Genomic DNA, 72,089 nt, shown 5'->3' with positions numbered 1-72,089 from the left:
CACTAGTTTCTCTCTCAGAAGAGGTGAGAAACTGATTTTGAGCCAGAACCTGTATCTTGATAAACTAGGATGCCTCTGCTAATAGTGTCTGCTTTGGGATTTGAAGAAGAGTGTTGGATTGATATCCCGCTTTATCACTACCTGAAGAGTCTCAAAGCAGCTAAACATTCTCCTTTCCCTTCCTCCCCCACAACAAACACTCTGTGAGGTGAGTGAGGCTGAGAGACTTCAGAGAAGTGTGACTAGCCCAAGGTCACCCAGCTAGCTGCATGTGGAGGAGCGGAGACCCAGATTATGAGTCTACCACTCTTAACCACTACACCACACTGGCTCTCTCTGTTGTTGCATTACTATGCATAGTACAATCAATTAGTACAGAAGCTGTATTAACTTGACTGAGCTTGTCTTCATTTGTGCTCTGAACTAGTATAATAGCAGCAACACCTCTCTTATCCCTGCATGCTTGGGCATTTGTCCTCATATATTTTCCTCTGGATCTCTGTCCTCAGGGTATAGAAACCTACCCTATCAGGTTACTCTTTAAAAGTGCCACAGAACTCAATTTGTGTTGTTCCATACCCAACGTGGCTACCCTTTTCGGAATCATGCTGGTGTCATCCCTTTAAACCGCAGATCTTTCATTAAAGTGGAAACCTGCCCTCTCTATTTTTGTCTTTGCAAGAATGCTTGGCTGGAGGTAGGCTCAGATGGGATGGTTACAATTAACTCAGTGATACTCACAATGATTCTTTCCAACATCGCCCTCCTGGAAGCAGAGTGAAGGCAGATGTGGCCTCTGTATTCAGCTAGAGTAAACACTGACCACCGTGTATCTGCCAATCAACACTTGGTGAAGGGATGAGCTCCATCTGTGTTTTAATTACTTTAAATAAATCCCATCACTTTAACTGCACTACTCCACATTCTCATAAAGAACTGGCGAGGTTCCACCCCCTGTAAAATGTGTGCTATTAAATGATACATGTACTATTTGTGAGAATGAAAAACATTTGTTTCACGGAGAAAAGATACATCCAATACCTTTCAGATAAAGACGGCAGCAAGCACAAATTTTAAGAAAAGATAATCTAAGAATTTAAGGTGGTCTCAAGTAGCTGCAAGTGCCTGACATCAGCTTTCAGCTTCTATTCATTAAAACTTCATTTTCACTAAAAATATTTCACCAAGATAGAAATCTGTTAAACTTAAGAAACTTAGTCATGAGTAAACTCTGGATCATTTCTACATATTATACTAAGAGCAGCTGCTCAACAGCATTAGCACCTATTTAAGATAAGATTTCTTGATTGTCATTGTACAAGTACAACATTGCAAAGTGGCAACAAAATTGAATGCCTTCCATAAAAACAAGACAAAAAACAAAAAAACACATTTCAGCCACACATGCACATACATACACAACCCATCACACCATCTCCAAGGTCATATTATGTTGATTACAGCATTTAAGATGGGTTATAGCTCTGGGGTAGAAACTATTTTTATATAAAAAAAAATTCATTTTATAAATTTAACAACAAATTAAACATCTTCACATTCCATAATTAACAATACATTGTTGTATAGACTTCTCGGTTCCTCTCATTGAGTCCACTTTTAATACTTCTGTAGCAATTTTCATTATGCATCTTTACTCATATCTCTAAATTCTTATTTTCTTCCACATTTATCATTTTTAACCCCTTAGCCTAAAATATTTTTGACAAGACATACCTTTATCAATAAATTACATTTTTTAACCAAATCTCCTCCGGTTCTACCCCCCTTTCCTGGACCTGGGTTGCCCCAGACGATACAGCAAGTTCCATAGGACATTCCAATTTCAATTCCTGTTGCCCACTCCTAAAATACTGTTCTCTATAGCCTTCACCCCACTCTCACTCTCCTCTCTAACAGCCTCATTCCCTTTCCCACCCCGCGTCCCCCCCCCAAATTCTCTTATTCATTTTTTAATCATTTGTTCTTGCTTTAATTGTTCTATATCTCTTGCCGCAGGCAGTGGTGCAAAAAGATGTATCCCGAATGCGATGGATCCTGTAAATATTGTTTTACTTTATAAGGCAGCGGGAACTGTATAGTTTCTTCCAAAGATGGGAGAGGGTGACAATAATCTTTCGGGCTGTGGTTATGACCTTCTGGCGTACCTTTCCTCTCCCTAGCTGTTGCAACTGGAAAACCAAGAACAAACAAATATGTGAAAATGCTCTCTATGGAGCCCTCGGTTAGCAAGGACACCAGCAGTCTCTCACTCAGATGTTCTTCTTTAAAAGTCTGAGTAAATAAATTCTCTGCTGGGCCTTCTTTACAAGAGTGGTAGTATTTGCACTCCAAGTCATATCCTGCTCAATAGTCACTTCCAAAACTTGAATACAGCCATCCTCTCCACCTGGTCCCCACCGATATACAGGAGCTGAATATCTGCCTCCCCCCCCCTGTAATCCACCACCAGTTCCTTGGTCTTGGCAGTATTTATTAACCTATATAAAGGGGGGGACCACACAGATGCAACCCACATAAAAGGGGGGGAGCAGATGCAGAAATGATTGCAATTTCCCCTGCCTCTAGGTACCAGCAACATCCTGCTCTTCTGCTCCATCACAGTTCTTCAGCCTTAGTGTTTTAAGCTGGCATAGACCAAGCAAAATACTTAGCTGAATGTCACTCAAATGTAGTGTTTGAAACTCACATATAAGCTAGGTGTCAAACGGCTCCTTCAACCAGTGTTACAGTTGCCAAAACAAAACGTCTAGTTGCCATTTTGAGGCCAGACAGCTCAAAAGTCATTTTTCAATACAACTTTTTGGTTCCTGAAATGCATTCTGATTGTGCAGATAAAATATACCAGAATTTCTACCGTATGTGTTCTAGTGTGTGAAAACAGTCAAGATTCATGGATCCCAAGCACATACCTCCAGATAGTGGAGGTGCCATCTGATACCCAGGCATCTTGCTGGCCACAGTGGCCATAGCCAGGTGCAGACTGTGCCTGGCACCTGGTGAATTTCCAACGCTGCTCACAGTCACAGAAAGTAGAGCCATTGAAATAAATGCATTAAGTTACTTAACTCCGCTGGTTTCATTGGGTCTACTCCAAGTATAACTAACATTGGATAAGTGTACAAGCTGACGAATATAAGTTCTTTCCGTTTTACCCATTGCACCTGGTATTATGTGCCAGCTCTGATGCCTAAGTATTTAATTCTCCACCCTGCCAGTCACCATTAGGAACACTTACACATAGCCAACATAATGTAGCAGAACTGATAAAAACTGACACTTCAAGCAGGGAATGGTTAAGAAAACATGTATTTTTTATTTTTTATAAACTTCCTGAGATTTATTTCTATGAAATGCACAACACAAATACCTTAAATACATGCATATGTAAGAACTGATGTAGCAAATTATTTGGTGTGCAACCACCTCCCTTATCCTATGTGTAGACTTCCTGGCATTTGTGTGACATTTAAAGCTTAAAATCTGTTGTAGGTTAAGAATCAGTTCCTTAAGTCTTTCAAAGATAATTTGAAAAAGACCTTTTTCCACAGAGCTAAAGAATCAGTAGGCAGATGAGCGAGGAACCTTAATTGATTTTAAAGACTAAACATCTCCCTCTTAGTAATAAATCTATTAGAAATAAGACAGATGCTGTGAAAGGTTTTTTTTATTTTTAATGAGGCAGTCGAAGATTTAATCTATGTCCACGCTAACAAGCTCTAGAATGAAAAGCAACCCTAACCCATCTGTGTGTTTTGTTTTGAAAGATGAATAACACTGAAGCTAATGTTAAAGTCACAGTATTTGAAGCATAAGCTGCTAAGGCTTCCCTTTCTGACTTTATCACTTAATTGATACAACCTTGGTAATCAGTCTTAAAAATACCTGGGAAAATGTCTGATTTTAGTATTATATTAGTCGCATTATATTATTTTTTTCTGAGCAAGTTTCTTTCATCTTTAGAGCTGTGGCAAAATACAAAGTTTTGAAACAAAGAGTCTTATGACACCATAAGTCCAACTTGAGATTATTGGGGGATAGTTTTCACAAACTAGAGCCCACTTGCTCAGATGCCCCAAGGATTATATTCAGGTATAAAAAGAACACAGAGGGTAAACAATGTGATCAAGAAGGCCATGAAACGGCAAAGAGTATTAGTAGGCCCGGAACATTTCTACCCTGAACCCAAATATCTACAAGATAATAGCCAACTTATCCTTCAGCAGTCACTGTGATAATGTTTTCTTTCTAGCCAAAACATACTAATTAAGCCTATAATGGGAGAAAAATACAGAATTCCAACTAAGTTCAAAATAAATATGATTCAACCTGCTTCATAAATCTTGCTGCATTTTTCTGAGATTTTAAATAGAATATCAAAAGTAGATTTGTACTGCTTTCTTCTTTTTAAAACTTGTAAAACATATATACTGTCCTCCATGGTTTACTGTGACAGAAATGGGCTACAACAAGTCTTGAACTCATAGGTTTCCCACTGCCCTCCCCCATGACAGCTGAGAGGAGATTGGAGGCATCCACTCCTGTTTTCGATTACCTGCAATTTCACATTGCATCCAAACCTTAAACAGTAGTTAATCTTAACTATAGTTTGCTGAAACAAGATGGCTTCATAACCCAATGTTTGAAACTGCTTCCTTCCACCAAACCATAATCAACATTAATCACAGTTTTTAAGGTTCGGACCCAAACACTAAACTGCAATTAATGAAAAACCAAAGAAAATACCTCCCATCTCCTCACAGCCACCTCAGAGCAGGGGAGGAACACAACCTATGACTTATTGCAACATCTGAACGACTAAAATGGCATATACTTTACCATTTCAGTTTACTTTAAAAAAGCAAACACACTATAACTTCACTTGTATCCTCTGTTACTAATAGGAATCAAATTAACAGCCATTTTAATAATTCCTTTAGTTTAAAATCAACTCTGCTTAAACCCCCCCCCCCCCCAAATATGTTATCTTCTGCCTGTTAAAGAAAAGTCAATCCTTGCTGATCCTGATAGACAATGCAGTATCAAAGCTTGTTAAGTCATACAGTGCACTGGCAGCAACTCGACCTGGAAACCTTAAAATCATGGATTTAAAGTGCCCTTCCAAGTGCTTATGTTTGCCACCAGTGGCATGCAAGGCGAGTATATTCAACTCTTCTATGTTACAAAAAGTTACCATGTAACACTGGACTGGCGCAAATTTTTATTAACCACAGACAAATATGAAGCCGTTTACTGTCACTATATAATCATCAGTACTGTGTCATATTTGTGTGTCTTCATCCATGCTTCCCCCACCAGCCCCCAAAGTTCTAAAAACAATTTAGACATAATTTTCAGTAAAATGACCATCATCTAAAGTAGGCCAATGAGAGAAGGTTGAGCGAAAGAGCTTTCCCCTGAATTGAATTGAGATTTTAACCAGTGGACTGCGGCTCATAATTAATACCTCTTGGCTGGTGTGCGCATCAGCTTCACACCCCCTCCCACAATAACTCTGCACATCTGAAAATATCCGCAAAGTGCATTTGCAGTTAGGCTAATAATATCACTTTTATTCATAACACATATATTCTCTAGAAAGGGATGTATATTTCATTCTCATATACGCTGAAGCCCTTGATTTAGGGAGAACATACTCAAGGCGGACACCTACTGTCTAAAGTGAATAGTTCATACAGAGAAGCTCATTTATTTTCTACCAAAGGAAAAAAAGCCACACTGGACTTCCCAGACCTTTGTTTAGGCAGGGGTCTGCAACCTTAAGACACAAAGAGCCACTTGGACCCATTTCCAAAGGAAAAAACAACAATGGGAGCCGCAAAACCCATTGCGACATTTAAAACAAATATAAACGCTGCTATATTGTTTCTTACCTTAATGCAATAATAATAAATAACGTATAGGAGCCAATACAAAGTATAATTAGTAAAAACAACAAGAATAAGTTCTTACTTTTTTGCATTGACTCAGGGGTGTACCCAGGATCAAAACGGGGGGGGGGGGGCAAGCCATGGTCGTTCAGGTTGTGACATTTCAGCACAGAAAGGCGAATGAAACCAAAATTTTAGGGAAATTCTATATAATTATTGCAGTGCTTTATTACAGTAGTTATTACAATTATTTGCTTGGTTTTTTTAAATTTTTATTCTAGTTACATGTCTTATACCAGGGGTGGCCAACTCCCAAGAAACTGTGATCTACTTTCAGCAGTGATCTACCCCCGTTTTTTGGGGTTCAGCTCAAAGTTGTTTTGGGGGGGTGTGGTGGGTGGGAGAGAGGGCTTCCCCCTCTAAGATAGGTTGGCAAGCGAACTAATAAAGAAAGAAAAAGGGGGGTGGGAATGGAAAAGTGGGGTGGAAAAATATAAATTGGGGGTGGGGTGGGGTGGGGTGGGGAGGATATCTATAAAATATGTAGTAGTTTAAAAAATAAAATAAAGGGGGGGACAATCTTTTCTTCTTTTTCCTTTTTTTTTTGAACACAAAAACAAAGGGGAAGAGGAAAAGAAAAAGGGGGGATAGAGGGAGAAAAGGGTAATAATAAAACTTCAAATAGAGTGGCTGCAGCAGCTGTGGGGGGGTTTGTTTGTTTTTCGTTTGTTGTTTGTTTTAAAACTGGATTTTCTCCCCTTGATTATAAAAAGGAGGGGAGGAAGAAAAGACGAGGGGAGTGGGAGAGCAAGGCAAAAAGCCAAAAGCAAAAAACAGGTTTGAGGGGGGGGGGAAATCGCGCCAGGCCACTGCAGCGCGCCGGCCCGGGGCTCCGGGCCCCCGAGCCGCCCTTGGGGCGTCGTTGAGCATGTACACCGCCCGCAGCGAGCGCTGGCGAAGCACCGAGGTTGGCGGAGGTTTCAGAAGCAGCCCGGACGTTTTCGCCGCCGCCCCCCCCCAAAGCAGATCTACTTCATCCTGTCGGCGACCATCACCACCCTCCCGTCACGGCGACGCCTGGCCCGCCTGCTCCGCCCTCTGCGCGGCCACTTTGAAAAGGATTCCGCCCGACAGGGGCCGCTCAGAACAGGGGCCGCTCCAATCGCCTCCGCCACCTCCCGCCACCTTATTATCCCGACTCTTTTCTCTCTCTCTCTCTCTCGGTAACTCGCAAAGCCCAGCTCCTTCTTCTCCCCGCCCTAACGCCACCCTCATTGCACGTTCCCCTCAAACAGGAACAGGCATCCCGGCGGCTCATTGGCCGGACGAAGCGTCGCTCTCCCGTGCCCGCCTCCCGCCTTCATCCTCAGTGGCTACCTCGGCGGTAAGGCCCCGGCTCCGAGCCTATGCGCCAAGGCGGGCGATCTGTCCTGCCAATCGGCACGCCGAGGTGGTAAAAGCTCAGCCCTCCCCACACGCTTATTGGTGTGAGAAGTCGCTTCCTCTCTCTGGGAGTGGTCAAGGTGGACATCAATCTTGGGTCTGTCCTCGGGAACCCCGAGAGGGCTGAGAAAGACCGCCCAGCTGTTCAACGTTGATGCGGATTATTCATGGTGTTTTTTTTGGCCCCCCTTTTTTTGCCGATAACCATTTAATTATTATTGAAAGGGCATTGAAAGGGGGCATGCCGGAGCCGCGGGAGACCTGTCAGAGAGCCGCATGCGGCTCCGGAGCCGCAGGTTGCTGACCCCCGTTTTAGGCTTACTCTCCTACTTATTTTTTATTTGCTTGTACAAGGCTTTTGAAAGATACGGTAAGCCCTTTCCTTCAGAGCACATTGTGATTTTTAAGTCATTTGATATGAAGTAAAGCACTTACCTGTTGCACCTATACGTTTCACACAACAGTAAGCAGAAGAGCGTTTTGGAAAGGATTTATGATTTTTCCAAAAGGGTGAATCATCTTCATGATGCTGTGAATAACCCCTGTTATGCATACTGACATCATCAGGAAAGGCTTGGAGGCAGAGGATACCATGGTAACCAAGCAATGTGCTGAGGGACAGAAGCCTTTAATTGCTTTAACAACTTCCCAGGGCTCTGGCTACTGGGTTTCGATTTGCTAAGTAGGAAATGAAGGTTGTCAGAAATGCAGTGAATGCGACACCAATTTGAGAGAGCTCAATGAATCCTGAATCTATTAATTCAGATGTGACTTTTAACAACAACAAGTGTCATTGCCCGAATCCATTGCAGATATCCTCCTGACATCTTCAAGTTCTGTGTAACATGCAGGCCAAATGATGATACTGTTGGGGCAGAAATATTGTAAGGGTTCCTCAACTGCGTTTTCTATTAGGCCAATCGGTATTGTTGTGTGAATGCAAATTTTGGAGGGGGGGTTGCCACTAAGTGGAGGGCTTAAAAAACAAAAATGAACTGAACACTGATTTGTGAACAAAACGGAAAAGAAAAAAAAATCATTTAGAGGTTGTGCGTTGTTAAGGCGGCTGTAAAATGTTATTTATTTGCTTTATTATCATTGATTCAGAGGTCACATGTTAGTAAATTAGGCTGTAATAGACTGTATTTGCTACATTATTATTTATCTTTCCACCTAACTGTTGCCTTGTGTGTCTGACAATACATCACTTAAAGGATAAAGCTCAAGGTAATGAGGGAGAAATGTGAAATGACATAGTAACATGATCAAGAGGAACCTGTATAGTAAGATTTATGGAGCAAAAATTTCTACAAGATCTCCTGTCAGTCATGTACCACAACAAAGGATTTTTCTTGTGTTGAGACTTCCTTTGTTATGCCAAGATTTGAGCCATAGAGTATTTTGAGAATTATGTCTGGAGATACCAGCATGTCTTTAGGAAAACATGCACAGGTATGCCCAGTTCTTTTGGAAAAGGTATCTTCTGCAGCTGGCTTTTAACATGCAGGAGCATGATTTCAAATCAAAGTCATATTCATAACATAAAAAAACCAAACACTATTTTATGAACCATTCCTCTGGTGCCGAAACTGCTCTGTGTTATGATTGCTCATGTATAAATGCATGCAAACAGTAACTAAAGTTTACCACCTAGTCTGGCTGCAAACAGCATACCTATCATATAGATGCTCTGCAGTTTAACCTCTTGGTGACTGCTCAAATGCTGTGCTTAAGGAAACCATCTGGCAAGCAGTTTGAGAAAGGCTGGAAAAGGAATACATACACACCCAAGACAGAATTAGATAAAGGCTGACTATATGAACAGGAGCACAACCTGGAGGCTGGGTTATCTGGAATGCAGTTCATTAGTGGTAAGATGTGACACTTTTTGGAACAGATATAGGATATGGTGTGGCTAGCTTGAAAAAGATGGTCAAAAGTACGGAGCATCTTCTGTTAAGACTAAGAGAATGATTGATGCATTCATTATGGGTATATGGGAGAGAGATCTTTATAGACTTTGGACTGGCAAGACAAATAAGTCTTAATTAAAGATGTGTAACAAGTGGAAACACACAAAAGCTGACAGAACTGGTCTTCTGGTTCATAATACCTCCTCTGCCTCTCATACTTATGAAAAGTCTGATATTGAATGAACAGTTGAGAAATGGGATGAACTTGTCCATCTGTTCCCAGACTCAATTCCCAGTTTGGGAAAGGGCCTCAGATTCATCATTAAAGAGATGGAATAAGTAGTTGCATCTACTAACATATTTTTTAAAATGGTCTTTGTATAGTTCTTCCCCCTGCCACCACTGTTCAGCTAGCTCACACAATTACTTGATCAATACTGATTCCTAAAATTTGCAACCATGCCAGACTTCATTCATCAGTTCAGATTTGATAAAGTTAAACTAAAATACAAATTCAGCAAGTTAGTTCCGTGTTAGAAACACTAAAATTAGCCAATGGCCATGGAGGAATCCTTTTCCTTGAGTAGAAAAACTGTCCACTATTGCATGACCAACATTATACATTGACACAAATACTCTAACAAATTTAGTTGGTCTCTAAGGTTCTACTGGAATGATTTTTTTTTATTTTGTTACAAATACTCGTCATTTTACGTAAGCAACGGATTTATCAAAGCTTTTGAAACTTAAATATATATTATACATTAACCAGAAGGAACAACAGATGCAAACACATATGTTATTTATTAAACAAATTGCTTTCATGACCAGCAAAGAGTACATTTTCTTTCATCTTACAAGATGTTAGACAATAGAATCTTATTGAGAGAGATGACCATCTGGGCTGTGAGTCCTGGAAAACCTGCTCCTTGCCTTGCAGGCCTTTTCCACCGGCCCGAGAGGGCAGGTCCCTGCCTGACTCCAGCTACAAAAGCTGAGGCTGCTGAATAGACTCTTGGGCTGGGGTATTGGCGGCAGTAGGGGGCACGCATTTGCTGCTGTTATTGATATTTTTATATCTTTATTTTTGATCTTACTATTTATATTTGGTTGTGTACTTTTTGATGTTTTATTATGATTACTTTTGTTACATTGCAATTATGTATTTTTTTCCATGCTGAAAAATGTCTTGAGCATGGTTTGAACTATAGAAAGGTGGCATACAAATAAAATTGTGTAGTAGTCAGAGACGCTAAGTAACAATTTAGTTCCAACTTTATAGCTGCTGCAGCAGCATTCCATAACTTCAGCCACAAGTCAGTAGCACGGCAGTTTATTTGGATCAATTATGCTCTCTATAAATTGACTAAAATAGTTACTGTAATAAGCAGCTCGCTCTCTCTCTCTCTCTCTCTCTATATATATATATATGTTACCAATAATTAGCTACTTTTTCTTTCTCCCAAAAGATTACATCAAACTAATACAGGGAATGATCTTTTTTAAAGAATCTAGCCATTTCAATAGCAATCATAAGTCACCCAAACTTGTGTTTAGAACATATATCTCAACAACTCTTTGTGGAGAAGTATAAAATCAGAAGGTGCTACAATAGTCATAGTCATTGTTTTATTATTTTGAACTTTAAGGGATATGCAAGAACAGGCTTATTGACAACTGGTTGGTTAGATTTTGAATGTTAAACCTTCAACAGAATAAGGCAACATTTGGGAGAAAGGAAATTGGTGTTTTTCAGAATGTGTATTTCATTACAGTTGCTTCTGATATACGTATATACTTTGCACTGATAGGAAGACTAGCCGTCATCTGCATGCTCATGTTAGTTTTAACTTGACCCTTTGGTACTGATAAAAGCTACAGATCAAAGTGTGTCTTCTCTTCCTTTAACTTCTTGTTGTCAAACTCTGTTTGATAATGAAAAACGGCTATAATTTCCTCCAAACTATAAAACATTAAAGCAACTAAACCACACAGAGAAGTGATCTTTAATACTATAACAATGGTCAAAATTATACAAACAGAAAACACCCCATTGACTACCCCAGTCAGAATTACAGAGACTATTGCATGTGGTGACCAATGTCTTTCAAACATTGCGCTGCAGGTTTTGATAAGAATCCAAATGACTGGGATGAACATTATGACAGCTTCTCACAAGCCGCTGCAAATAGGTGTCCTCTTACTTGCCTTGGGCAAAAGCAGCTTTGGAGACAACAGATCGAAAATGAACTGCTCCATTGCAGGGTGAGAGAGCAACTGAAGCAGTGGCTAGGCAATTTGCTTGCAAACACCAATCTAGGTGAGAGATGAGAGAACTTGTGCTTGGAAGTGATGTCCAGTCATAGGTCACCAGCAAAAAGTACTTGCTCTTTTCTTTTAGAGGGGAATGTGGAGGGGAAGGGGTGGTTGATTACAGTGTTTCATAAAGCTAACATGCAAATCATCCCCAGTTGCACATAAACATGGGCATGGATCCTTCCAACATTATGAATTTCAGACCAGAAGTGGCCGTAAATGGTATCCTGCAAATGAATATTCTAAGTGCTAAAAGGTAACAAGCTGTTGTTATTAAGTCCCCAAATATAAATTAAAGCAGCTTCATTCTTAAAGAACAGTACCTTCCAAGGAGCAGACAGATAACGCTTTGACGCAAAAACGAAGAATAAAAGTTCTAGCTTTACGTATAAGCTAATCTAGAAAACTAAATGCTAATCACATGCTATTAGAAGACAGGTTGGCAAGCAGTGACAGTATTGTTATTGCATTAATGGTCCCCAATGCATAAACCAGAATAAAGAAAGAGTTGTGTGCTCAAGCATGTGTACGCACAGCCCAGCTTGTTTTATGATTCTCTGATATGAATTAACAATACGTATTACCATAGATAGGAATTAATGAGTTTTCAGTATTGTGCAATTAACTTTAATTGGGAAAATTATATATTCCTGTTTTGGTAGCCAACTGGAAAGATGAATATGCATGCTTTTCGTAAGTAAGAGCAAATACGTTGGTTTTGGTAGAGATATGAATTAACTTATGAATCACTCTTTTAAAAATTGCATATAATTAATTAGCATGCTACACAAAACAGAGTATACAAGACTTTATTTTTCTACCATCTATGCAGCCAAATAGGTATTCCTTGGAACACTAAGACCAAGAAAGCCAACAAGCATAAAACACTTGTGACAAAAAGTACTTGCTGAACGAGCTACTGGAAGCTGCCGTATCATATGCAAGTCCCTTAAAACATGTATTTATTCCATATATTGTCCTACAGTGCCTTCAAGACTGTAGGCTGTAGGCTTCTCAAGGCAGCTTACATTAACATAGACCTGTGTAAAACATTACCAGTCTTACAGCATTGTCTTTATCCCAAGCTTTAAAAGGAATGGGCAAAGGTACCATTTATTTTACATCTTACTAACTCTTCAACACATGCAATTCACAAGCTTTATTTCAGCCTTTCAAAATGCATGTAGACATTTTCACCCCTCAACACTAGAACAACAACATGGTTCGCTAGAAGCCTCCAATATCCAAAATTCATGAAAGCCCTCCCCCCCAAAATAATATACTGTACTCAGGTCCAAACAGCATTATGCTAAGGTAGAATTTACTTATAATAATCCAAATCTGCAATTTCAAGCAGATGTCTTGCCTAGCTATAACCTGGTACCAGACACAGAGTCCTCAAAGGATGAAGCAGTTACCGAAGAGGTCAAGGAATTTGAGGAGCAAGCAGGGAACCCATGCTGAGGATCCTCTTCAAGAGCCCTCCAGGGAGAGGTCTGGAGAAGAACCTTTGGAGTTGTCAGAGGAGCAGGCAGAGCCACCCTGTCCCCAAGCTATTGAGAACACCAGTACTAAAAGGTCAATGCCAAAGAGCAACAACATAGCATGCATCTATGGATCCAGAGTAGTTGCACAGTTCATGAGTAAGAGATCACCTGATGAGTAAAGAATCTGAAACATTTTCACTATTAGCAGCTGGGTCAAGGGATGGTCTAGAAGGCCAGAGTATAATGTAGGCCTATCCTTGAGATTTCAGTTGCTGGAAATCATACCAGTTTCTGGCTCTTGGTGCTAGGGCTCCTCCTCCTTGCTGTGCTGTATCTTACCTGAACTTCCTAGGTCATATTGACTAACCTCTGTTGCCTGACCTTGTCTACGGATCACATTTTGGACCTATAATGTTTATCTGTGCTTTATTTTTGTTTATTTGGACTGTCTTGCACCTGTAAACATGCCGCAGCTGGAGAGTATTTTTCTAAGAGGGTTACGGGTATATATCTGAAGACTGACAACTTAGCTCTAGAGGGCACCTACTAGAGTTTGATAGTAGCATGATTGCAGGGGACAGTGCTGCTCAAGTGTCTGTCCAAGCAGCACAAGTAATATACTATGAGGAAGTCACACCTCTTTAATGAGGTACCAACTTGCTCGTAACACAATACAGAAATAGAACTGTAACTGGATCATCACCAAAGATGAGGTGCAGACTGTACCACGTGTTCTGCACCTGGGACAAATTCTAGGGCAGAACCTCTATAGACATCTGAACATATTCTCAACTCTTGTTGTGATGCTGTTTATATTTCTGTTTCTTTTAAAATGGAAACTGCAAATCAGGTTATTAAAGTATATGTGCAGAACTGGGCTAAAACTAACAAAATGAATTTCAACAGGGACAGGCAGGAAGAACCAGCTGCACAAATTTAAGATGGAGGACAGCTGACTTGCCAGTAGTAAGTATGAAAAGGATCTAGGGGTCTTAGTAGACTACAAGCTTAACATGGTGTGATAGTGTGATGCAGCAGCAGCAAAAAAAGCCAACACTATTCTAGGTTGCATCAACAGAAGTATAGTGTTCAAATCAGGGAAGTCTCAGTCCCAGTCTATTTGGCTTTGTTGAGACCACACCTGGAGTACGACGTCCAGTTCTGGGCACCACAATCTAAGAATAATATTGATGTTAGGACGCCAACAGGCTAGTGCGCTGAAGAGCAGCAGTCAGAGTCAGATAAAGCCAAGGTCCAACAGTACCGGTCAGGAGCCAGCCGAAGCCAGGTAACAGTACCGGGGTCAGGAAAAGCCGAAGTCAGTAACAGTCCGAGTCAAGGCCAGCCGAAGACAGACAGTTGCATAGGAGTCAGGAGGAGTAGCCGAAGTTGGTTGAGTCAGGAGTCAGGGAAGCCTAAGTCACGTATGAGCCAGGAATCAGGAAGCCGCGGTCAAGAACAAGCCAGGGGTCAGGAAGCAGAAGTCAAGAACACAGGAATTGGGAACAGGATGAGCAAGAACAACCACGCGCTCCAGCACAGCAGTTGCAGGTGCTGTTGAATGGAGCAGCCAGTCTTCCTTAAGTAGCTAGCTTATAACCACGTCTCTTACGAGCTGCAGCTGCCTCTTAACTGTTCCCTACGTCTCTCAGCTCTACGTTCTACAGCTGAGAAGGGAGGAGGCCGCCGGTTCCTCTCCTCACAAGGGCCTGATTCTGGTATTCCTCCTCCTGTTCTGGTATTCCCACTTCCCTATCCAATTCTTCCTCTTCTGAGGAGTGCTGCCACCAGTCTTCTCCAGGTATGAATTCCTCCATTCCCCCAGATTCTTCCATGGGTGCAGCCTTGCCGGGGGGGGGGGCTTGCCACCACTCCTCCTCGTCTGGCTCAACCCTGACATCTGACATGCTGGAATTTGTGCAAAGGAGGGAGACCAAGATGATAACCAAGCCTTATGAGGAGCAGCTGAGGAAAGTTGGTATGCTTAGCCTAGTAAAGAGGAGACTGAGAGAAGATATGAAAGCCAACTTCCTATATCTTAAGAGCTGTCATACGGAGAATGGAGCAAGCTTATTTTCTCCTGCTCTGGAGAGGCTAGGACTTAAACCAATGAATTCAAGTTACAAGAAAGGAGATTCCGACTTAACATCAGGAAGCCCTTTCTGACAGTTTAAGAGCTGTTTGGCAGTGGAACAGACTCCCATGAGAGGTGGTGGACTCTACTTTCTTGGAAGTTTTTAAACAGAGGTTGGATGGCCACCTGTCATGTGTGATCTAGTTGAGATTCCTGCATTGCAGGGGTTTGGACTAGATGAGCCTCAGAGTCCCTTCCAACTCTAAATTCTACCATTTGATGATTTTATGATTCTAAGAACAAATGCACAGGTATACCCACTTCAATTTTACTAAAATAAGTAAACCACTGCAGAGGCAACAGTACTAACTAGTCTCAGATATTTTCTAAGCAGCTACAGATATTTGAATAAAGAAGCAGCATTGCCACATAGCATTGGTATCAACCCAGAAGTGTTTTCTGACATTTGGAGTGAATTTTCTTGGAGTGAATTTCAGAAACAGCAGGAAGAAGGCTTCAGGCAAAATCTTATCTCAACTTTTCTCTATTAATATCCACAAAGTCAGTATAATCTGCATATGCTGTATCTGGCAGGCATTCTATGCCCTGTTGCACATAGTTAAAAGTAAGCCAAAGTGCCAATTCTCAATTTTAGTAGGAATGCAAGCATAATGTATGCGCCCTGTCTTTCTTTCCATCTCCAGCCATTTCCAGGACTGAGCTTTGAAGTTGCTGTAACAGATTTGGCACCTCCAGTATGGAAGTAAGCATTCAAAACAGAATTCTCCCATAAATGCCCATTGTTATTAAGAATAGAAAACAAGCGAAATTATTCAGACTTTAGGACTGGGAAGAAATTACTCCATTTACATGAAAGGTCCCTTTAAACATTCATCAAATGCAAAGTATGAAAGTTAAGATCATGACCCTACTTTTAATTACAGCCATGAGGTAAGAGTTACATTCCTCCTGAAGCCAACTAACTGCCAGCAAGTCCCAAATGGCTGCTCAGATGCAATTTTCAGCCACTTCTTCACATTAGGCCAGAGGTGAAGAATCTCTAAGCCAGCACACTTCTGTCCAAAACCTTTTGGCCAAGCCACACCCAACTGCCCTTCAATCGATGCCATGCATGATGTCAGGTGTGGGGCTGGTAGAAACATGGCCAGGCCAAAAGGGGTTTTGCAAGCACCCCTGAAGCCCCTTGCACAGCACTTTGCAAGCCCTGACAATCAGCTGCTCATCGGGGTTTGTAAATTGGGATGCCATTGCCTACAGAGTTTGACTTCCAAGCATGTAGGCAAAATTGGGTAAGCCAACATCATTGTCATGTTATGTGAGTTACAGGTGGGCAGACTTGAGGGGAAGGATGTAGAAGATAAAGATCAGGCCTGCTGGCCACGTCCAATTCCCCATCCTGACTCTAGGCCTCCATATGCATGCAACAACATGTTCCTTGCTGGCCCCAATCTACAACATCCTCCAGTAACTGTTGCCTGGCTGCAATATAACCACAGGGGCAGATTTTAGTAATATGGCACCCTGAGTGAGGACAACATTTGGCGCGCGTGCACACACACACACACACACACCACCTATATATTTCTTATTTTCATAATAATTCATTTTCTTTTTCTTTTGCAAGGCATGAGGAAATGTTGCAGAAATCTCTGGCTTTTGTGGGGGTGGGATGCAGCCCATCGTACACATCACTCATCACTGGCACCAAAAATGGATCCCCAGCCTACGCTAATAATAACAGTAAACTCAAGAATTGCATAAACAATACCAAAACATCAGCTGTATATGGATGACTGTCAGGGATTGCCTAGCTCCTTGAGAGGAGAGGGCGAGGGGAGGTCCTACTCAGGAGGAGAGCTGGGGCAGAGGTATTCCTTGTGAGGAGCGAGGGGAGAAAGGTCCTCCTCCCGAGGAGGAGGGGGACAGGAGGACTACTCGAGAGGAAGAGCTGGGAGGAGGTCCTGCTCACGAGAAGGGCAGGGAGAGAGGTCCTCCTCAGGAGGAGGACTGGGAGAGCAGCCCTTCACGAGAGGAAGTCTCTCTAAGTTACAAGGAACCCCAGCCACTTCTGTCCACGGACTCCTCCTCTAGCATTTCTCCTGAGGTCTCTCCAAGGGAGGAGGAGGTGCAAAGGCGTGGAGACTCTGGGCAAAGACCCAGCAACGCCAGCCAGAGAGGATCTGAGGAAGAGCTGCCGCTTCCGGCGCCAGCACAGCATCGGGGGTCAGGAGGCACCGCAGACGTTCTTTTAGGGTGCCGAAACTTTGGTGCTGGGCAGGAAACGGGAGAGCGGCACTTCCGGATTCTTCAAGCGACTGAGCGGTCATGTATGGAACTAGCTCTACACTGTAAATAGAAATGCACAATAAATCGTCTTTGTAACTGAAGGCTCTGTTGTTACTCATGAGCAACCCTGGGAAGGATCCTGACAGATGACAATAACTCATCATGATTAAACAAATGCGGGGGGGGGGGTGTATGGCCTTAATCTGTTAACCCTAAACCCTGCTAGATTTTTAATGCACAATATATTACAACAACAAATGTTAACATGAGAAATGTGGTAAATGCAACTAAGAATGCACTGCCCTTCAATTCAATAATGCCCGAGGCATTTTGAAATAAATATATAATACACTAGAAAATACCAAGCTACTGAATAATCAGAGTAAAAGCAAGAGTAAAATCAGATGAGGGACACAGGTGGCGCTGTGGGTTAAACCACAGAGCCTAGGGTTTGCTGATCAGAAGGTCGGCAGTTCAAATCCCTGTGATGGGGTGAGCTCCCGTTGCTCAGTCCCAGCTCCTGCCCACCTAGCAGTTCGAAAGCACGTCAAAAGTGCAAGTAGTTAAATAGGTACCACTCAGGCGGGAAGGTAAACGGCATTTCCGTGTGCTGCTCTGGTTCGCCAGAAGCAGCTTTGTCATGCTGGCCACATGACCCAGAAGCTGTACGCCAGCTCTCTCGGCCAGTAACACGAGATGAGCACCGCAACCCCAGAGTCGGACAAGACTAGACCTTATGGTCAGGGGTCCCTTTACCTTTACCTAAAATCAGATGAGTGGACTCTTTATAAAATTTGTGAAAATAAAAAGGTCCCTCCCTTTCCACTAAAATGTATTAGGAAATATGCACAATCTTATCCTTATAAGTGAAAATGAGCAAATTTAAAGATATATTGATTCAAATTTGTCAGGACCTTCTTGAGCCCAATAAATGTTTGGGGGGGGGGGCTGGATCTGACCCACACTGTGAGTTAGCTACTACTTCTCTACAGGTACAGATAAAAAGATAGAAGAAGGGGGGAATCTGTCACTACGCTTGAGTTATTTGAATAAAGGGTGGAACAAAATATATAATGTACCTTATTTTTCGCTCCATAAGACGCACTTTTTTCCTCCTAAAAAGTATGGGGAAATATCTGTGAGTCTTATGGAGTGAATGGTGGTCCCTGGAGCTGAATTGCCCAGGGGCCAAAAGCAGATCGTGCTTTTTATTTTACAGAGAGAAAAGGGGGTGTTGAAAGGACCCGCTCAGCAGCTGATCAGCAAGAGATCAGGAGAAAACTTTTAGCTGATCCTCAAAAAACAGGGCTTTTCCCTTTGCAAAAAAAAGCTGCAAAACTTTTAGCTGATCCTCAAAAAAATAGGGCTTTTAGAGGAGGGATGTCATGGGCTGAAGTCCAACAACATCTGTGGAACCACTGGTTGGACATTTGTGTTCTATACTTAGCAACTTCCAGAATTTAACACAAATGTAGAGAGTCATTTACTTCCTCAGAGCAACACGCAGAGATCAGTGGGAAGCAGGGCAGATGCAGGTGGTTTAACCAGAATTGACAGTGAAAATGGCCATACACATGCACCACCATGTAAAACCATGTTCCCTCCAGCCTGCCCAATAGTGATTCTGCCTGCCCAATAGTGATTCTGGTGGGAGTACAGAGTGCAGCAGCAGTCTATATATGTACAAGGATCATGAAACAGGTTATTAGTATTTGTTTGGGAAAAACAAACGGTAGAGAAAATTTAGGAGGATAGCCAAAGTTCAAAAACAGTTGAGAAACAGCAAAATATTTATCCTACAAGGCCAACAAGTATGTGCTTAGTCATTATGATCACATCCCAATATTAGCAGAAGAGAAATATAATCTCAATAGACAAATACTGCAGTTAAAGCAAAATTCTGAAGATTAGTGTCTGCACCTGAATATAGCACAATACCCACCTGGATTTTATTGCTTGTAAACACTGGTCCCAGTAACACACAAGTAATTTTTCCTTGTCAAGAACCAGCCTTCCATTTTTGAAGCTGACTTGAGATATAATATCTAACAAATACTAAGCATTCATAGTTAAGAAAAAAGAAATGTACAATTACAGATTTACTTGGTCATAAGGCAATATGCTCCACCATTGAAGCATCCAGACAAATACCAAGGCAGGTTCAAGAGATGTGGGAGATCCCCTACTTGATTTTTTTTATTTGCTGGATATCACAAAATATTCAACTGACAGGGTTATACCTTTGTAGGGGTAAAGCTTAAGCTACAGGCCTGTACTATGCACCCCTTCCTTGAAGGACGTCTCCCAATATGAACTGAACCGGACCCTGCACTCATTATTTGAGGTCCTTCTTCATATGCTTCTTCCACAAGAGGTTCAAAGCGTGGCAACACAAGAATTGGCCCTTTTTGTGTTGCCTCCCCATTTGTGAAATGGTCTCCCCAGGAACACTTGCCTGATGCCTTCATTAGATAGCTTTAGGTGCCAGGCAAAAACATTCCTCTTCTCCCAGGCCTTAGTTTAATTAGCCAATCTATGGCCTTTTAAACTGGGAGTTGGGGGAGATTGTTTTGTTTATCATGTTATATATTTTTGTGTTTTATACTGTAAACCGCCCTGTGATCCAATTGTCAGGGATGGTTGGAGTCATAGTCCAGCAACATCTAGAAGGTTAAAAATTCCTTCAAGGAAAAGCAGTACAAATAAAGTTGTTGTAAACTGGCAAGAGAACACAATAGCTGCTTTTACAAATAGTCCTACAAAGTTTTAAACATGTATTGGAAAACAAACTATGCACAGAAACTGCTTCCAGCAAGAAATGCCATCTGTCTTATACTAAAGAGTTTATAGTAAAAAAAAAGTTTTATTATAAGTAGTTTAATAATAATAATAATATTGTCCATATATTGCTTCAATGGTTGGTTTGCTGTACTTTTATTCCATCTTTCGTTGTATTAACATGCTGTTCAATAGGCTGCTCACTGCTTTTGAGGCCTAGGAGCCCTAAAAAAGCAATATATAAATAAATCATATCATTAAACCTAACAACAGCGAGGATATTCTTGCCATAATGTTGTGATTTCATGCAAAGCTATGATTAGCCTGACATGGTAATAGCCGCAAGAAAGAGATAAAACTAGGAATCGTCAGCTGAGGAGGAGGGAGGGAGGAGGGGCAACTAACGGGTTCAGGGATTTGCTTCCACATGACAGCTGACTGGTACACAAGCAACAAGGGTTTGATAACAAGGGTATTGTGAGCTGAAGATTTTAAAATCTACCGGTAATCTAAAATTTGGCAAAGGATATAGAAGGCTGATCCATTTTAGAACAAAGCTAGTAAGATTTTTGAGATAGCCCAGTCTCCATATCTGGTGCTGCTTTCCATGGTCTCAGCACCAGAACTGCGAAGAATCAAGTGAGATTTTGATACAGAACCACAAACAGCACATATTCTGTATTAAACACTAATACTTGCAACTTTGGAGGTTTTTTAAAAAGTCAAACTTCAAACTCTCAAAGGATTCAGATGTTCAATATACTAGATTTTTAAAACATGAGACCAGTCTAGTTTTGTTACCACTTGACCTCCTCTCCTAGTATGTCTATATAACATGTGAGATCTAGGGGAGTTCCTTTGTAGAACATAGCTTCACACACATTCATCCCATGCATATTTTAAGGCACTGGATGCATGATGAGCAACTCCGTTAGCCATATAAAATGGAACTTGACAAGAGCTCCAGGGGTTGAAAGATAACTGCCTCTCCACCTGTCTGGAGCATGTAATATTTAAGTCACAGCATTTCTTCTTGTAAGTACTTTCCCCGTCCTCAAACTGACATCAGATTGGCAGAAATAATCAGATGCTGCAAGGTTGACAGCTGACTGAAGTTGTACACCCTTGCACATCAGAAGCAAGAACACTACCCCAGGGCAGGCAAAGACCAGCAACAATGCAAAGCCAGCAACAGATTTACACAGCTGGATACCTACACAGATTACTCCACTCTCTAATTACTGCCTTACTTTTTGTTTTAGAGACAGTAAATATTCAGTAAACTGAAGAAAACCAAATCATACTTATTGTGCATAAAGCACTTAGCAGCCACATTTGTTCCATAGGATGAGAAACAGCGAAATATGGTAAAACACCTTTTATGAGACCTAAAAGCCTAGCAATCAGCAACTGACACCCTTGGGCCAAAACTAGTCCCAAATGCAAATACAGTGGTATCTCGGGTTACGAATTTAATTCGTTCTGGAGGTCCATTGTTAACCTGAAACCGTTCTTAACCTGAGGCGCGCTTTCGCTAATGGGGCCTCCCGCTGCTGCCGCCGCACAATTTCCGTTCTCATCCTGGGGCAAAGTTCTCAACCTGAGGTACTACTTCCGGGTTAGCGGATTCTGTAACCTGAAGCATTTATAACCCGAAGCGTTTGTAACCCGAGGTACCGCTGTACTGAGGAAGAAGGGGAATGGAGGAAGCAGCTGTTGTAACAGAGCTTGCTGGCAGAACCTTAAGAGGAAAGGCAGGTGCTTCCTTAAAGTCTCCTTCTACCTAATGACTAAGGAATGAGTTGTTTGAAATATTGCTGCCTTTCTAGCTACATACTGTTCTGAGCAGACCTGATTGTTCACATAACAGAGCAGGTTAAATTAGGGTGTCACAATAATTCAGCCAGGGATGCACAACAATGCAAACACCTGTTCAGTGTTAAACAATGAGCTCAACTGAGGCGGGTACAGTAGGGCCTCCTTGACTGGCCCTGCACTGGCTTGCAATTAACCCCTCCTCGATCTATTAAGGCATCTTCATTTCCTCAAGGACTCAAAGTTAGTAGGGGGGAGAGGATGAGCAGGTAGAAAAGGCCTCCCTAAAGTCTGGAAGTAGCTGGCAGATGTTATGGCTGCAAATGTGCTTTAGTTCCTGCAATGGACCCATCTGGATTGTATTCCAACCCACAAGCCTTAGGAAGAAGAAGAAAATTATACTCTTCATGTCACTTGCATTTTGCTGTTTCAATTTCCCTCCCCCCCCCCCCCCGCTGCTATACTCTCCTGCTCCCCAATACGAGCCTATTTTGACTTTGTTAAGGCTTAAGAAAGGGAGGGGATAGCAGGAAAGGCAGCTGCATTCCCTCCCTATCCCAGTTAGTCTCTCTTTGCAATCTGGATGGTGGTGGAGTAAACAAGCTCACAAAAGCACGAAGAAGAAGAGTTTGATTTGATATCCCACTTTATCACTACCCGAAGGAGCCTCAAAGCGGCTAACATTCTCCTTTCCCTTCCTCCCTCCCAACAAACACTCTGTGAGGTGAGTGGGCTAAGAAACTTCAAAGAAGTGTGACTAGCCCAAGGAAACCCAGCAGCTGCATGTGGAGGAGCGGAGACGTGAACCCGGTTGACAAGATTACGAGTCTACCGCTCTTAACCACTACACCACATGATGATTTTGTGAAGATGCCTAGTCACCAAAAACTTCCCTCAATGTTTTCTGAATACTCTTAGGCTATAATCACCAAATCCCAATGGGATTGTGAGACAATCACAGTAGTGCTTGGCCATCGTGAGATTAAATTACTTTACAATAATTAAACCAGGCATGTGGAACTTGCAGCCCTCCATATGCTATTAAAACTCCAATCCCATCTGTGCCAAACAGGTATGAATGCAGCTGTAGTCCAACATCTGGAAGGCCACAGGTCCCAAATACCTGAAATAAACCTTTCAAAAATGCATAACTAATTGCTCAGGATACAGAAGCCTTAAGAGCCAAAACTTCCAGACAGAAAATGTGCAGCAAATGAAGATTTAATAACCTCAGAATTAGGCACTTCTTTCTTAGTTTTGCTCTGATGTCAGAGAGGTCTTGCAGAGCAGGCCACAGTTAAGGTATAACAAAACAACTGTGTAATATCTATATTACATTTGCTTTCAAACTCAAGCTCCTTAACACAGTCTGTTTTAAAGTGTGTGTTGCGGAATGCAGATTTTATAAGACTGTGGCACTCAGTTCTAAGAGTTTAATACTAAACAGACGTCTTATAGACCTATTAGCACATATTTATGAAAATACTTGCATGGATTAAGAGAATCTGCTTAAACTCAAGGTGACCTGCTTGGCCAATAGGTCGAATCATCATCTTGATTAACAGGGATGCTAATAATGCTAGCCAAAGTCAATGGTAAGCGTGTATATGCAAACTAACAGCTTAAAGGAAGTCATAGATAAGAAGTTAGGATACCAGTTTAGAAGGCCAAGCCCAAAACAAACAAACAAAACACCCAAGTACCGTATTAGGAAAACTGTAGCAGACAATAGTAAAACTAAAAAAAAAATGATGAAATTTTATGCCAACCACCACCAATGGGCACAAAATCTTTGTCAAAGAAAGAGTATTCATAGAGAACAAGTTACATATCGAGGGGTCCAAAATTGTTGTCTGTCCTAATGAAATCAACAAGGGCGATTGGCAGGTTCCTGCCCCGCCCACCTGGCCCAGGAAACCCCAAACAAGACAGACTTTCGTCTGGGAGAAACAGGTAGGGAGGTGCTCAGATGCAATAACCAAGAACGCCCTCCCATCCAACTTCCTATTAGCACTGATATAGAAAAAGACCTGCGTGCTCTTGTTAGTTTGGTTGCTCTGAAGCACAGTGCACTAGGCACTTCTCCAAGTAGCCAAATAGTTGCCCAGCAAGTCTTTCCCACAGGAAAGTATTGTGGGGCATTTGCTAGTCTAAGCTATGGCAAGACATACAGTACTGGGAAATGATCTCTCAGTTTTCCTCCCAACCTTGGAGCTGGGAGGAGACAGGGATTGATGTCCAAACATTGGGAGGATGAGGCTCCCCCTCCAACCTCTACAGCTTCCAACTTGGAAAGAAGACCAATTACAGTACTTGTTATGCTCACACAAGGGTGGTAGGATACTCTCCGTGACTTTATGCTGATTAGTAACAAATTTAATATACAGATAATTAAACCTTTATAAAACATATGGCATTATTCAGAATACGAGAACTCTGAAATACTTCAAATGTAGTTTCCATAGAAAGGAAGAGAAGTTGGGCTATGGCAATTCTTGGTGGACAGCACCCACCAGAGTTCAGGAAAGCATTGTAAATTCAAAAGTAGATCTGCCAGAATCAGCTAATGAGTCAGATAACATTTCTTCTCAGTGAAAGGCTGCAGGCTTTCCAAGCAGTCTATTACTCCCTCTGCCTTGCAGCTTACTAACTGTACTTCTCCTGCTCATGCCAGAGCAACGGTTCAGAGGAGAAGGCAAACAGGCACATAAAACACACAAGACCCAGATTATGTAGGCAAATGGACCACCAAATACTATCTGCAAGATGTATCATGGTCTGGCAAATAGATTCATAGCTAATGGAGGAACAGTGTTATATGGCCAGTAATTTCATGTTAAAATGCATTACCATATATACTTGAGTATAAGCCTAGTTTTTCAGCACATTTTTTGTGCTGAAAAAGCTGCCCTCGGCTTATACTTGAGTGAGGCGAGCGGTGGGAGCGGCGAGAAAGAAGCCCTTTCTCTCCGCTCATGCTGCCACCCGCTCTCCCTAGTCAACCATTCCTTAAGAAGCGTACAAGAACAGCGGTTCTTTACTCTCCCCAGGCAGCTTGTTCCATTCCTGAACTGCTCGCATAAATGCAAACTTGGCAAAGGAGGAAGAGGAAGGAGCAGCCCAAAGGGCTGCTTTCGGGCTGCTCGTTCCTCGTCTTCCTCCACAGCGGCAAAGGTGAATCGGCTTATACTTGAGTCAATAAGCTTTCCCAGGTTTTTGTAGGAAAATTAGGTGCCTCGGTTTATATTTGGGTCGGCTTATACTCGGGTATATACGGTAGATTGTGAATGGGAATAGATAGATTTGTTGTTATACTCTCCCTGAGGAAGAGTTTGTTTTGCGAAAGGTGTGCACAGATTTAAGAATAACATGTTGCCATTTTTGACAATCCTGGATTATTATTTCCTGTTGTATGCTAGCGCTGTTGCCTCTTTTTTGCTCTACATGAACTGAGTGAGATAATGTCCCAGCATGAACTAACAAATAAAGAGCTCCCATGACAACTTGGATTTGGAAATGTCTCAAGAAAGGCAGAAAATACCCAGTCCACAGCAAAGCTGTGCTGAGCACCTTATTCAAGCCTTCTGCATACCCCCCCAAAAAACACACACATTTATTTAGGATCCAAAAACCACAAAAGCCTATTGCTCTACTCCTTTTGGTGCAGCCAGCTGACCAATTTCAATATTCCACATTTAAGAGTTATAATTCTCTATCTGTCCACTGCCCCAACTGATAGGCTCATAGGTTCACACCCGACTCATAATAAATTCTGAAATATCATCAGCTTTCCTGTGAATCCCCTTCCGTTCCCCTCACTAAGCTGCCTCCACAGTACTAAATTCAATGCTGGCAAACTGGACATCAAAGCAGCCCAATCAGTGGCAAGGCACTCACATTCATAAACATTCTGATAATTGCTTCATACAAAACAGCTAACCATATGGAATATGGTTCAGGTTTTGTGGGAAGTTTTGACATTTTGGAAGTAATGTAAGTTTTACCACTACCAGAACTTTCATCTGTTTATATTCTATAGTGCTGTACTCTATAGTGCTTTGGGAAGTGTAAGAGAATAGGTTCCTGCCCAATGAAGAAGAAGAGTTTGGATTTGATATCCCGCTTTTCAATACCCGAAGGAGTCTCAAAGCGGCTAACATTCTCCTTTCCCTTCCTCCCCCACAACAAACACTCTGTGAGGTGAGTGGGGCTGAGAGACTTCAGAGAATTGTGACCAGCCCAAGGTCACCCAGCAGCTGCATGTGGAGGAGCGGAGACGCGAACCCGGTTCACCAGATTATGAGTCTACCGCTCTTAACCACTACACCACTGCTGTTTACAGTGTATAATTCAACACAGGAGAAAACACAGGTAAAGAGGAAAATGGAAATAAGAGTGAACAAAGGAGAATACATGTTTATTCCAGTTCCAGATACTATCCAATTCTACTACAGTTTTCCACTAATTAGCCAGATTTATTTTATGGTACCTATTTAATCTTACTCAGAGATTTATAATCTCTGAGATTAAAAATAAATAAATCTCTGGGTCACATAAAACCAGAACAAATCACCCTAATCTTTTTCTATTCAGTAGTGCAATGAAATTTGTGAAGTTGTATTCTAAAACATTCCATAGAACTTCGATAAAAATAAATAAAATCTTGCCCTATTATCTGTAACTGTTAGCACGCCTGTGACTTCTATACTCTTTCGCAACCTGTTAAAATAAGGGGGGGGGGAGAGAGAGGAGACCAGCACCTTGTGTGAGAAAGCAGCTAATTTTGAAGGTAGTATAAGTTCCTGTTATCCTCCAATTCTAAAACACTTTTCAGTTCAATTAGCCTAGGAGTAAGTAATGTTCAGTTCAGGAAATTAGTATGAGTCAATATTGCTTAGGCCTCAATCCTAACCCTTCAGCATGAGTAAGCCCCTTTGACTTCAATGGGACTAACTTTTGGGTAGATTTGTAATGTTAGTCTCTTAAACACAAAAGCTTGGCTTGATCAAACATTTTAAAATTAGAAACTAATTGTTCAGTGCTAGCATGGTTTCAGTTGGTCTTCATTTCCAATTTTCCAGCCCTGATGTGGTTAGTAGCACACCAATCAAAAATGGAAAAAGAGTCTGCATGTTTGCAGAATTAAGACCACAGTTATTTGTATACACATGAATGCAATAGATTTAAAGGGATTTTGTATATTTGCCTTGAGGCCAAGCACTCTCTCCCTCCCTCCCTCCCTCCCTCTCTCCCACACACCTACCCCTCAGCAGCTTATACTTGTCAAGGTTTCAATGAACATTAATTGCAAAAGTAGTCCCCAGCGTGGCCTGAAACCAAACACACTGCAGTTCTGATAAATTGAAAGTGGCATATTAAGAAGCATTTTATCATAGATCACTGAGTTTGACACTACTGGGGTCAGCATCCAAATTCAGTTGTACCCCCCAACAAAGGTGGGTCTGCAGCACCCACTCTCATTTATTTTGTTTGAGTTTAGCTGTGCTTAAGAGAAAGAGAAAGATTAAGAATAGTGAGGTGACAAAAACAGAGTAACAAGTAGGTGAGGGCGATGAAGAGAAAAAGAAGGGATGTACTTAGCAAAAATAATGCAAAGTGGTACCATGTTAGAAGCTGGAGTAAAGTCATGTTCTGGCTCTGGAAAGATTTAACCCTCAAGTTACCACACCCTATTGTATTTAAGCCTAAATACATGTAACTGAAATAACTGCACATTATTCCTGTAAGCATCCCTGCTTCCTCTCCCCTGCTTCTGCTGTTGTGACTTTTAGACTGCAAGCTCCTTGGGGCAGAAAACAGTTTTCTAGTCTCCTGTAAAGCAGGAGTGGTTGACCCATGCCCCCCAATGTTGCTGAACTACAATGACCGTAGGCAGCATGGCCAATGGTAAGAAATAATGCAAAGCTGTAACAACTGGAGGACCACAGGTAATCCGCCCCTGCCATAAAGCACCATGCGCAACAATGGTGCACTTCAATAAATAATAGGAGTGATAGTTTATGGAGACTACTGAGGTAGATGATGAAAGTCACATGCATTACTTCCCCACAGGTTGATAATATTTGTGCAATTTAGTTAAGATAGCTGTTATGGTGCATTTGTAGATTGAAGGCTCTCTTCGTATAGCATTCTTTGCAAAAACTAACAAGCATGCCCTGTGTATAATGAAAAACACTCCAAAGCGTTCAGCAGCCTTTTATTCTTTTGAACAGCAGCAGTTTTAGGATTAATCGGAGGCGGCATGGGAAACTTTTAAAAGGAAAGCACAGCCTTTCACTTCCCGGCTTCCTTACCAAATTGTGGGGGGGGAAGGAGAGAAACACTCACAGTGTGAGCAATAACGCTGGTCCTCCTGTCTCTTCAGTGGGTCGGAAATAACGGATTAAATCTTAATGCGTGAAGTCAGAAACTTCAAAAAAATAAAGAAAACATAGAAGACCGCGTAGGGGAAGGATAGAGAAAAGGGACAGCTGAGTGTGTGCAAGCGATAAACCCCTACGAAGAAGAAGAAAAAGAGGGGGGGGGGGAGTTGTTGTCTACTGAAGAGATCTTTAACTCCCTCGCCAGCCGCTACCAAAAAAGGATTATTATTTCCCCAGGGAAACCGCTTTTCTTTCCCCGATGATGCAGCAGACGCTCTCTCCTCCTGGTCCAGACACAATATCTTTAAAAGCATCTCCCGAAACAACCATAACCACCAGACAGGACAGGAGGGGGAAATGGAGCAGCAACATGGGCAAATATACACATAAACACGCCGTGAATCTCCAAGGAAGCTGCCGGCTCTTTGGCGGCCTCCGAGCGGGTCGCTCCTCTTTTCGCCCAGACTCGATCCTGACGTTGCCCATTGAGGGCGGCAGCGCCCAAGTTGGCTCCAGTCAGCTACCACCGGACGGCCACCGTCCAAGGAAGGCACCGCGGGGCGGGAAAGCGGCGGGGAGAGGAAGGAGAAAAAGTTGCTCAACAGCAAAACAAGAAGAAGCTGCAGCAATAGCTATAGCAGCAGCAGCAGCAGCAGCAGCCGAGATCCCTCCCTCTCTGCCGGGGAAAAGCAGGCGAGGAAAAGCACACGCAGCAGCGCGCACGCCGCCGCCACCGCCGAAAGCGGAGGGAAGGCGGGCAGAGGCAGGTGCCCAGCTGGGACCCCCCACACACTCGGCGGGAGTCCAGGAAGGAAGACGGAAACGAAGTCGGCGGAGTTTGCTGGCGAGCGGACAGCTCGGGGCGACCCCTCGCTGAGGAGAAATGTGCCCCGACGGGGGGCGGCAGGAGCGTCCGCCTGTCCGTCCGGGCGACGGAAACAACTTGCCTTCCTCCTCCCCTCAGCGACTCCGACGGCGAGGGAGGTCGAAGCCCCCTTTTTTTCTGTGCCCTTTCCCCCCCCCTACTCCACCCCGGCTACTCACCCGCGCTCCGAAGGCCGCTCGCCTCAAGTGTCGTCCGGCGACCACGGCTGGGGCTCTTTTCTCCCTCCCCTCACCGACTCGCCCAAGCGGCCGCGGCTGCCTCGCTGACGCCGAGAGGAGCGAGAGGAGCTTCGGCCCGCCCCCCGTCCCTCCCCCGGAGCCCGCCAGGCCCGCCCTCGCGCCCTCCCACAGCCCGCGCGCGAAGCTCCGCCTCTCGAAGGGGGAAAAAAAAAATACCCCAAAAAGGCCGCGAGCGGAGGAAGCTTTTGTTTTGCTGAGGCGCGCAAGGCTTGGAAGCCTGACAGGAAAAAAAAGCCCCCGTGGGCGGCAGAAAGGGGGCGAGCTCGGAGGAGGCCTTTCCCCCCCTCCCTTTCCCCTCCTTTTATTTTATTTTTTGCTGTGGAGGGAGATAAGTGCACACAGTAGGGCAAAGGCTGTGGCGTCGGCGTGCCCTGAGTGTCCCCCTGCTCTTCCCAGGGATAAGGACAAGGAGGGGGAAGAAGGAACTGCTATTATTAAGAAGGAACTGCTCCGTATAGCCTAGGACCTCTTTTCAAAGGCGACGACAAATCCGCCGCCGCCACCCCCCAAATGACAAAAATCCCCTCCTCCCATCCATGACAGAATTTTCTACATACGAAGTGAGGGTGTATAGCATGGTGGCCTCGTGTAAAACTGTGTGACGGTGCCAAATCGTGGCTTATCACACTGTAACCAAGTTGGTGTGCTTGACTGGGTCGTGCTAATATTGCTGCTTCCTTTTTACCAGGTAGATGCGGGAATGTTGCCAAGTTTCAGGTGGTCCTTGGCCCTTTACCACATCACCAGATGTAATGTTGGCATTGGTAAACCTGGCCCAAAGTGCAAATGGAGGAGAGCTCGGGGTGGCTAGAGAGCGGCGCCAACGCCAATGCAGGTTCAATCCTCGTAAGAGACAGCTGCCCATTCCTGCGTTGCGAGGGGTTATATTAGATTATCTTCAGGCTCGCTTCCAACTCTATGGTTCTATGAAAATCCCTCTTCTGAAGCTAGTATTTTCTTGTAGGAGTGCACCTCTCCATGCTGGACCTCTCTTAAGAGGTGTTTGCGCTCCTATGTAGTTGGCCCTGAGTATTATCATATGCGTAAAGGTGAGCTTCTGCAGCCTCATCATTTCATAAATAACACTGTAGTGGCTGATGCCAGTGATAATAACCTGGTTTTTCTTAAGGCATCTCAAAACTGTACTGTGCATTCTCTCAGTCATCATTCTCTCAGTCTTACCAGAAGATGCTCCTTATATTCATAGAATCATATTACTGTAGAGTTGGAAGGAGGCATGAGTGCAACCTCCTGCAATGCAGAAATCTTTTGTCCAAACCCAGGACCCTGTCTACCAACTGAGCTGTCCTAGGTCTTGGTTACTCTACATCCAGTGCGCTCCCACTGCTGGTTTGAGAAGTACACAAGTTCGCCGCCGTCCATATATATATACAGTGTCTATTGCTGTTTCTTATGAAAGATTGTGTTTTGATGTGTTTGTTTACCCCCAAGCTAGCTTTCATCCAAACTAAAAAAAAGAATGGCCTTGCTGCATTTTAAGCCAGTAATGTGTACATGTTTTTACTTCTAAGCTTCGGCTGGCTTGCCAACTGCGGTATTATATACAGCTTGAAAAGTGAGATGGGGTGTGTGGGGCTATAAAATAAAGAATAAATAAATAAGCAGTACCTAGAGATATCTAGCAAGGTTTAGGCCCTCTGGGTCTACACTATAAAAACCGGTGATGTGTGTGTGTGCAAACAGTGTTTGCGTAAGCAAGGTTAATTACTTTTGTGGGAATTGCTCTGGAATTAATATTTAATTGGTGTACTTGAGCAGATGTACCTGCGAGTGGACAGAAGGGGAGTTTGGGCACTCTTGTATATTGTTTCATCTCCTTTTGTGAAAATAAATGAAGAATAACTGGTTAAAAGAATTCAACCCAGAGGTGTCACAGATAATGCCAGTAGTGCTCAGTATTGCAAGGAAAATGACAAAAGTGAATCTATTGGATTAAAGAGGGGCTGCGAGAGAAAAAAAATGACTTTTGGGTTTCTCTCTTGGGTGTTCATGGAAAGGAACTTGAGGATTGAGAAAAGGGTGCAGTTTTGTCTTTTGAATCAAATTTCAAAGGTATCGTCGTCTTGGGTTGTAGGCAATACATTGAAAAGATTAGTACTTCGGGGTAATAGTTTCTCCTCTTGTTTTATGAATGTAATATCCTTTTGGGATATTATGGTGGCGGCTGAGTTATTGTGGGTAGTATACTTGGAGGTTGAAGGCTAAACATTTTAGGGGGTTGAGGGCATTCTGCACTGGGAAAGCCTTTAAATAAACATATCCCAGTTTGGGATTTTTTTCTCCAGGCAAGATTTCTTTTCTTTCCTTCTTTCTTTCTTTCTTTCTTTCTTTCTTTCTTTCTTTCTTTCTTTCTTTCTTTTTGTTGAACCATGCAACTGCAGAGAGCCTCCAGGAAGGGGGATGAACTCCACCAGAGGCTAGGCGAGAACATTGCTCTCAATGGAAAAGCTCCTTGGCAGGCAACAACATCAATCACTGGCAGAAGATTTGTTGTGACAACATGAAGGGAAGAGGAGCTCGCGATGCTCTAGATGTTAGCTCTGTTGTTGTGTCCTTGGAATAAAATTAACGGTGTGGTTTTTAAATCTCTTTTAAGTTTTTAAATTTTAACAAGGCGAAATAACAGCTTTGCTTTTTATTGACAAGCTACTCGCTAAGGAAGACTACCCTGCCACTCAGTGAAGAGATTATTGTAGCTGTGACATGCTACTCAAGTGCAGTTTCAACTGCTGCAGAGAAACTGGATTCAAAATGTCACCTAACAAGAGGATTTTAAAAAAATGGATTTAAAATTAATAACATCTAGATTGCCATCTTGCATGTTGGTAAGCACTCACTGAGAGATGTCATAGGAACAATTGCTCACTGACGTTAAACCCAATGTAATGAAGCAGTGAGGGCAGGGATCCTGAAAACATTCTGTCAGTCCCAGTTCTTTTGACATTTGCACAGGTGCAGTTTCAGAAGAACTAAGCCTATAGCCTCTTTCTCTGATAATGCATGCAAACACAGTTAGAATCCCAGTGGTTAATCTCTCTCAGAGGGAGATTTAGAAGCCCCATGTGCTAAGTCCAGGAGACAACCAGCAATACTCAAACGTGAAAATAGGCGGCACCTAACTGCACTTCCACCCCAGTTGCCTGCAGGTGAAGAAAAGAAGTATACAGTACTAGCTAATTTATGGTAAGCTCTAAGGGTCTAGCAGGGGTTTCTAACATCAATCACAGTATCAAATACTGAGGTATTATCTCTCCAGTTTTATCTGTGAAAGTGACTTGCCCACATGTTGGCCTCTGTCTGTCTTGAGAGACAATGGAGTGCACCTTGGGGGTGTGTGGTCAAACTGCTGTAGAATCACAGCACCTGCTGTGGCTGCAGGGACCAGTAACTCATAACTGCTGCCTCCTGCATTGTTTTTGCTGTGTTAGTAGCACCAAAGTGACCTCTCCAGCTGGCCAGTGTGTATGGAGGTCCTGGGCTGCCCAGACAACAAGAGCCCCTTTTTGGCCTTTCTGATGTCCAAAAGACAGCAAAGCAATACATTTGGCACCAGCCTGGCTGCAGGAGTTGCTGGAAGGAGACATGCAAGATGCCATCCAACCACCCTAGGGACTCCACTTTGGATTTTTGAAGGTTTGCTCTTTAGCCTTTTCTCCTCCTGAAGATGTCCTGCAAGGCACTGGGTTACTTGGCTGCATAACAGACATTAAAAAAAAAAAAAAACATAAGAAGAGCCTGCTGGGTCAAGCTAATGGCCCATCTAGCCCAATGTCGCATTCTCACAGTGGCCAACCAGACACCTGTGAGGAACCTAAATGCAGAACCAAGCACAACAGCACTCCCCCATCCTGTGGTTTCCAGCAACTGGTATTCAGAAGCATTACTGCCTATGGCCATGAAGGCACAGCATAACCATCAAGGCTAGTAGCCACTGATATCCTCCATGAATTTGTGTAATCCTTTTTTTTAAACCATCCAAGCTGATGATTGCCATTGCCTCCTGTAGGGCCAAGTTCCATGCAAGCTGCATGAAGGAGTATTTGCTTTTGTCTGTCCTAAATTTTTAAACATTCAGCTGCATTACATGTCTACAAATTCTAGTGCTACGAGAATGGGAGAAGAACTTTTTTCAATCCACTTTCTCCATAGTTTTATAGACTTGTAACATGTCCCCTCATAGACTCCTTTTCTCTAAAAAGCCCCCAATATTGTGACCTTTCTTCATAGGGGAGTTGCTTCACCCCCTGATCATTTTAACTTCCCTTTTCTTAACCTTCTCCAGCTCTACGATATCCTTTTTGAATGGAGGCAGCCTGAACGTTACACAATATTCCAAATGCAGTCGCACCATAGATTTGAATAATAGCATTATGATAGTGGCAGTTTTATTTTCAATTCCTTTCCTAATAATCCCTAGCATGGATTTCATCTTTTTCACATCTGCCACACATCTTCAGCAAGTGTTACAATCCCCTACGGGGGCTGGTTTATACAGTAGGGCATGTTAGGTTCTAGACTTCAGTATAAAAATATCTGTGTCTGGGGAAAGTATTAGAATGGGCTTTTTGTATATCCTTATGTAAATACACGATATTGTCTTTGCAGATTTCATGGCTGATCCCTGACTTGGGGCAGCCAAGGCTCAAGGTAAGACTCCTTGTTTTGTATAGCTCACATATCTGAAAGATAATCTGTAGCCTTAGTTGTGCTTTGTCTCTTATGTGAATATTAAGAAGTAGTATCTTACTGTGGCTTGCCTCCTGGTAGGATTAAGTATCAGGTACCTTTTCTTTGTGGCTCTGTCCTGAAATGGGAAACCAGCTATTTACACAGCACTCATCTAATGTCTATGGCTAAGGATTAGTTTCCAGGATTACAAGGATCCATTTGTATAAGAATGATCCTGCATGCATCCCCACACCTTATTGTTCTGCGTATACTATAATGAGTATTACCGGTAATTAAAAACTATCCCTAATTGGAAACATGCAAAGCTTGGTGTGATCCTTTGATAATCTATGGACTAACCCTATAATTGAGATGTTGCATGTTGACTGTTTCCAGTTTTGATCTTCACACTTTTGCTGAAAGGTTGCTTATATTTTGCCATGTACTACCTGCCATTTCTCTGCACAGTATTTCTGCAAGTAATTTCATTAACTGGAAAAGATAAATAGATTGCCGCAGTAACTATATTAGTAGCTTACAGAGTGAAAATAGTAACATCACTAAGGAGTTATTAAATTGAAGTTCCTGGCTTTTTAGGAGATTCCTGTTTGAACAACACGGACTAACACTGGTAGAGTGTAAATTGTTATAATTCATATTTCTGATTAAAACAACAACAACCCATATTCTGATTTAGAAAGATGAAAGACGCAGCAGGAGTGCTAACATAAACAAGTGCTTTGATGTACAATGACACAGAAATCAAGTTGTCATGAATTATAGATTCTGACTATAATTAATCAGGTGGAGTGTTGATGAGGTAGAGATAGCATGAATATAGCCTATGTTGGAAGGTATATTTATAATAAATCTGCTGCAGCTCTTAAAGATGGGACCATTGTAACTTGGCTTTTGAACAGATCTGGTTTGGAACCATGACCTATTAACTTGTCACAGTTTGTGTGGTCCTGTACAGCCTGTAAGGACATGGATCACTGCAGAATAGAATCTAAAAGAATTGAGCTGCAGAGAGGCAGAGATTCCTATAAGCTGTATGCCTGGGCTATTAAACCATTACCCAACACAGCAGTTAATGATGCATACTAATTAATTCCTTGTTATAAGACTGTGGTTTAAAAATAATTCAAAGGACCACCAGGGCCACTCATTCTGTATACATTTTCCATTAAAGAAAATGGCAATGTGCACAAATGAATTTTGCTGTGAATAGCAGTTTAGGTAGTGGCTGAAAAATTATGGCCCACGTCTAACACTCTATTTCCAGTGTCCTGCAACAGTGCCAAACCCATGGGGGAGATCTCCTCACCCCCTGCTGTCTGTTATCTTTGTGGGTTTTTTGAGAAATATTGAGGGCTGAAGTCAGTTTGACTTACCACAAAATTGGGAAAATACTCACAAGCAACCTTCAAACGTTAGGTTACAGCATATTTTAAGCAATAATAATATTGCAGGTAGGATCTTGCAATCTATGCTGCACAAGGAAATCAAACTGACATGAAATGACATGAAATACATCAACAGTGTTATTTTTTGTAAGGTTACACACTCCCACTCATTAATCCCCATCATGTTAGTAATCCTACGTTTTGTTCATTTGGCCGCAGGTTATAAAACTATTCTAACACAGCGGGTGGCACTGTGAGTTAAACCACAAAGCCTAGGGCTTGCCGATCAGAAGGTCGGCGGTTCGAATCCCCGCGACGGGTGAGCTCCTGTTGCTCGGTCCCAGCTCCTGCCCACCTAGCAGTTTGAAAGCACGTTAAAAGTGCAAGTGGATAAATAGGTACCGCTCTGGCGGGAAGGTAAACAGTGTTTCCGTGTGCTGATCTGGTTCGTCAGAAGCGGCTTTGTCATGCTGGCTCCCTCAGCCAGTAACGCGAGATGAGTGCCGCAACCCCAGAGTCAGACACGACTGGACCCTTTACCTTTACCTTTAACGTACCCATTCTTCAGAGTTGATACAAATCTGTTTCTTAGTCTACTATCCATGCTTCTCATGTCCTATGTTGTTGTGTCAATTGCCCCCTTTTCATGTACAGCTGCAGCAGTTCTACACTCATCAAGCAGGCATTGAGCTCCATAGAACTCAGCGGGCATCACTTCTCAGAAAACATATATGGGATTGTGCTCTAAATTTATTAGGCTTTTCCAGTACTTCTAGGTTCTGAGCAAGTAAAATAGTGTTTTTTTTACTGAGACTGACAGGAAAGTATAGGGTAAAATAGGATGGTATAACCAATAATACTTTTGGGATTGTGCTACAAGGCAATAAATACTTATTTACTTGAATAACCTACGAATTGTGTCCTCTGATTTGGATTAACAATGCAGGAGAAGCTGTATCTGCAAAAGCAGATTCTGGACTATATGCTGCAGGATTGAAAGAGCTTGCAGATACAGCTTTTTCCTGCGTTGTTAATGCAGAGTTGATGACCATGTGTTTCTTTCTACTCTTGGGGTAGTGACTCGGGGGTCCTCCAGAGGTTGTTGGACTACACCTCCCATAAATCCTGGCCATTGGCCATGCTGTCTGGGGCTAATGTGAGTGGGAGTCCAACAACTTCTGGAAAGCCACAGGTTCTACATACCTGATCTACCTATGCCTCTTTGTTCCTTTTTACTTTATTATGCTATTGGTTCATTTACTTATCAAATACTAATTTTGTTTCTAAATCTCTGTTCTGTTGTGCCATTTCTTATCTTCATTCATTCTCTTGTGTGGCTCTTTATGTGTGGCACACACTTTGAAAATATATATATTTACCAGGCCTCTCTCTTTTAAGAAATTACTAAAAACCTAATTTCTCCCCTTTGCATTACCTTCTTGATGTTTTTTTCTTTATCTGTTTTTTTTTACCCTTATCTTCATCTTGCCTATTTTATAGATTTCTTTTTACTCTAATTCCTTTCTAGGTTGCTTTTAGCTTCACCAAGCAAGTTCAAAGTTTTTCTTTTCTCCCCTCTGTCTTCTTCCCTTGTGCTTCCTTTAAAAAAACAGTAATTGTGAGCTTGAAGGCAAGCCTGTTCACTTTTATTTCAGGGGCTTTTGCAGATATTTTATTATGATAGTGATTATTCCACTTTGCAACTTGAGGGAGAAATGTAGGCAGGTAGTGCCATGACCCATGAACCAGGGACCATACAGTGTGCAGCTAAGAACTTAAATTAGGACAATATTCAGGCTACTTCCTCTGGCATGGAAGTGATTTCACCAGGGAAAGGTGAAAACCCATGTTCATTTGCTCAGTGGTCATTATCTGGCTTTGTTTTCTTCCCCACCCACCCCCAGCTTCTATCTACAAAAAAATTAGAGGTTAATTAATTCACACATCATTGCTGTGAGATCTAGCTTGGCCCTAAGGTAGGTTACAACTTCGTGGTACACGGCATGCTGTTATATACGATTGTTGGTTTAATTATTGGAATCTTGAGTTAAAAACGCACCCAAGATTACAGTGATGTCCTACCAGTCCAAACAGATAGCATTGGCCAAGGCAGACTGTCAGCTTGACTCTATGAAAAGCTGCTCCATTATAATTTTCCTGTGCTCAAAACTTCTAAAGAATCTGCAGCCCTCCAGATGATGTTGGACCAACTCTCATCAGATCCAGTCTGCATGGCCAACAGTATGGAATGATGAGAGCTATATTCCAACTACACCTGGAAGACCCCAGGAGCTGCTTCACTGTCTTAAAGAAAAATACATGTTTTTCAGTACCAAGAGGTAGTTCTTCTATCTTCCTAGTTTTGGAGACCCACAAAAGCAATTTCAGATACTGTAACTTCCACATTCAATTTATTGTTTGCACTTCTAGTATCTTCATGCTCCATGGTTTCCATGGAACATGCTGAGGCTATTCAGAGTTGGCAATGGGAACATGCCATGATTCTCGACAGCTACAGTTCAGTTCATTTTTGATCACATTCATAACACTATGCTTCTAGTATATTTGGACACTGAAGGACGACCTAAGATCAACTGCCCTGCTGAGAGATGCAAGGAGCTATATTGAGGTTCATGGGAGAATGTCAACTAGATCATATTGAAGACCACACTAGTGTTGTTACAAATATGAGCCCTGTTAGATTGAAACAGAAAAGAAAGGGAAGTAGGCAAAGACACTATCACTTGTTTGGCTGCTTACTCCCATCCCCCATTTGTTTAATATCTACAGTTATTAAATTAATCTAATATATTTTAGGAAAGCTGTGAGGGGATTCCAGTTCAAAACGTGGATACAGATCTACTAAATAAGTAACTATCTAACTCATACTAGAGGGTAAAATTAGTTTAGTTTTCTTGGTGCGACACGGTGGACACTAGCCCATAATGTAAATGGGGAAATGCCCCACCAGCCTCACTGTCCTTGGCCAGTCCCCACCTCTTTCCCTTCAAACTTACAACTCACCCAAGGGTCATCCTCATCCTCATCTGTCTCAGTTTTGTCCCAGTAGAACTCAGCAGGATGTTGAGGAGAAATCTAAAATTAGTTGGATTTGCCTGTCATGGGTTTTGGCTCCACTTATGGTTGACCTCTCAGTCTTCCACCTTACCAGTCCCAGTAGGCCCCAGCTGCCACTGATGCCAGAGGTTGAGATCATCAATCTCCCATGCAACAGGAAGCCAAGAATGGGTTTTCCTGTTTTTCATGCCTTCCGAGGAAAGCAGCTCCGCATAATTATCAAGTTAGCCAATCCCAAAGAGTTGTAAGTTCTGCTTAAAGCAGTCAGAAATTGTGAGTTTTTCATGGTGCAGATTATGCCAATGCAAAATTTGTACGTGATTTTAAAGAGGCTCCTAGAAGCTCTCACAAAGATAAGTAGCAAGACAAGTGGTATCACCTTAACAGCTCAAAAAAGCTAATTTCATTTGTATGTTGCCATATATTAAGGTGGCTTCACACTCGATAAGGCAAGCATAATTGTAGTGGTGTGCCAGTGCTGCATTTGTGCTGCCTGCAGCAAATGCATGCAGTGTGAACATCTTTTTTTTAAAAAAAAAAAAAAAACTGTACCCAGGCCAAGCCCAGTTGGATTCTTGGTGTTGTGTATACAGCTCTTCAAAGACAAATGTATGTCATTCATGCTTTTCATGTTTGGTGCAGGAAACTCCATTGTAACGCTGGTGTACCTACAGCAGTGATGTCTCCAGCGTATAGTATGGAACCAATCTACGGTATTCTTTCAGTAAAGTATGCATTGCATAGGGTGAAATTATACTCATTTCATGAGATAATTATTTCTGCCAAAGCCAGAGTTTCAGATTTAGTTTATGTTGTGGATTATTATGTATTTTAAATACAAATATATTATTTTATTATAGGTTCTGTTCTTTACTAGACACAAGGAAACCACACAGTTCTGTTCATACAAACTTGTATCAGTAGAGCAGCAGAGGTTAGGCTTCTGTGACACTTTTTTAAAAAATGAAAATGAATCACTATCTAAACTCATAAATCCACATTTAAGCTCCTAAATAAGTGGATTGAGTCTTAAAAAATGCTGAGCACCCAGCAGCTCTCAGTAACTTGCTGAGGCAATTCATCCTTTCATTAGTGTAAACGGCTTACATTGTGAGCTTTGAAAACCATGTTTTGATATATTCCTCAAATGTGATTGAATGCTTGTCCACCGCGTAACAATGCAAGGTTTAGTCTAAAAATATTTAGGAGGTGCTGGTTAGGAATATTACTTTGGAGGAAATTTGAGATTATTTTGAGCAATATTCCTTTAGGAAAAACTGTGTTGAATGACCATAGATGCTTCAGTTAAACACAGTGTGTATCCAACTATGGCAACTCATATTCAACATAGGCACATTGAAATGAATGGAGTTGAGCTTTTCAGAGCAATTGATTTCAGTGGGTCTATTCTGACAATGCCTGGTGTTGATTATCACCCAACACCAACATCAGGTTTGCTCCTAGATGTTATGCTTGAGTTGTAAACAAAAAGATGTATGGCTGCTGCTCATGCATTTAAATTTGTTTGCCCCTTGCCTATGAACTGAAAACTATTCACTTTGGGATCACAGCTCTTGGAGTAACAACCGTCTTGGTAGAACTCAAATCCCTAGTTGCATGAAGCAGAATCACAGTAACATATTCCTAAAAGAAAGAAAAAGCTTAAAAGAAAAAGAAAAAAAGAGGTAATAAGGGGATTAATGTCTGCCATCTATGAATCATTCTCTGATTTGTTTCTGAAGAAGTATGAAATGTGATAAAATCCTGGAGAGCTCATCAATCATTATCTGTATTATCTGAAGACCTTCATTGTTATTTATACAGTGGTCCCAACTAGATAACTTGTCTTTTGTATTCTATATACATATTTCCATATGTTTACATATTTATATTTCAAAAATCACTTCTGTTTTATTGTTATTTGGGTGACTTCGTCTTTTTGTTACTGTCTTGCAGCTTAAAACATTCTTGGCTATTACCTACTGTATGTCTACAATGAAGACAATAGAACAGATTGTAACTGGATGCTGAATCCTAATAAAATATGTGAATATACTGTTGCAAACCACCCCAATCTCCAAGTGGTGCAAGATTCCAGAGGTGGCAGGCACAGTTACCCAAGGTATGTGTTTTCTTTCAGAAAATGAGGCACAGCAGGGACTTGTGGTGTCTTTATGACAAGTGGATTATTTACACATGTATGTACAACCTGAGTCTATGATGGAGGGGCTCACAGCACTGATATTCCAAGAGGGTCTTGCTTCTTCTATAGACACATCCTTGGATTCAAAATAGACACCTGCCATGGCTCTGACTCTTTGCAACTTGCTGACTTTTACTAACTGCAATATTTCCCCCCAGGTCATCTCACAGCCAACTCAGACTCTACTTTTGAACTCCACTTTGTCTTCCAAACTAAACTCTAAGTTGAGGGAGCAGCCTCTCCCCTCCCATTTGCCATCTGGCACAGAGTGCCTCCTCTTTGCTTTCCTAGTGACTCATTCCCTTTGTCTTTCTTAATGACTTGTCACCCGGATGATTTCCTGACACAGGAAGCTGGCCTGGCTTCTATTTTAATACTTGCTAAATCCAATGTCTGGCATCCAGTTTTAACACTCCAAACATCAATTAAATTCTAATATTTACTGAATCCAGGAATCTAGGGTGTCTAGCACCCACAAACTGATAACAATACATTGACGCCATGATTGGCAGATGAATCCCTATATAAAGGTTAGTTTCAATTAAAATAAATGTCACCTGCAAATTTTGAATCAACTTTCCCCACAGTTTGGTATCAGGTTTTCCTATCTACAAAGCTGGAAACTTTGTCACACTTGTAATTGGGTATAGCTGTTGTTTTATGCAAATAGTAAATAAGCAGTTGAAGCTGGAGTCTAGAGCCCGTCATATTCTTCCCATGGCAGCTCCATTTCCTTGGTTCCTAAAATGCCCCATATATATAACACAACAATGCTTGTTCTATTATCAGTCTAGTAATAAGTCCCATTCATGTCAATGAAATATCACTTTCATGTAAGATTGCATAGGTGGCAACAGAAGTCTCCTGTTTCAAATTTGGGCTGCTGCTACTGGCTTCCCCTCTCATTCTGGTCACGATATTGTCTGTTGATAATTTATGAAATAGGAAATGGAACATGCAAGGCCTAATCATGTAAGGTACTGTGTGTTGAGCAACCTTTGCAAACCTGCTGCCACCCCAGCTATTATCTGTGGCTGATGGGAGTTATAGTCCAAAACACTTGGAAGGCAGCAGGTTGCCAAAGGCTGGTTTAGAGTCACAACAGCTCACAGAATCTGGTTTAAGGGCTTCAATTACCGCTGGTTGCAATGGGTGCAACTGGCTGCCCTTGTGCTGGGACCTAGATGTGGTAGCCATGGGGCCTATTGTAGACAGCTACTTACAGCCCTCAGTGTGGTACACCAATTTGTTCTACACTGCAGTGGGTGGAAAGGGAGTTGTCAATTTCAGTCAATATGTACCCTGTAGTTAGGACCCCATAGAAGCTGGAGGTTTCTGAAGACTCATCCCGACTTCCTTTTGTGCCACATTTCTAGGAACTTTAAAGCTCCATGTCTGGGTACTCCCCCCCCCCCTTTGCAATGGTGTTTTTTTCCTGCAAAAATCCACTCATTGCCCCTGAATGGCAACCTGTGGAAAACTCAAATTGCTGTTTGTTCCGATTCAGCATTAAAGAACAGGTTTTCCTGGGGAAAGTGGCAGGGCAAAAAAATGCAAAGTGTTCAAACACAGAGATTGAAAGCACGGGCCTGTGCCTAGACAGTGCGGGGCAAAAGATATGTGTGGATGAGCACTGTGCACTGCCATTGCAGGTGCTACTTCAGCTGCAGCAAAGCAAACCACTGGAGCTCAGGAGGAGCCAGGGGTCTGGACTGCTGCCAGAATCTTTTCTATTTCAAAGTGGAAGGCGAAGGAGGAGAGCAGCAATCAAAGGACAGCGGTCCTGCTTTGTTCTCGACTCCTTGCTTTCTGTGCCGTGCACTTTTGAAGGGTTGGTTGCGGTAGACAGTGGAACATGTGTGTGTAAATACAAAGCACAAGTCACCTTTGAATCAAGAGATACAAGTGCTTGTCTGTCATAATTGGGGTCGGTCACGCTTCCTGTGTCAGTTTAAGAAATTATATTTAGACCTCAAGTATCTCAGCGTCATTAAAAAAAGAAAAATGGCTTTAAATGTTGAGTGCTATAGAAGTCATGAATCTAAGGGAGTTCTCTCAAAACAGACTTTTAAATTTATTTATTTTTAAAAAGTATTATGATGACACACATGGAATTGTTTTTCCTTTGGTAGCTAATCACTACATTTTACTGTAGTTTTTATTTAAGTGTTTTCATAATTCCAAGCTCTAGGGCTTCATTTTAATTCAATTCATTTCACAACTGCTTGCCTGGTGACACTGAAAACAGATACTATTAGAGTCGTAAAATAGCGATGCAATCTTATTTAGGTTTATTCAGAAGTACACCCCATTGAGTTCAATGGGGATTACTTCCAAGTAAGGGATTAGAACCTACTACTGAAATTTTAAGCACACTAAATTGAGAATAAGCCACACTGAAACATGCAGAATCTACTTCTAAGCAAATGTACACAGAGTTGGACTGCATGTGTTCCTGCTGGATCTGTAGCAGCCTTTATTTATTTTTTACATGCTATTTCCTTGAGCAGTCAAGGCAAGAGAAAACACACTTTCTACCTCAAGGGATAGTTTTTTGGCATTGCAAGTGGAAAAGTACATTTTATAACAACGTTGATTCTGTTATCCAGGTTTACCAAATATCCTGTGCAGGGCATGTTTAATTGAGGGTCAGGCAGGTTGAGCAGCACGCAGCATCAGGTTTCTATTCTGAAATTAGTTAATAACAGCGTCATAATTGAGAAACTTATTTTAATACAAAGGCTGGCCATGAAAGAAGACCTTATGTTTTAAGTGAAAACCTTTACAAGTGAATGCAAGAGCCTTCTAAATTATTGGCTTGTTTCTTGAAACATGAACTAACTCCTGTTATAAACCTCTTCACCTGGTCATTATACATATTCATGTTTGTGGTTGCACAGTATGGTTGGGTAGATACAGGTTAATGTGTAATTGTCCAACCAAGTGATGCATAGAGGCTGCAATGAGCATATTCAGATTTATTCATTCCAGCAGAGAGAGTAGCTCTGCATGTACAAGGGATGACAGCAGGTATACCTGCCTTCCACTGAAGTAAGAGCATGGAATCCTGCATATACATGAACGTTCAGTGTTGGCACCACAGCTCATGCTGGGCTTTGAATTTGAAAATTGGCTTATTGTTGCATAAGGCAGCATCGTACGTTAAAGTAGAACATTAGACCAAGTGATCATTGTGTCCTTTTCATCTCTAAGATTACAAATTCTAAATAAAAAAATAAAAAATACTATTTTATATTTTCCCTTCCCTGAATATTACAGGTGCAGATCAGTTTTCCTTTGAATGAGAGAGCATTGTAAAAGACAGTTATAATAAATTCAAATTTACAGATTGAACAACTACCGCAGGGTTGCAAAAGCAAGCCTGTGGTTGACTTTCCTATTACTCCATCCATATTATTAGGAAATGCATAGTCTTGCAGGTATTATATCCCTTTTAATTCCACTCTCTTCTTGCACATTTTCTATAAGGTTAGGTGACCCAGCTCCTACTAGTACATACAGGTTTCAGATTCTTGAAATAGCCAGCTACCCATGAAGCCCATTGTCTTCCATTAATGACAAGACCACATCAAGCATAAGGAAGGAGCCATCTATCTACTTTGCACAGTATAACAACGTGGCTATCAGACCTTGACTCCTTGCACATCTGAAATTAGGGACTTTTTATGCTATAGAATTTCTGACAGCTATTGCCTTTTCTTAAGATTAAGTAGGCTGCCAACCTCATCTTTCCCTTTAGTTTATATAGAGCATCTTATCTGCATAAGATGACTCTGGGGAGATATGGAGAACTTTCACTCTATAAAGGGGGAGAACATGCTAGCAGCGTAAAGAATGGAAGTCTTTGAGGGTGCCCCTGAATTTCTTGAGGCTTCAGCATTGTACACTGCTGCTTCCAAGCTGTCTCCCCCTCTACTTGATTATCAGGCAATTTTTTATTTTTATTTTTTTGCTATTTTTAAGAGAGCCAACGAGCTTCAACCTGTAGATATGCAAATCCACATCAGATATCAAATTGTTAACAATTTATGGAGCCAAATGCAAAACAGGAATGTTTCCTTCATTTTGTGTAGAAGAGGACATTTGAGCAGGTGCAGTTTTCCTACACAGCTATTTAAAGAGCAGGAGACCTTTTTATACCCTTAACATCTGGACCCCCTCACAGTACTGGAAGCAAACCAAAACTCAATACAGTCCATATTGTGCAGAAAATGCAAATAGAATCTGACCCTTACTTAGGGCTGCTATGTTACAACCTGGAGAATGGTGCTGCAACTTTAAACCTCCTGCTGAATGAATGATAAGGATTTCCTGTCTGATTCAATTCCTGGTTGTTATTCTGCTCTTACAGAGTTTTGAGTGTGCTACAGAGCAGGCGGCGGGGAGATGGAATTGCACTATAAGAGAGAGAAACCAGGGCTACCTCAACCCTTGATTCAGCAGACGGTTTAAAGGTGCACAGGGAATCTCCAGTTACAACCTGGCAAACCTGTTTGGCTTAGATGCGCTAAGTAATAAATTAAACATTGAATTAATGCTTAAACTTAAAATCAAATGTCAGATCTATTACTCACATGTGCCAGTGCAATTATCATTTTGATCTGGAAGTTCTTCCCTTATGTCTCAGTTTCTGCCCTTTTGTTTTTTGGACTGAAACGTTGCAGGTTCTCCATATTCTTGATTTTATTCCTTTTAAATTGAGAGCAAAGACACATCAAGGGGCCCAATGTCTCCAGGTGTCAAATGGTTAATCCACTGTTGTGGTTGATTCTCAGGTTGATGCAAATAATCTTTATGGTTTCAATCCTAAGCATACTTACGAGGAATAAGTCCCGTTGGAGTCTGTGGGACTTGCACCCAAGTAAACCTGTATCAACCCAAGTTAATGCTACTTAAGGTTTGTCTGGGAAGTTAAGTTGGGAATCTAGTTAGCTAGATTCCCAGGTTTTTGGATGGGGTCTTATGCCAAATTTGATAAGAACCTGACATTTTTTGGTGCTATACTTACTGGTCAGGAAAGCAACACAGATGATTCCAGTTGCTCTCTTCCCATGCACTCTGCAGACTTCAATGGTCATGTCTGTCAGTTGTTTAGCTCCATGGGTTATATCACCTGCTTCTTGTATTTTTGCAAGGGTTTTTTTTGTTTTTTGTTTTGTTCAGTTTCCAGAGAAATGCACTTTCCGGTGCTAAAAGCATGGTTTTTTAGAAAATAAAATAAACATAGCTCAGTTGCAATGAGATCCTGACAATTAAGTACTCTGTGCACACAGATTTAAAAAGCAATTAAAATGAACAAGGGACAACATTAGCGGGAATGGAGGGGGAGCCTTATCCCTTAAATGATGTGTAATACTGAGCAAATATTCGCTAATTAATCAGCACAACATCCCTATGAGGTAGGTAAATAAATATCCTACCTCTTTCTGCCAGTTTTAGGAGGTAATGTATTTTTTCCAGTTATGTCTCTAGAGTGATTATATAAAATGCATGAATCAACTTTTGCTGATAATTGGATGCACACAAAGCCAAGGTAGTGAAATATTAAGTACAGGCAAGTGGAATTCATTAGAAGGTTTGCAGTGTTGTAGAGGTCTGGAAGAACAGACATTGGGTGCTTCTAAATGGATGTTATTGTGAGGTTGGTGTTCCTCATTAAGCTCTTTTGTTCTTCTTCTTCTTCCTTTTTTGTAACGTCCACATAATGTTCTTGCTAATTACAGCCCATAAATTTTCCTCATCTAATCTAGACTTTTCCTTTCCAAAGAAAATCCAGTAAGTCTACCCCCTTGTCTCAGTCACCCAATTTCCCCCGTGGAAGCACTACAGTATATGATTTGTATCAGCATAGTGCCCAGTAACCATCCCATAAGTGCAAGGTTTCCCCCTTTCACAAGGGGACTTTCGCCCACTCTCCATCAGCCCTCCACCCCTAAATATATTCTGTGGGTTCCCCCAACCCCCTGGAGCAGATTTGTGGAGAGTAGGAGAGGAGAGGGGTGACAGCCACACTGCACAAGCAGAAATCCTTGTGTTGACAGGATGAGGAAGTCGGATGCCATCCTACATGTTTGGCCTGTTCAATCTTTCTTTAGTCATTTATTTTATTTTAAATCATTTCTAAATATCTTTTAAAAATCTCCAAGCAACATCACCAATACGAAAATAACAACAGTAGTGTAACAGCATAAAAAACAGAAAGCTGGGGAATTAAAACAAATAAAGACAGGAGTCTGATCTTCTGGTTCAGGGAAAGTCTAGACAAAGCTATGTCTTTGTCTGAAACAACTGATAGATGTTGCTTTACATATGTCAGAGAGATGGGCATCCCATAGTATTCTTTATCTCCAGACCAACTTGGGCCAGACAGCCCTTCTAACAGAGACCTGTCCTCCATAAAACTGGGCACAAGGCCACACTAGATAAGACAAGCAATGTGCCTAACAGCATATACATCTTTTCAAACACATATTTATCTTGGGGGGTGGAAGTGGGGAGCCAGTTACTTACAAATCACCCCAGAGTTGTGCATTGGTTTCATGCAACTCCCATTCATATCATTGGAGCTACAAGGATTCCTTGGCAGCAGCTCTAAATGCAGGGGAGTTGATTTCCAATGGCTGCCCTGGAACGTTCCCCAGGAGTTGCACATGCAGAGCATTTTGAGGGCTGCAGTTAAGATATTATACAGTCGGTTAACAGCAGGGGTAGGGTAATATAATTAAAGCAAACTTTCATTAAAGCTTCAATTTTAACAGCAGGGGAGGGGCAGTGGGAGATATTGTAATAGAGGGTATTATTCATTGCAATCAATTAGTACAGTAAACTTATGAAAAAGATGCTGTTGGAGGGAGGGAAGAGAAGAAGAGAGACCCAGTTTACTTCGTGCATATGTCCATGTTAAGTTCTTATCAGTATTATAAGCAAAGATGGGGGGAACTGGCAGTTTCAGTTTCTCTCAGTTTCTTATTTTTCCAATCTTAAGTTCAGTTCTCCACATTTCTAGATCAGTATTGTTGTTGTTGTTATAGTTATTTAAAGTCCTTATGAAAATTGATCAGCATTCTAGAGTGGATTTTTCCTAAAATGCATATTGTTGTATGTAGTTTTTCCCCACTATAGACATTTCTGCAACCATTTCCCCTCATATATGTATTTTTGTACATTATGTACACCAACACATGCATTTTAATGCATACTTTACACTAGTGTATGCATTTTTGGGTTGGAGAACCGTACTGCAAAATTCAGAGAAACACGAACTTCAAAGGATGGCTGTATTTCCCACCCGACCTCTAGCTATAATGTCTTTTAGCACCTCTCTGAAGCAGGGCATACCATGGTAATGCAAATGAAGAGATGGGCAGGAAGATGTGGATCCAAATTCAACTGAGGTTTACTCAGAGTAGACCCAATAGAATTAATGAACACGACTAAGTTAGGTCCATTAATTTCAGCGGGTCTACTATAAGCAAAACTTAGTTGAATACTACCCAAAGTGTCAGGGCAATTCCAAACACAAAGATTCCCACAGCGAGAAAGGTTTCTGCCAATGCACCAGAATTCTGGAAGCAGGATCTTGAAACAGGGTGGAAACCCCATTGTGAGAAAGAGGACACATGTGACCCAAGCTATTTATGAAGCAAGTATCCTATATATAAAGTGAACCAGGATCTACAGTAGACCCTCGAGTTATGTTACGCTCGAGTAATGTACCGGTAAACTTTGGGTTGCGAAAGCGGCAAACCCAGAAGTATTTTTACAGGTTTCACTGCTTGCGCATACGCCGAAGTGCTCTATCATGCCACACACGTGTGCAGAAGCGGTGCCTCTAGATACCAATTTTTCAGGGTGTGCACGGACCCCTGGAACGAATTAAATTCATATCCAGAGGGTCCACTGTACTTCTAAACACCCAGACTGTAGTGTGAATTACCTGACAATGTAGAGTCAGTGTGGTGTAGTGGTTAAGAGCACTAGACGCGTAATCTGGTGAACCGGGTTCACGTCTCCGCTCCTCCACAAGCAGCTGCTGGGTGACCTTGGGCTAGTCACACTTCTCTGAAGTCTCTCAGCCCCACTCACCTCACAGAGTGTTTGTTGTGGGGGAGGAAGGGAAAGGAGAATGTTAGCCGCTTTGAGGCTCCTTCGGGTAGTGATAAAGCGGGATATAAAATCCAAACTCTTCTCTTCTTCTCTTCTCCCAGCCCCACAACTTCCAAGTAAACAGACCCTGACACTAGCCTTGGACCAGACCCATGCTTTTCAGTAATCAACACAGACCTCGGCTGGCTGAGAAATGATAAGGAGTGTTCTGTGACTCATCTTTATTCTCCCTGTTAAATCAGTCTCCTAGGAACCCCATCCGCAGAAGTTTCAGCCAAGATCCACTTTTTTTTGACAACGGAGCTGATTCTGAGTGTAATAAGACCCACAGGGGTTTCAGTAACTGATATCTCAATCAAATGTATGATTATGCCAAAATAATTCCCTTGTTCTTTGATTGGTTGATTAGTCGGCATATTATACCTTTCCTCCATCCAAACTTAGTTAGTTATGACCTTGAAAGTCAGCCCTTCCAAATTTCAGTAGGCAAAGCTCATCTACACATACAGCACAGCAGTGTTCATTTCTTTTTTGAACAGGAATTTTGTTCTGAACACAAAGCAGGCTAAGTCATCTGGAGCATTATGCTATATGAAAACATTAGCAAAAGGGACCCTATATTCATTCCCTACCTCCATGACTCTACTTTGCATACACCTTCAGGGTTTGTTTGCCTGGCTGGAATGCGTTCTTCAGTACTTATAATCTCTCTTGATTGCATAGTTAAGCTATGGAACTCATAGCAGTGGGTTGCTTTAAAACAGGATTCTGCAAATGCAAAGAGGATAAATCTATCATTGGCTACCAGCCATGATGGCTGTGCTCTGCCTCCATGGTGAGAGGCAGTATCCTTCTGAATATCAGTTGCTGGAAACTGCAGGAGGCAACAGTCTTCTTGGAACTGGGTTCTGCTTGTGGGATTCCTACAGGCATCTGGCTGGCCACAGTGAAAACAGGATGCTGGACAAGATGGGCCATTGGGATCTTCTTATATTCTTAGGTTGCCTGGATGGAAGATAGAGAGCTATGGGAGTGTATGTAAAATAAGCCTGTTTTACAAAGGGGAAATTTACAGTACATTTGTTCCTCTACCCACCTTTGCTTCTGGCCCTACCCATCACTGGCATGTGATCTCTGAAAATTTGCCCAGAAGGGAATGTAAACCTTGATCTGGAAAAGTTCCCGAGGAAGGTACTAGAATAGAGCTTGGCACCAATCCCAATGCTCCATTTATGAGATTTACAAAATTCCAGGTGTTCATACTTCCTGTCTTTTTTTCCCCTTCCCAAATCCCCTATTCTTCCAGAACTGTTGCTTCTAAAACAGTTTGAATCTTTTGTTTGTGCTGTGTTGTAATAACTGAAAGAAAAGGAGGGTTTTAAGGTGGGGATTTTAGGAGAGCAAAATATTTGGAAAGAATTCCCTCACATACAAGCAGTAAAATAAAAATTTAAAAAATCTATTAGACATAAAAGGAGCCTGAATCTCTGACTTTGATATCTAAAATAGTAAAGACCATCACAGTATGTGTGTGTGTGTGTGTGTACAGAAATGTGCTGTGATTAACTCACTAGGTTTGACATGCAAGACAACCTGCTACAGATAGTAAAATGAAGGTTTTATACAATGCATTTAGCAATGTGGCAGGGAGACATTTGTGGTTCTGCACTTCTGCCAGCCTTACCCTCCTCAAACACCTCTGCTAACCAATATACATGTTTCTCTTGCAAACGTTTAATGAATGCATGGTGTTGTATAGGCTCTTTCTATTTGATTATGTGCTTTTTTATGAATGAGGAGCTGCAGATCCATACTTGCTGCAAGCAGTGTCCATCTGAAGCCTATTTTCTTAAAACATGGGCAAACTTCACTTATGAAAGGTTCTATGCGTCACATTTTACTGCAGCGATATCACATGGCTTATGGATGCCTTCACAAGAACATAAGCAAAACAATGTTTTGTAGATGTGTGTGGATTATTTATGAGGCCATATCTTGCTTTTATTGTTCACATACATTTTAAAAACAGAAACAGACAGTACTGGTTATCCCCCAGGAGAACTACATCAAGTGAAATCAGGTGGGGAAAAGCCAAAATTATTTTTGGCTCGGATGCCTGCAGCTGCTATACTCTCTGTCAAGGTCTGGAGTATATAAAAAATTCCTGACAGAAGTCATATAATACCTGCACAGTGAAAGATCCCATACTTCTATGTCTTACTAATTTTACATCTCTTTCCCAGGCCCATTGTGTTGGATCCAAGGTGCCCTTCCATTCATAGAAACATATTCTGTGGAATATGGAAGGCCAATTCCATATTCTGTGGAATATGGAAGGCCAATGACTCCTGGCGAAGGCAGACACATTTGCTGATTTCCCTGCCACCCTGCAGCCTCCTATATCACCTCCTGCCAGTGGGGGGGGGGGCACAGGGACGGTTGCCCCAGGCACAAAATTTCAACACCCAGTGCTGCCTCAATACAGCTGCATGCTCCTGTTGTTGGGCTCCATTTAAAATGTCTTCTCCATGCAAACCAGGAAGTGACCTCTCCAGACAACAGAACGACTCTTCTTATCTTATCTCTGCGACTGCGATATCCTGGGTGACACAGATGCTGTTAGGCAGTTGAATGAACATGCATATTCTGTTTCATTCCCTTCCACCTGCCCCCGCCTTGCCCCGGGCACTGGAAGCCTACACTACGCCACTGCCTCCTTCTTCCCTAAATCGTGCAGAAATATATTTTGGGGGAGAGAAGGGGGGGGATGCAGGAAAGAGGATGAATCAGAAAGAACTTCTCTCTCTTCCACTAGCAGGCACTGGTTATGACTCAACCCATTGAAAACGTTACTTACTCTGCATTGAGGACACTGAAAAATCCCACTGCATGGCTCTATTCAGTGAACTATTCAATATACATGTATTCAGTTTACCAGGAGAGTTAGCCTAATGGAATGGAACTTTTGAATGGGTCCTCGGTGTGAATAGCACAGATGTTAAAGAGTGCTGAGGGCTTTTGCTACACTTCATGTTAAAGTGGCCTACACATTATAGTTGAATATATGTACTTGCTGTTAAATAGATATGTCCCCCCTTTCTTTAGAAATGCTTCCAGTAGTTTTTAGATCCTGTTTTTAGCTCCTGAAAAAATAGTTTAAGAAAGTAGTAGTTTCAGATACTGAAAAGGTAAGATGAAAAGCAGACAATGTACTTTAACAGGAATCCCAGCATGAAATGGGTGGGTGTCACGATTGACTGCATAATGAATTGCCTCAATTTAATTGGACAACATGTGCCTCTACCAGTCATGTCTTGATACTCAGCCCACTAGTGTGGCACAGAATCAATTCCCTTCCCATCACACTGTAAAAAGTTCCATTCCATATACTCAGCCTAATTGGTGACATTTCTAGCTTAATGTCATAATGTTCTCTGTGCTAAAGTAATTTATAAAATTGGCTGTCAGAACTCAGATTGCGACCAGCAGCATTGTAGTTTCCAGCACAATCTCCAACACTGAAAATAATCTTTGTCATACACACACACACATACACACATGTACAAGTAGTGATGAGCGGCGAGAAATATATTCCTGCACTGGTATGTTTGCCTTTGGGTAGAGCGACCGAAAATTGCATGCTATACTGTTTGAATGTCCAGTGAACAGGCCCCTTGAATTTGTTAAGTAATGAGCCTGGGGCAAAATTGGTGCCTAGCTTTGCAGCATTACATAAAAGATGCTTCTTTCATCAGGGCCTTTAGGCCATTGCAGTAATGATCATCCCCACCAGAGACAAGAGGCACAATCTACACTCCTGTCATGCAACTTACTGAATGAATAGTTCCCGAGAAGGAGTGCAGCCATTGAAGCAGGAGGTGGTTCAGGAAGATGGTGCCAACAGGCCATGCAGTTGAAATTACATTATCAGTTTTGGACTTTTCTTCACTGCGGCTGATATTTCCTCATCTACAGTCTTGAGTGAAAAAATAGTTATCCTGAAGTTCAGGTTTGAGGAACCTGAAGCTCTCCATCAATCCCTGAAAGGCATGGTCAATGGACAAGAGTGATGGGATTTGTAGGGGAAGAAAGTGTATTCTATCCAAGGTTGAGTGAGGCTGACTGATCAGCCTGCCATGTGGTTGAAAGCTTAGAAGAAGTGACTGTCTGGATGGCAGCAGGCTTTTGGGTAGCATTGAAGGTTTTCCGTATATGATTGGCTTCTTGCTGCTGCTGCTGCTGCTGCTATTGTTGTTTGAAATATTATCAGGTGGAAATGTTTATAGGTTAATTTTTAATGCTGTGTTGTTGAGCCACCTTGAACTCAAAAACGTCATACAAATACAACATCAAATAAAAAACAACAGTCATTCAAAAAGCCCTATCGTCCAATTTATCCTTCTTTTAATATATGTTAATCAAAATATATTGCAAAGTTCACCACTATAATATACTGACAATATACTGAAGGTTGGGACAAAAAACCCTACATTTTGAATGTCATATGATAATGAAATGATCAGATGTTGTCTTATTGAAAGTCCTTATCACCTACTCATTTCTTCATATCTGGACCAGTATTAAAAGCCATTTGACTTCTCTTTGACTTTCTTCATAATTAGTATCTGCTCCTCCAGTTTATTATTGGGCTGTGAAATTCTCCATTGGCTTCAATTTTGCAAAGTAGTAGGGTTTTCTTTTACTATTGTAATTAAAAAGGTGAGGGTGATTCTAAGGTTCCAGGGCTTTTTTCCAGCTGGAACTATGTTTGATTCAGGGTTGGTTTACGTACTTATATCTCCCATGAGAGTTATTGCTTGATAGGCTTCCTGTTCTTATTGATGAGAAGAAGGCTGAGAAGAAGGTTCTGCAAGATGGGAATTTGAAAGGGTCAGGCCACCATGTTGTAGAAATGGGGGCCATCATGTGAAAAGCAGTGTAGAGCCCCATCTGTAATAACTGATTGTGTGATCATTCATGACTGGTGATGTTCCTATTTGCACATATCTGCCAATGACTGGTGAATGCCACAAATGGATCAGCAACTAGTGCTGTCATTGCACAGAATAAATAGTGGATTTTGCTCCTGCAAGATGTGGTGATGACCATCAACTTGAATGGCTTTAAGACAGGGTTGCACAGATTGATAGATGATAGATAGTGACTGCAAATGACAATGGCTGTGCTCTACTTCTGTTGCTAGAATATGCTTCTGAATACCAGTTGCTGGGAAACACAAGCTGGGAGAACACAGTTGCACTCAGGCCCTACTTGTAGATAGGCATCTGGTTGGCCACTGTGAAAACAAGATGCTGGAGTAGATGACCCTTTGGCCTGATCCAACAGGGGTCTTCCTATGTTTTTTCGTAGATGTTACTCAGTTGAGAGCAAATTATAAACATTTTTCAAGGTTGCATTTTTGTTGTGGAAAGAATGCATGTTCATAGTACTCAAATTACATTCCCTGCCCCCCTGCAATTATGAACAACCACTTGCAACGTGTTTTGGTGTATGTCACCGGCATCTTTTTTGCGGTAAGAAAAAATCCTGTATTAAATGACAAGGAGAAATGATGTGGCATTTTCATGCTTACAATGGCCAACACTGTGAGAAACGTGTGTGCAAGAGCAGTCCTGATTCCAGAACAAATATCTGAAGAAAGATATCCAGTTCTTTTTAACATTGCGTTTTGAAATCCTCTCCTCATCTCTTTTGCATATACAGTGTGAGCAGTCTTCTATTTTAAAGCTTAATTTAATTTTTAATATTTTCCCTCCTCCCTGTTCCACATGTGATGCACTTCCTTTGTTCTTTAGTGGCATATGGCTCAGAATTATCCCTAGGAGCAAAGTACCAAGATGATTCTCAGTGAATTTTCCATAGGCGGAAAGACCCTTCATTACTCAAGCAATCAATACTGCACACAAGCAGAGTGGCGTATCAACAGCATTTGAAATGCTCTAAAGGGCAGTCCCGTTTCCCATTCAGTCTTGCTTAATGGGCTTTGAATGCCTGCAGGTGAGCATTTTATTGTTAATGTAATGATTTAATTTGGTTTGGGGGTGAAATGTTATCTGTTCATAAATACGATGCAAGCTTAATGGAAAGAACTTGCCTTTTTGCTCTGCCTGCCAGTATTTTGTCAGATGCTTGTCTTTAAAAGTCACCATACACTGAGGCTGCTTCCAGACAGGTAACTCCCAAGTGAGTATAACTCATTGCTCTTCTGCTGTCATCCACAAGCGGAATTGAGTATCCACACTATCAGGAATATTGCACTTTCCCCATATGTTCATTCCACTATGTTCCATCCACACCAGTGAGTATGATGTAGCTGTTGTTGGTGGGAAACAGAAAAAAGCTTGCCTAATGCTATCTTTCCCAGTTGAACAACACAAGAAACCCCCATACAATAAATCTAACTCCTACCCTCCTGAGAATAGCCTAAAAATGGGGAGACAAAACTTTCATGCACACTAAAAGCTTGGTGAAACAAAAAGTTCTGATGTGGAAAAGAAAAGAAGCCAGACCAACTTATCTAATGCAGAATCTCCATAACCTAAACAGAAAAGGCCCTATATCCCATCCCAACCAATTGCTGTGAAAGTGGTAGGGCATACCGAAAGAGGCCTCCAATGTTGAGTACAATGGGTGGGCAAGAACATATCCTGTTTCCAAACAATACAGGTTTTTGTAGGTAAGAATCAGCACTTTAGATTGTGCCCCAAAACAAAGTGGAAGTAAATGCAGATGAAACAAAACAAGGGTGAAATGGTCAGCAAAGTGGGCTCAGAAATCAGTGGGTGTCTGCCATATTGTGTAGCAACCTGATTGTGAGAAACAGCCATCACAGACCAAGCATGGCTGACAATATGTTTTGCATCACGTGCATAATGCTCAGGCAGAATGCTTTTTTCCCATGGAGGGCGGATCACACCTTCAGCGGAGAGTCATCTAACTCATGTACATACATTTATGAAATCAGCTCTGAATTGAGTAATTGCATGAGTATGACTTTTATCATTTGTCTGTTTCACCTGCTTCCTATTAGCAAAGCTGTGGCAGCAGCTGATGGCAGCTGATTCCATTTCTGAGATGCTTGAAGGATTTCTGGAGAAGTCGGATCAGATCTGGATCTAAAGAAAACAGATGAATAGACTGGAAGCTCCTGCGGTATAAGAGACCTGGCTCTTGAGATGGTGAGTATAATAATGACTTGATACAAAATTGCAGTATTTACAGAAACAATTTTTATATCCAATTTAAATTATGCATCTGCTAGAAAAGACTGTTAAAACAAACACCATAAAAAACAGTTTTTATATTTCACTAAAAACCCTTGAGTTGCTGCCTAATCTCTTAAATGAACCAATCTCCTAAATTAGCAAATGTGTGAGATGTTCATATATTGCAATGTAAGTGTATTTTCTAGTATTATAAACCATTCAAATTTGACAAAATGCCTTATTTTCTCTATGTCCAGTTTCATATTAACGGTTACAATAAAATCTGTCACAGAGCTTAGTCTGTGCTCCACAAAGTCTTATCCTGCCTCATCAAGTTTTCCAGTATTGCTCACAGAAGTTATTGATCGTTCTGATTTGCAACACTTTGGAAAGTTAATGACTGAATACTCTAAAAGTGCACCCAGTACTTGAAAATCAATCACTTGCATGGATTCTCAAAAACAAACAAAACACAAGAGAGCTGTTTAGTTATCGTTTCCAAGCTTGGCTGTCTTTTTCTATCCACTTCAGTAATTACATTGGATTACCCTTAGTATAGGACCCAGGTGGCGCTGTGGGTTAAACCACAGAGTCCAGGGCTTGCCGATCAGAAGGTCGGCGGTTCGAATCCCTGCGACGGGTTGAGCTCCTGTTGTTCGGTCCTAGCTCCTGCCCACCTAGCAGTTCGAAAGTACGTCAAAGTGCAAGTAGATAAATAGGGGCTGCTCCAGCGGGAAAGTAAACGGCGTTTCCGTGCGCTGCTCTGGTTAGCCAGAAGCGGCTTTGTCATGCTGGCCACATGACCCGGAAGCTGTCTGCGGACAAACGCCGGCTCCCTCGGCCTATAGAGCGAGATGAGCGCCGCAACCCCAGAGTCGGACACGACTGGACCTGATGGTCAGGGGTCCCTTTACCTTTACCTTTACCCTTAGTATGTTCTCTCGTGTTCTGAAATTGAAAGGTTGGGCTTGCCTGCTCAGTAGCTGTTGCAGGGAAGGGGGAAGTTAAATTTGTAGGTTTCCAAATGTGTTAGGAAGACAGAGTTAGTAGTTCTTTGCTTAGTCCGCAACCAAATTAACCATGTATTCCAAAGCATACCTACATAGAATTAAGTCCCACTGAGATTAATTCCCAGGTAAATGTGTGTAGGATTGCAGCTTTAGGTTGAAAAAAAATGGGGATGGTAGCAACTTGTAAATATTGTAATCCTTAGGCTGCTAACATAGCAAAAAAAATGCAGGAGGAAACAGTTATGAGCTACTAGTCTCTGCAGCCACAGCAGGTGCTGTGATTCTTCAGCAGCTTGACTTCACCCCGGAGGCCCACTCCATTGTCTCTCGATACAGACAGTTGCCAGCCAGAACAATGGGGGTATATGGAAAAGACAGTGTAAAAGGCATGTGATGTTTCCCAAGGCAATTCCGTAAGCAGGAACCAACAGCAAAATTAGGGGGACCATCCAAGCATACAGGATTGTTATGGGATTAAACTGCACTGGTAATTCATTCAAATGTAATTTTGTGCAAGTGTACAACAAGGGAGAACACGTCAAAAATGTATAATGTAAGCAAGAAGGAGGATGCCAGAACTGGCCAGTAGCCAGGGGATAGGCAAAAAGCCTTACCGCAAGAACTGGGAGTTTCAACATAAGCAAAATAATTCCATCTAACAAAATAATTCCAACAAAACAGGGGACTCTGTGGAAAGTTCAAGGCAGCACACCAGGAGGCCAAGGTTAAAAATGAGAAAGAAAAACCTCTCCGGGGCTTCCTTCTTTATTCACAGCTGGAGTGACTTCAGAATAAAAAGTAGCATTGTATAATGTCAGGGGCTCCCTTCCACGCTTGCATAATTTTATGGAATCTTAGGATTTAAGGAAGAGAGAGAGAGAGAAGGCGCTCGGAGCTCAGTTTTCTAGAACTCTGTGAATTCCCATTTCCCCTTCTGAAGCATTTCATTTATAATCTTCGAGAAAATCACTCTTGTGTTTAATTAACGTAATATTGAGTCCCATCATCACTGATTTAGAAATAGGCCCCACGTTTCCCCCATCATCAAAGGAAGGGAAGGAATTCTCACCTCACTTATCCTCTTGAATTCTGCCTATAGCGGCTTGAACAAGATGTGACCGGCATCAACTCAGGATTTAATACAAATCTTTCAAGGCAACCGAGAAAAACCCCAGTGATATTTACAAGGATGATCAAGGTTTGCACTTGTGGCAAGTGCTTCTGACCAGAGAGACTCTCCTTCCCCCATGACTTGAAAGGCTTTGAAATCCACTCAGGCACAAGCTATGGAATGAGAACAAGAAAATACTCTCTGGCAAACTGTTTTCAAAGAGAAGGATGGCACAGCAGTATATTACATCCAGGGGAACACCCCCCTCCCCCCCAAAAAACAGCTCATGTTGATGTGATGCATTCTGATAACGCAGATAGAAAGTTGATCAGCGTTAAATGACTGAAACTTAAAATTAATCACTTTAAATAATCTTTTCATGGGTGGTGCATTTTGTATTATTTTTTCACCAATGGAGATGTAATGACTCACAAGACGGTCTGAGCATATTACACCAATCCTGGTCCAACTGCACTGGATACCGCTTAGTTTCCGGGCCCAATTCAAAGTGCTGGTTTTGACCTAGAAAGCCTTAAACGGCTCAGGACCGCGATACCTCAAGGACCGCCACTTTCCATATGAACCCACTCGGACCCTGAGATCATCTTCTGAGGCCTTCCTTTGTGTGGCGCCTCCTCGAGAGCTCAGGAGGTTGGCAAGATGAGAACAGGCCTTCTCTGCAGTGGATCCCCACCTGTGGAATGCTCTCGTCAGGGAAGTTCGCCTGGCGCCTTCATTATACACCTTTAGGCACCAGGCAAAAACGTTCCTTTTTAACCAGGCCTGTGGTTGACCTGATCAACATCCCATACCCTTTTTAAATTGGCTCTTGTGGGGGGGTATTATTGGGTTATTACTGTACTTTTATTTTTATTTTATATACTGTGATCTTTTTATGTGAACCTCCCTGAGACCTCCGGGTAGAGGGCAGTATACAAATTCAATTAATAATAATAATAATAATAGTAATAATAATAATAATAGTAACAACAACAACAATGATTCCCTCGCTGCCTTGGGATGACAGACTCTGGAGGAACGAATTAAAGTGCTTCCCTTTTCATCCCACCTGGCTCTAGTGTGGTGATAGGACTCCCAGCTCGAGGATTTCCTGAGCCACGGAGCCTCTCTTTAAAAGCTTTGCATCCATGGTGTTTCTGAAGACTGTTGCTTCCCCTTTTGTTCTTCCAGGTTTGAGCTCCAAATTTATAGGCAAAGTATTTAAATACTGTGCAAGGAGCAGGTTATACCACCTGCCTTGGCTTTTCTGCTCCTAATTGCCTCCATTCTCTTGCTACTTTGCTCTGCACTTTTAGCAGACATTGTGCTTCCAATTTATTCTACGGCTTTTCTTTAAATGCATGTGGCTTGCCCCCCCCCTCAAGATTTTAAAAGTCTTCCCAAACTTTGGATCAAGGGAAGCAGCTTTACTTCAATGTGACAGATAGACTCTTTCATGAGTGAAAGAGTAAAGCAACTGATTTATTTTGTACATAAAACATCCACTCACTTCAGAGCAGAATAGCACTCGCCCCAGCCATTTAAAACCTGGTTTTTTTCCCCTCGCTGATCAGAGGGATTGAATCATAGCCCAGTTTTCAGATACAATACTGCTTCTGCCGAAGAATCCTTGGGAAATAATATTTGGGGCTGCATTTGCACCACGCATTTAAAGCACTGTGATAGGAATTTAAACAGTCCTGGCTTCCCACAAAGAATTATGGGAAGAGTAGTTTGATAAGGGTGCTGAGTGCTGTTAGGATACCCCTATTCCCCTCACAGATACATTGAAAAAAGTTCTGTTGCGCTCAGGTCCTGATTGTGGTCTTCCCATAGGCATCTGCTTGGCCGCTGTGAGAACAGGATGCTTGGTCCAGATGGACCACTGGCCTGATGCAGCAGGGTTATTGTCTGTCCTGACTTTTCTAATTGGTAGCAATTTCTCTTACTTCCAACACAATTTATAGTGCTAGCTTTTCTTTTTCTTTTTTTATGAAGAATTTATTGGCATTTTTCGTAACAAAACATACACCCAAACCCACACCCACAAATACAAAACAAATACAAATATTGCCAGGATTCTTCTTCTTGTTTGCATACGTAAAGAAAAAATTTCTATTTCCGAATCTTGACAGTTGACTTCCCCTGCCTTTTCACCTTCGGTTTTAAATCCATAATCTTCTTTTTTTTTTTTAACAACTTTTCTCTAAAAATTAACTTCAGTTAGAAATAAAACAATCATCTTAATCCTCTTACTTTATCATAAATCTTAACAAAATATTCTCAAAAAATCTATACTAACTTCTTCTGTCCTTTATCTTGCTGCTAATAACATAAAACCTCGAATATCTCCTTACTTATTCAAAATAAACTTAAAACTAACCACCTTCGCCCTCCGATTTCAGAATACCATGACAAACCATTTAAATTTTACATTTAATACTTTATCCCACTCCCCCTCTGTCCATTGTCCTTCTCTGTCTATCGCTGGAACCAATCTTCCAATTGTCCTCTTTTCCCATATGTCCACAGATCCAGGCACAGTTCACATCAATCCTTGCATCGAGCATCAGGGTACCCATCTCCTCCTCTTTCGGCTCCTCCGCTTCTTTGTAACATTCTTCTTCTTTTTGTAGATATCTTAATTCCTTGTCCCTTGCCCCCGAGCTCACACCTCGGGGTCTGGATATAGCAAATCTTACCGTCCCGGGGCTGCCACCCCCAAAGAACGGATCATTTACTCGGAGTCGCCCTGTCATCGCTCTCCATCCTTCAAGCATCCCTTTCAACTCTTTGCCAAGGTTTCCTTCCATTGAATAAAACATTTGGAAAGCCTCCTCTGTGGGAAATGGATTTTTATTTATTTATTACCCCACTCAAGACTTTCAGTTTCCGATTAAGCAGTTCCAGCTCCAAGACAGTAAGCCTTTCTTCATCCGTTAGTTCAGAGTTCAAAATAAGTTCAAACACAAAGTCCAACATATTGGGGGAGGGGGTGAGTGTCAAATTTCAGTTCCTGTCTCTATGTTCCTCCCTTTGTTACAATTGTTTCCCACGTCAATCCAAATTTTCCATCGCCATTTTTCCTGAAGCCAGAGCGCAAAGACCAAAACTTTAAACAGAGATATTTTCTACAGACTTACGCCCCAAAGGGAGATCTCAACAGTCTCACTTTTCAAAGTTCAAATACTTTGTATCCATTACTGTAGCAGCAGTCACTTAAACTGGTTATTTTCTTTCGCCCGAAGGGAGGGAGGCAGGCTTCCTTTCCTCTTCCCCCCGGATCGTCCGAAAAACATAAAGTCAAGCCATTCGAATACTCACGACCACCGGGTTCTTTAATTCCATTAAGCACAGGTAGAACTTTGACGCTCGTCGCGGGGGTGACCGCCGCATTTGCGTCCCGGTTGGGGCATGTCCCCTATAGCCCGGCTCCGTTGTCCCTTCACCCCCGCTCCCCCTTTACAGGGGGAGCGAGGGAAGGGTTCAGAGCACTAATGGGCACAGCCGGGGAGCCCAGGGTGCGGGACGCTCTTCCCGCACCCCACCGGAGCCCCGCTTTGCGGTAGCGGGGCTCCAACCCCCGGGACGGACTGGGTCGCCTCGCAGCCGAGGCAACCCACGACCGCTCCGCAATGGCGTCGCCGCCGGAAGTATAGTGCTAGCTTTTCACAGAAGAACTGGCAGAGCACTATAGGCAGTATAGTGACCTATGAGGTTAAGAGCAGTAGACTCGTAATCTGGTGAACCGGGTTCGTGTCTCCGCTCCTCCACATGCAGCTGCTGGGTGACCTTGGGCTAGTCACACTTCTTTGAAGTCTCTCAGCCCCACTCACCTCACAGAGTGTTTGTTGTGGGGGAGGAAGGGAAAGGAGAATGTTAGCCGCTTTGAGACTCCTTCGGGTAGTGATAAAGCGGGATATCAAATCCAAACTCCTCTTCTTCTTCTTCTTCTTCTTCTTCTTCTTCTTCTTCTTCTTCTTCAGATGCTCATGTGGCTGAGGAAGGTTCAGCTTTCCTGCATTTCTTGCCCTATGTTTCCTGATTGCACTGCCACCATTACTTCCCTGCACTAATGGACTCCTTTCAACGGTTCAGGGAATTGTGGAAGAGGTTCAACCTCGCTCACTCCCCTCTTCACTGAATAGTGGTATTTTAATCTGCGTTGACTGCTTACACTTCATCATATGTCAACATGGCTTCAAACTTCCATTCTGTTTCAGCTGCTGTGGTTGCCTTGGTCTCGGCATTCCCCGCAGTCTCATGCAGTGTGTGTGTGTGCGCGCGCGCAGTGCTACAGTGCAAGTGCATTCATACAAAAAGTCCCTCCCTCTAAAATGTGTGTATTAATGAAAGATGATTTTTTAAAAAAAAATCTGTGAGGAACTATTCATACTATTTTCTTGGGGACTGCTATGGCTGGCACAGTAAAGTACCACACACTGTTGCCTTGGCTGTGGCGATGGGCATTTTGGGATTGAAATAGGCTCTCTACAGTGCCAAGCGAAACCACAGTGGCTGGCCCACTTCCAGTCTACTGCAGAAAATCAGTGCCTCAGTGGCACTAAAGGGCTCCTGTTGTCACTACATTTCCCCACTGTCAAGTCGAATCAGTACTTTCTAGACTTCAGTATGTATGCATACACACAGTTCCTGCACTCATTCGTGGGCCAATCTTGGCCCAGAAAGGGGACCAATTTGGCTCAAACCACACCCACCCATCAACTGATGTCACTGTGTCAGATGTGGGAAGACTGTGTTGCCCTTATCCTCAGGCAGAAAGATGTATTGGCTAGCTCTGAACTAATGTATCACATTTTAAAGGTTATTTGTGTGTGTGTGTGTGTGTGTGCATGTGTAAAAGGTTTTCAGCAAACTTATGTACATTTAGAATCCATCAAGCAAGTAAATCAAGAAATGTTTTACACCTCCATTTGTAAATGAAAAGGATATTGTCCCTTTTGTGTTTTTGTGATGAATGCAAGCAGGTGCATTTTCTGCTTTGAAATCTCATCCCTCCAGGATTTATATCAAAGATTAAAGAATTCACTAGACCATTTGAAGCAAAAGGGAATGGCTTATACTTCAGTGAGAATCTCACCACTGAGCTGTTCAACTGTTGCCTTTTGTCCCTCGTTACAATGTCGTACGGTAAACACTGATGTGAATCGGGAATCAGTTTACTGGTAATGTTGACAGAGATTGGGGGGGGGGGAACCCACATAAAGATTAAAGAATTGGTTCTTAAGAGCTTAAAACAACTTAACACAGACAAAGCAGCATCTAGCCCAGGTGGAAAGAATCCATGAACTGCAGGCCACAATAAGGGAAGGAAGCAAAGATGTAGCTTACAGTGTGCTTTCTTTTTTGCATTCACTTGGTTCAGGAATTTAGAAGGCTCCAAGTTGAAGGCAGGAGACAAAAATACTTCATAAAAAGACCCAGAGGCTTTCACGGGTCAGGTAGCATATTGGAGAAGCCATTTGCATTGGGAAAAGACCATGGGTTAAATCTGCTTCCCAGTGTCAGGGTCCAAATGTAATTCAGAACCCTGTAGGTGGCTTCAAAAAAAATCCCTTAAACAGATGCAAGATCTGATCATGCATGTCCAATGCCTTGCCTAGTTTTGTTAAACTCTGATGGTGGGGAACGTTTGGAGACCCAACTAAATGATAAAAACCGATACCATGGGTTGGCACGACATTATTCATGCAATAAGCAATTGTGTGAATTGTTTTCTTAAGCCGTTATGTGAGGCCCTAGTCTGGACCATAGTAGGATAGATTTGAGGAGGTCCTTAACTGTTTGCTCCATCCATCAGTCCTTGTTAAGTGTCTAGATCTGGGGACAGGTAGGTAGCCGTGTTGGTCTGCCATAGTCAAAACAAAATAAAAAATAAAAAATTTCCTTCCAGTAGCACCTTAGAGACCAACTAAGTTTGTTCTTGGTATGAGCTTTCGTGTGCATGCACACTTCTTCAGATACACTGAAACAGAAGTCACCAGACCCTTATATGTAGTGAGAGAGTGGGGAGGGGTATTACTAATCTGGGGACTGAGTTATATTATTTGTACTCTAAACGAAGTTCCTCTTGATGTGAATGGGAGATTGTCTTTCAGTGCAAATAGCAGGTTTTTCACAATCCCGATCTAAATCAGGACTATTGCGTGGGGCAAAGAGTTAATCCACTAAACCAAAACAGCCTTCCATGGCTGCTATTTACTTATCAATTGAAAATTCTTTAAATGGAAAATGTTTTATGATTATCATGTCAATCCAGTATTGTGTACTGCTATGGTCTATATTTAAAGTAAATAATGACAATAAAAAATATATAGTTTGTCTTTAATTTTCTGCAATTATTTGAAATGCAACCAATGAAATTGTGCACAATTATATAAGTCTGAGAAACTTTGCATATGTTTTTGCTGTGCAAAATGAAAAACTATCTCGTGCAATGTTGCAGCTTCAGGAATCTGAAAGTTGGTGCAGAATAGGTGTCTCTGATCATCACCCACAGAGGGTGCCCAAGCACAGAGGTCCAAATTTTCCATTACAACATCAGCCCTGTGTATAAGAGTCAGCTTCTTCCCCAAATATTAAAGGGGGAAGCTGAACCATCCTACATTTTTTTGTTGTTGTTGAAATTTTCCTCCTCCCAATGAGGACCTAAGACTGGAAGCAATCCCCCACTGAGAGAAAAATGGTGGAGAGAATTGCTTTGTGGGGGAGAGAGAGGCTATGGTGTGGGCAAGGTAATGATGACGCAAATCGCAGTGCTATTGGTCAACAGGACCACAAACTTTCCTTCTTGCACCCTAGCACTGACCAAGGATGAGCATTAACTCAAAATCATGACCCTTAGTTCACTGGATTCCAACTTCCCCAGGTTGCTTAAATCATGCTGTACGTTTGCTGATTTTGTTTTCTTGGATTCCTTCATAAACTTGCATTGCTTTGATGCTTCACTGTTCTTACTGTACTGTTGTATATTATTTCAACGCTGTGAGCCAACCAGATAGCTTTTTGTCATGGGGTGGTCTACAAACAAAGAAATAAGCTAGTGCCGGCCAGCAGTCCCTTTTCAGGTATCTGTATGGTAGGAATGAAAGCCACATTTCAAATAATGTGTAATAATGCTTAGAATACGTTGAGCTATTATTGACTAAACTTGGAGGAAATTTCCAGAGTCTGCTTACTGTTATTGTTGTCGTTATTATTCCTCCGCATGCTAATATTCAAAACCCTGAAGAGGGGGAGGTGGGTTAGACTGTGCTAGAGGGCTAATTCATTAGCACATCAAAGCCAAAGACATAGAAAGGATGTTAGTTTGAGATGCTTAGATAGTGATCCAATTAGCTTGCTTTTACATTTGTGCCAGGAAGCTAATCCAATAAAAAGTAGCATCTTGACCTACTCAGCATCTCCCAATATGTGAGTGCAACGTGGATTTTTTTTTTGATTTTTTTTTTGTAAAGGCAATAGAGGATTTAGCTGGTATAAAAGATTCTATGCAAAATAAAATTGAGGGTTTTATTATTATTATTATTATTATTATTATTATTATTATTATTATTATCATCATCGCACTGCAATTATAGATAAGGAAACTCTAGCATTGATTATATACAGTAGCATGGCTTGCCACCCTGAACTTAATTTCTACTTCAGCAGGAGATAAAAAATGATTCCCACAGGCAGGGCATGTGTCTATTGCAGCTTTCACTGATACTTGTCTAGTGCTGAAAGGCTACACAGGAGCACGGCAGACACATAGGAAAAGTCAGTGAAGGAGAGCCCTTTCCCCCATTTAGGCAACCTTTCAAGTTCATATTCACTGCATAGCCACTGGCTTCTAGACATAGACGATTTAGCAGCACCTAATCATTGCTGTTCTGCTTTAAACCAGAGGTGGATTAGCACATCTGCTTCTAGGCTTCTGGAATCCAAATAATATTCTGTAGCTAAGTGATCAGTCTCTCTTTCCCTAGTACCAAATATTGTGTAGCACAATTTTCATGGGGACGATGGTGCATATTGAGAAAGGCTACCGCACTTCCAATCACGATTCCCCACTCCCTGCAGCAACTGAAGGAGAGGGGGAAAAGAAATGGAATAAAAAAAACAATTTTTGAAAGGATGATGTTGATTCCCAGAGAGGAAAGTAGCATAGAGAAAGAAATTGCCGGAGCACTATATATAAACCATTAACAGCCTGTATAGGCCAGAAGAGCTGCATGATCTGTCAGATGCACCTGAGGAAATGGTTCAGCTGTTGCGTTGTGTGAAGTAAATCAAAATTTCTGAGCTCCGGAAAAAAATGGAAGCTGAGCAGGGAAGACATGGGAGGAAACTGTTCATGTCATCATGCAGATGCCTCAAACAAAGGGAGTGAACAAAGCATGGCTAATCTAGAGGACATGTCCAGTGTGGAAGAAACCCAGATTTTATTTTGTGGCATCAAGTGTCACAACGGAAAGAAGTCCCACTACCTACCTCATATTACCTGCTTTGTGGCAGAGACAAAAAGGGCCTTCCGCAGCATGGCTTCTGCTCTTTAGGCAAAGGGAGATCTCAAGGACACCCTATATACCAGGGTTGGTACAAGCTGAATACAGCCCACCTACCAGGAAGCGTAACCTTCAACAAGTGAACCTATAGGACCACCAAAATCCAGTTTATCAAGTCCATGATGAGCTGTCATATATAGCTGGTGTGTGGGGATCCTTGTCGGGTCACAGCTTGTGTTGGCCTGCCGAGAACCCCCACAATATCCACCTGTCTCTCTCCCCCCTTTTATTTCTTTAACTTAAAATACACACCAAGGAAGAGGAACCTGAAGTCTACAGGCTGGATCAGGCCCACCGAGCTGTTTGATGCGGCTCACCAGCTCCCACCTTCTTGTCCATGGTCACACTGGTCTAGGAGGAGAACCCTCTGGGCCTCTGCATCTTGTCATCGGGAGTCATGCCTGCTCCTCAGGCCACACCCCTCTCCTCAGGCCACTCCTCTCAATGGCCAGGATGTGCATCCTTCTCAGGTGCTTCTGCATGACTGAAATGTGTAGAGAAAGCTGCTTGCTTGCTTGCCTGGATGGTGGTTACAAAGGTGTCTGTGTAGAAACATTTTACTTTTGCCTGGCTGAAATGGCATATTGTACAAAGGTAAGAGTCACATCCCTTGCTCTGCCTACTTTTCCACCCATTTTTGCCTCTGGCACCCTCCAGAAGGCTGCCCTCTATGGAATGTAGCCCTTTGACTGGAAAAAAAGATCCCTCACCCCTGCTTTAAATGTCAACACCTGCACTTTAAAGTGGGCTTGGAAACAAACCCCACAACCAATATAGCTGGCACAGTATCAGACACCGGTGGAGAAGGGATGGGGGTGGGGGGGATTGTTAAGACATTTGGATTAAGAAGGAGAAGAGGCTGTAATAGATTCTTTTCAAGTTGGAAAAGGGATTTTGTAGTCAAAAGACTCACTTCTAGGAATTCAGTTGTTAATGACACAAAAGGTGCACACGGTAATCCCCATCTTGCTTTCTGCAGCACGGCTTGTACAGCATGTAAAATAATGCTGCATTCTACGGCATGTAAAATAAACCAAGAAGCGTGCGTGCAACCATTCACACCCTGAGGATTTCTCGCGTATATTCCAGGATTTTTGATGCACAGCATGTGGATCTTATTAAGAACATATATGAAAGGAAGAGGGCAGCCTGTGGCTACACAGTGGTACAGCAATCTGACCATTATGGGCTAGAGCAAGGCTCCATCTTCAGACTTTTCTTTCAGGTTCTATCCAGTGTTATTCCAGCAATAAACAGACGGTTTGTCCTCCTGCCAATAAATTCAACCCATTTGCTTTTATGCATGAAAGTATCCTTATTCAAAAGGAAGACACCTCTTTACTTCATTGCTTTGTCAATGAAACTAGGCTGTCAGGCAACCCCACATTTAATAAGGACCAGACGGCATGCTATGCTAGCTATGTTATCTGTGCCCTTAACTGCAGGTTTTTTGTTTTCTTTTAAAGCCAACTTTTAAAAGCACATATTGCCAGTGCACTAGAGGGGGAGGTGGGGGCAGTTGTTGGGCTATCCAGATCCCAATCTGAATCAGGACTCTTAACCCTTGCTGTGGTCCTTATCCAAATTGGACTGCTGCCCCTGCAATTTGCACTGGTGAAAAACTCCCATTCATTTCAGTGGAAGATTTCCTCCTCCAGTGCAGGTGCAGAGCCCCTGATCCAGATCAAGACCATAGTGGTGGGCAAAGGACAGTGGCATAGCAAGGTGGTGGTGTTGAGAGTGGCACGCCCCTTGTTCCAGCCTGGAGGGGGGGGTGACACTCAGCGCCAGCCCCCCACGACTCCCAAGCAACTGCCTGGCACCACTTCCATGCAGCAACTCTCTGCTTGCGTGCTGCAGCCTTACGAGTTGCCGCACAGATGGGGTGCCGCTCGCACCCGGCATCCGGGACGGACTGCGCATGTGCACACTTTTGCAGTCTGTCCCGGATGGCGGGCGTGAGCAGCTGCCGCTCGGACAGGCTGAGGCAGCCCGTCCGTGCAGCTGCTCGCATCCGGACAGACTGCGCTCTGTAGCGCACATGCGTCATGACGTCATGATCACACATGCTACGGAGCGGCACCTCGCTCCCGGGGGGTGCCCCCACATTTACCACTCCGGGCAGCAAAGCGGCTCCATACACCACTGGCAAAGGATTGAACACCCATCTCTTCCCACTAGGGTCCCAAACTCTATTGCACCTCTCAGGCAATCTCCCCCCCCCCGCCCCTCTTTCTTTCCCTCTCTCTCTTCATTTAAGGCACAAGTAGACAGACTGGCTTTAAGTTGTATTAATAAGTGGGAAAGGTATGGATACCTTGTCCAAAATCACTCAGGAGATCATGGCTATGTAATAAGGGATCTAGGATTTCTATGATGCCCTCTACGGTCTGTTTTTATGCATCAATTGGAGATTTTATATTCATCACCCAGACAGAAATCAGCAGGTGAAGCATTTCATTGCATGCAGGTAAGCTAATGTCTCTTTTCCAATATACTGTTAAGAGCATAAGCAGAGGAGCCTGTAAAGAGCAACTCTCATTGGATCTGGCTTTGAAAATATATGAGAATCAGCAAAAAAAGATGGATGAATTTTGTGTTGCAAGATAAAATCTAATTGAACTATCTTCTAGCCATTGGAAATAATATGCCCAAGGCATGGTTTTGTGATAGGCTCACAGATACACAGAAAGGTGCATCTCAAGAATTACTGGACTTGCTCTGAACTCAAATCACTATTATGCCCCTTTAACGGTCATGGACTCCTACAAAGAATTCTGGGAACTGTAGTTTGTTAATTGCAATTCCCTTCACAGAGCTACAATCTCTAGAGTTTCCTGGGAAAAGAGAGATTGATTTATAAACCTTTAGAGAACTGTAGCTCTGTGAGGGGAGAAGGGGTCTCCTAACAACTCTAAGCACCCTTAACAAACTACAGTTCCCAGGATTCTTTGGGGGAAGCCGTGGCATAGCAATGCTTTAAACATATGGTGTGGATGTGTGTCAACTCAGTGTTCATTATCATCACCATAGAAGGCAAATGCTATTTATAGTAATGTTATGGATTTTGGGGTGCCAGAGTCTTGGGGTGCCTGGATTTAGTAAGTGTTAACATTTGATCAATGCTTGGAGAGTTAAACTGGAAGGCAGACCCTTAATAGCAGCTTCCCGTGTCCAGGCCAGGCTGATAATGGCAGAGTTGTTAATGATCCATGTCATCTGTCATGGATGCTTTAGCTGAGATTCCTGCATTGCGGGGGGGGGGGGGGGTGTGGGTGTGTGGGTGTGGACTAGATGACCCTTGTGTCTCTTCCAACTCTACGATTCTATGATTCAAACAAAGGGGGCAGTGAGATGGGCAATTAACCAAGCAGAAACTCCGTGCTAGCCAGCAAATGGGTGGAACCCCACCCACCCTGGGTTCTGGGTAGTTAGCAGAAGGTAATGCCAGAGTTTTTGAGGAGGAGGAAGATTCAAGATTGCAGCTGGGGGTGATGTAAGCTGCAGGAGGAATAGTTGCAGATGGCAAGTGGAGGAAAGCTGAAGAGGGGGTGGATCAGGGCATAACGTGGGCTAACCATTTTTGAATCAGAGGGAGAAATGAAACCTCCTTGGAGTGTAATGCTGGAAGGCCCTCCGTCGTAGGCTGAGGTAGTATATTTGTGTAAATAAACCATATATCCTAAAGACACCATAGTCTCTGCTGTGCCTCATTTCCAAAGGAAACACTAACCCTGAATCCAGGAATCTCACAGTATTCTAGTATTCTGCATTCAGAATGTTCCAAGGAAATAAACTTATTGGACATGCCAGCGAAATAACTTCCCATGTTTTAGACAAGGCCAGATGTAAGAAGTTCACCTTCTTCGTTCTCGTCACCCCATGGCCCCCGCCAGGATTATTATGGGTCAAGGAGCCTTCGAACAAATGGAAATCAATAGACTGCAGTGCCAGCTGATTCACTCAGATAGGTCTGAGTGAACCTAGTCATGACAAGCGATAGATTTATCAACAATGGACTGTGCACGAACAAAAGGTGCGGGTCATTGTCTGTTATTGCCTTAGCCTCCCAGCAGGAGATCTGAGTCAGTCACAGAGGCGTGTGCATGAATAATAATATCATAATGTGCATTCGTAAGAGTGTGGAATCATTTGCACTGCTCAATTTACCTTCTGAACAGTGCCATATAATGAAATAGCACCGGACAAATAATAACAGGATAATCACCTTCATCCTGATCCATGAAGGATGTTTAGGAGTGAGAGTTTCTGTGATGATATATCAAACTGACGCAAAGAAAGGGAAAGAGCTGTAATTTTAATTTCCATCTGTTTCAGCTAGGCTTCCCCCTTCCCCCTCCTTACTTAACACAGAGCAGCCCTGAGATCCCATACATGTAACCATCTCCCATACAGACTGCCTCTTCTCTGCCTCTTGCCTCGCATTGCAGGGGGTTGGACTAGATGACCCTTGGTGTCCCTTCCATCTCTATGATTCTGTGATGGTGTATAATATTTACAGCTGCGGCACAAGGACAGGGTGCCGGTAGGGAGAGAAGATGACAATGCATTATATTTTATTATTACATTATATTTATATCCCACTTTTCCTCTAAGGAGTTCAAGATGGCATACCGTATATGGTTCTCCTCCTGCTTGAGACTCTTAATCTCAGGGTTGTGGGTTTGAGTCCCACGTTGGGCAAAATATTCCTGCATTTCAGGGGGTTGGACTAGATGACCCTTGGTGTCCCTTCCATCTCTATGATTCTGTGATGGTGTATAATATTTACAGCTGCGGCACAAGGACAGGGTGCCGGTAGGGAGAGAAGATGACAATGCATTATATTTTATTATTACATTACATTTATATCCCACTTTTCCTCTAAGGAGTTCAAGATGGCATACCGTATATGGTTCTCCTCCTGCCTGAGACTCTTAATCTCAGGGTTGTGGGTTTGAGTCCCACGTTGGGCAAAATATTCCTGCATTTCAGGGGGTTGGACCAGATGACCCTTGTAGTCTCTTCCGACTCTACCGTTCTATGGTTTTATCCCTCACACAATAACCCTGTGGAGTGGGTTAGGCTGAGAGACCGAAACAGCTTCCTAAAATGCTGG

At 42.3% G+C, this 72,089-nt stretch overlaps 1 long non-coding RNA gene across 1 annotated transcript; it reads left to right on the top strand.

The window, feature by feature from the left end:
* Positions 1-40,748: 40,748 nt before the first annotated feature.
* Positions 40,749-63,812, top strand: LOC117055117. Its single transcript, XR_004427578.1, has 3 exons — positions 40,749-40,845; positions 56,105-56,252; positions 63,423-63,812. It is a non-coding gene; the product is annotated as an uncharacterized LOC117055117 (long non-coding RNA).
* The last annotated feature ends 8,277 nt before the right edge of the window (positions 63,813-72,089 follow it).

Source organism: Lacerta agilis, chromosome 11 (assembly GCF_009819535.1).
Source record: "Lacerta agilis isolate rLacAgi1 chromosome 11, rLacAgi1.pri, whole genome shotgun sequence".
NCBI lineage: Eukaryota > Metazoa > Chordata > Lepidosauria > Squamata > Lacertidae > Lacerta > Lacerta agilis.
This window is presented reverse-complemented; position numbering and strand designations above follow the sequence as displayed.